Below are 60,948 nucleotides of genomic sequence, written 5' to 3' on the forward strand. Positions count from 1 at the left end.
AGTAGATTGGGCCTATACTCTCGGGAGTTTAGAAGAACGAGAGGTGATCTCAGTGAATCAGACAATCATACAGCTACTTATGCAACTGCCTTTTGAAAACCATGATTGAATCTGCCTCCAGCACCCTTTCAGGCAGTGCATTCCAGGTCCTACGATCGATAACCATAAACCAAGTCTGACAGTGGCACAGTAATTAGTGAGGATCGGAGCAGAAAATTGCAAAGGGACATTGATTGAGTGGGAAAACTGGAGGCAGCTGATACAGAAGATTCGGGGGCGACCTGGAAATTCGACAGTTTAATGACTTTGAAAGGAACATTTTTGACTTGTGCAGTTTCGGTCAGAGAAATGTTAGTGAATGGAAATAAATCCAGAATCTGGAATTCAGCATTTCACCTTCTCACTGAACAGTTCTTTCTGGATGTTTAGCTAAGCAGAGGTTTCCGTAGTGTAGCGGTTTATCATGTTCACCTCACAGGCGAAAAGTCTCCGGCTCGATCCTGGGGGGAAACATTATGTTCTAGAAATGGTGCCCGGTTCAAACTGAAAATAAACCTTTCCTATTGCAATTTAATAAATATGAACAATGAAAGAAAACATATTGTAATTAAATATGAATAAAATAAAATATTTCATAGAGGCTGTACATTATCTGATCCCGGACCATTCTTCATGGACTCAACCTCAGCACAGATACTGACAGTGTCCCTCCCTCACTCCCGTTTCCTGCCCCGACGGTGCAGAAAGCCCCTCTTAAAGCTGCACGTTCGACTGGTTTCAGTGGATCCGCGGGAGATCATTAAAGGATCCTGCAGCGTCGCCTCGGATAATAACCATAATAACCATAGATCGTCACCATATTTCACACACCGCATCAACCCCGCCCATTTCAGTCGAAGTCGTCTTAATTTCCACCACGTAACCTCCCTAGCACTGAAAATTAACTTTTATAAGTGTGGAATCTCATTCCTTCAGATATAAATTGTTGTTGAAGATTTTTTATATTATAAAAATGTTTTTACTTTTGTCTCTTTATTTTCTCTCTCTTAATCCAACATTTATTTTCCTCTCTTTATTTCTCTTTCTGTGCCTGATTGGACATTGAATTCCCTGTTCTCACTGACTCTTCCTGGTTCAGATTCTGCGCTGCTCATTAACGATTCTTCAACCAATTAATTATGGGTTATGGCGGCACAGTGATTATGTTACTCGATCAGTAATCCAGAGGAAAGGTGGAATGGTGGGGAGAAAATTGTCCAGTGCTCGCTGGTGGGAGAGGTTTGCCTTGAGGGGGCAGCGATGAATCGCCATTGCAGTGCTGGCCCCCGTCACAAACTGTTCCTCAGCCGCAGACTTCATGATGATCTGGAGACCTGAGCTCACAATCCCACCACGGCAGATGGTGGAAGGATTAAAATCGGGGATGTGTAAGAGCCCAGAATTGGAGGAGCGCAGAGATCACAGAGGGTGTAGGGCTGGAGAAAGTTACAGAGATAGAGAGGGGCGAGCCCATGGAGGGATTTGAAAACAAGGAAGAGAATTTGAAAATTGAGTTGTCGCCTGGTTGGGAGCCAATGTAGGTGAGTGAGACCCGGGGTGATGGGTGAACGGGACATGGTGCGAGTTAGGATACGGGCAGCAGAGGATTGGATGAGCTGAAGTTTATGGAGGGAGGATGATGGGAGGCCTTCCAGGAGTACATTAGAATCGTCAAGTCTGGAGGTGACAAAGGCAAGGATGAGGGTTTCAGCAGCAGATCAGCTGAGGCAGAGGCGGAGTCGGGCGATGTTACGGAGGTGGAAGTAGACCGTCTTGGGCAGAAGCTCATCTCGGGGTCAAATAGGGAATCAAGGTTGCAAGCTCTCTGGTTCAGTCTCAGTGGCCAGGGATTGGGATGAAGTCGGTGGCTCGGGAACGGAGTTTGTGTCGGGGACCAGCACTGCAATGGCGATACATCACTGCCCTCTCAAGGCTACTTGCAAACCTCGCCCAGCAGCAATATTGGAAGAACTGGACAATTTTAACTCCACCATTCCATTTTGGCCCGGACTTTTCTCATCCATACCTTCAACTTCTACACTTTCCCGCCGCTGAGCAGGCAATCACACAGCTGCCATCAAAATTCATTTTACAAGAGGGAACCAGGTTCCACTGAGATTTAAACTCTGATCGCTTGACTCAAAGTCCAGAGTGCTCACCATTACACCATGGACCCTTACACACTATTGAGAAGCCAATTCGCTTTCTTCCAACTCACCTGCCATTCACAGCTGCTGAGTATTTTCAGCAAATTCTGTTTTTATTTCAAATTTCCAGCATCCGCAGCATTTTGTCTTGTGTTAGAAAAACAAACGGGATCCTGGGCTTTATAAACTGCCGGCTCAAAGTGGAGAGGATCTCCAAGAACATCGCGCATATCGACACAGAATGAGTTCACCTGACGAAGGAACAGCGCTCCGAAAGCTTGTGATTTCAAATAAAACTGGTGTTGTGTGACTTCTTACATTTGTCCACCCCAATCCAACACCGGCATCTCCACACCATTTATAAACAGAGTCATAGAGGGCAAAAGGAAGGAAGTTATACCAAACCTTTGGAGTATTGTGTGTAATTCGGGCACTGCGCTTTAGGACGGATGCGGGACTTCAGTTCCGTGGAGTAGTAGAGAAGAAGAGGTTGTTCTCCTCAGAACAGAGAAGATAAGGGGAGATTTTGTCGACGTGTTCAATATCATGAAGAGTTTTAATAAAGTAAATAAGGAGAACATTTTCCAGCGGCAGAAGTGTTGCTAACCAGAAAACACATATTAAAGTGATTGGATAAAGTATCAGCAATAAGGTTCTCTCGGGCTTTTGTTGGCCGATTTACTGGTAAAGCTGGGAATTGAGGGGAAACTGGTTCATGGTTTGTAACACAAGCAGTGCGCGGGGTCAGACCGGCCCGGCTAGCTCAGTCGGTAGAGCCTGAGACTCTTAATCTCAGGGGTGGTTTGTGTTTCAAATTATGGGGCTGGTTTCACCGGCGATCCCCAGCTCTAAACCCCCGGCACCTCTCGGTCAATGACTCTTTCAAAAAATGTGATTCAACAACATTATCAGGAAATCTGAAGTGTTTATAAACACCGGAAGCTGACACACCAGGGAAGACCTCACAGTGTTGGACACAGAGTGAAATACACTGAAGTGTTTATAAAAAGTCACAGAACACAACACGTGTGTAAAATCCCCCGTTGTTTTCTCGGCCCTGATGGGATGTGAAGGGAGAGACGGGCCGAAGTCCCACTGAGCCGCACTGACCCCGAGCCAAGGTGAAATTAAAGTCAGTTCAATCTTTAGCAGCGGGCGGCTGGAGAGAGACAAGATTGCGGAATCAAGGAGAGATTTTCTTATTTTGTTGAACCGCATTTATATGAAACACTGATTGACCGAGCTGGGAATCGGCTTTAAAATCAGCCCAAAATTTAAAACGCAAACTCTCCACCGTCGGGATGAAGTATCCGACACTCCACCGACTGGGCTAGCCGGACTGGTCTGTCGCAAGGACCCTGCCTGGGCTCCAGTTTCCTCTCAATTCCCCGGTTTATCAGTAAATCCACCAGCAAAAGCCCGAGGGAACCTTATTACTGATTCATTGTCCAATTACTTGAATAGAAAGCGAGCGGAGGAGAAGGATTGAGAGTTTTTAGTGTGGGACAGAAGTGATGTTGTTCGACGGTCAAGCGACACAATCTCAATCAGTGCAGAGAGGTGAGTCAGCGGGTCACCTTCTCCCTCAACACATCCTTCTGACTCGCGGCTGACAAACTGAGCAGAGATTTCGGGACTGCAGCAATTATCACGCTCGCCTTACACGCGAAATGCCCCCGGTTCCGCTCCAGGGCGGGATGAATGATTTTGGAACTTGCTCCAGGTGAACCTCCAGGGGCGAGTTTCTTCCCCTGTGCAAAAGCGGCGACAATTGTCGGTTACTGTTAAACTGAACAACGGCTGCAGCAGATTCCCGCTGTGATAAACACTGAACATTTTTAACCAAATCCTGTTGAAAATTCTTCACAAGCAAAAGACAAAACACGTGTGAAAGTTTTGCCTTTCACTCGGTGACCATGTTTGGCTTTCCTTCAGTCTGAAAGAGAAAGTTGATTCTTCAATTAGAACAATTGTCCATCTTTTTACAGAGTTTAATGAGTTTTGTGAAAATCAAATAATAACGTGTATTAATACAAAAGTTAATCCCGGACCTGCATTTGCAGATCGCAGTTCTCTTCTGTGAAGTTCTTGCTGCAACTAATTGCAGCAGAGATTCCCGTAGTGTAGTGGTTATCACGTTTTGAAAACCTTCCCCATTAAAATTGAATTAATATAAGAAAATGGAAGAAATAATGTGGTTACATTTCAATAAAGCTAAAAATCTCAAAGAACCCGTCCATTTTCTCTGTACAATTCTGCACAGACTGACACTCAGCACAGATACCGACAGTGTCCCTGCCTCACTCCCGTTTCCTGCCCTGATGGTGCAGAAAGCCCCTCTCAAAGCTGCACATTCAACTGGTTTCAGTGGATCCGCGGGAGATCTTTAAAGGATCCTGCAGCGTCGCCTCAGCTAATAACCATAGATCGTCACCATATTTCACCCACCGCAACAACCCCTTCCATTTCAGTCTAAGTCCCCTTTTTAACTATATCGCGCCAGGCAAACTGTTTGTACAAAATGACATTTTTTAGACGAGAAAACAAAAGACGTGTTCGCGAAAGTACGGCACCAAGTGCGGGTAGGCATCCACTTGAAATCAATTTCCTTCAGTGGTTTTCTCTGGATGTTGTCTCTCTCTGTGCCGGGCCAACAATTCATTGATGCATTTGTCCTGAACTGAAGACTTTTGTCCATCTCGCGGGGTCAGAGCCGCTCTGTCTGTCTCTCACCTGCTTGTGACCATTATCGGGAACAGGCCACCTGTTCAACTTTCATCAGCAAACTCAGAAAGACAAATAAACAGAAAGATGTGTCTCTCAGCCCCGGTGGCAAAGGTGCAATGGATGTTTATCCAAATAAATCCCCCGTGAGATTATGTGTGCATCGGCTTCCTTATAATGTTTGTATTTGAAATGTGCGGGAAAGCGTAAAATTATGAAAATAAGCCGATGGTCCGTACGGGGATCGACCCCGCGACCTGGGCGTTATTAGCACCACGCACTCTCCAGCTGAGCTAACCGGCCACAGTGCTCTCGTTGGCCAGGCTCGAACCCAGGCTGGGAGATTTTCTTTCAGGCTCACACTGGGTGACCGAGTTACTGCACAAACATTGAACACACCACATCGCATATTCATTGTTCCTATATACAACTGGGCAGTGTGTAAATCGAAAGTAACAGAAAAAGAGCTCTTTAATCTAACAAACCTCATTCTAAAAATTATTATCGCACCACCGGTGAACAGCCCCTCCCTCAGTCCCGGTATAAAAACAGTCGGCCAGACCCCGACTGGATTCGAACCTGCAGCGAGCGGTTGGAGCAGGATCTAGCGGGTTTCCGTAGTGTACTGGTTTTCACGTTCGTCTAACACGCGAAAACTCCCCGTGTTCGAAACCGGGTGGAAACATTTTGTTCATTTAAATAGTAGAAAAAATGGACCAATTCGCATTTCTAATGCAATGTAGCAAAGTCCTGTTACATTTGTGTTTCGCTTTACAGTTCTGCACTCACTCAAAACACTACAGTGTCGCTCGCTCACTCCCGTTTCCAGATCTGACCGTGCAGACAGCACCTCTCAAAGCTGCACATTCCGGCTGCTTTAAGTTGAATTGTGAAAGATTATTCAAGCATCCTGCAGCTTTACCTCGGTTCACAACAGCAGATATAAGCCGCGTTTCTGCAAACTACGAACATGTTTTCCAGAATTCCAAGGTGTATAAGGAACTCAACCATTAAAATCTCTTTCATTAACCACAGGGGTTCAGGCAATTTTCTGTGATTCTATAAAATGTTATTAAAGTTTGACTGTCATCCGGTAAACATGTTAGCAATTCCTGCAGTGCGCAACAAAATGTTGTGGGTTGATTAATGAAAATAGAAACAATTATGAAGTGTGTCACAGACTTCAATGATCCCTTAATACCGTTGCTTAACTAAAATCTATCAATCGCAGGTTAAAATGAGCAATTCATGTTGCATCTTTGAAAGAGCCATCCAATCAGTCCCACACCTCTGCTCTTCCCCCATAGCCCTGCTGACACTCCTGCTGGTGCGGGAGTCCAGAAACAGCGGTCACAGTCTAAGGATAAGGGGTAAGCCATTTAGGGCTGAGATGAGGAGGAATTTCTTCACCCAGAGAGTGGTGAACCTGTGGAATTCTGTACCACAGAAGGCAGTTGAGGTCAATTCATTAAATGTATTCAAGAAGGAGTTAGATATATTTCTTAAGGCTGAAGAGATAAAGGGATATGGGGAGAAAGCAGGGACAGGGTACTGAATGTGGATGATCAGCCATGATCTCATTAAATGGCGGAGCAGGCTCGAGGGGCCGAATGGCCTACTCCTGCTCCTATCTTCTATGTTTCTATGTTAAGGGAGCAGGTGAACCGCTGAATCCCACTATTAAGGGATGTCCCAAAGTGTATTTTGTATCGCTGTATAAAGAGTGATGTTGAGCAGTGGTGTGGAAAGTTGAATCAGGGGCGAGCATTGCTCCGTGCGGGTGCGTCGTATGGTGGCAATTCAAACAACCCCAAAACGCACTGTTCCCTGACCGGCGGTGAGAGCGCCGAATCCTAACCACTGCACCACCAGGGAAGCTGCACCAAGCCTCCTGGCTGCAAGCACAGCAACGCAGTTTTTCCTGCCGATCCTCAGCCAACTTTCTCCCCGCACTGTTCCACTTCTTTTAAACTGCCCACCTGAACAGAGTGGCCATTACCCCGGGGATCCCCAGTTACCTGAACACCGTTGTTTGCCATGTCCCTGATTTCACTTTACGTCCTTCACAGTCTCATCGAATTTTCTCGGTGCCTCCCGGCCATGTGATCATCCAAAGCGGTTTCCAGTGGGAATGAAGTTTTCTCCGGAACATTTCTTCAACCCCGGTGCCGCCCTCCCTCTAATTTCAGCGCCCGCCCGCTCGCTCTATCTGGCCGGAGACTGGAGCCGCCCCCTCACCCCTGACCCTCGGCCCCGGGGCAAACCGCCAATCAGTAGTCGTTTTCCTCTTTTACGGGATTTGAGAAAGTGGTTGGCTTCTTTTCTGTGGAAAGGTTGAAGACTGTGGATAAGGATTATGACATTATATGGTTGGACAACATCAAGTGAAGACGAAGAGTGCCAATAGGACTGGCGTTGAACTGGTATTACTTGTTTGTTGAAGAAGTTTTCGGGTTCTGGTTAAAAGTAGTTTACTTGAAGTCTTAAGTGATTTTTTGATATGGTTGTGGGAATTTGTATATTGTGGTGTTATTTAGTGTTAAAGCCTTCCTTAATCGAATGAATGAACGCTCTAGTGAATGCACGCATGCGGATAGAAATATATGCACACACGCATGCATACACAATGGAACTTGCATTCGACCGAATGAAGGGCACGCTCCCCGGGACAGGGGCCACTTGGTGAGCGTGAGGCCTGCCGGATGGATGAACGAACGCACGCATGCACACAGGTAGACAAAAGATACACACGCATACACAATGGAACTTCTGTTCGACCGAATGAAGGGCCCTCGCTCCCCAGGTGAAGAATGCCCGCTTCGTGAGCGTGAAGCCTGCTGGATGGATAAACAAACACATGCATGCACGCAGACAGAAATGGCACACATGCACGCAGTCATGCAAAATGGAACTTGCACTTGAGCGAACGAACGGGTGAATGGAGGAATGAATGACTGAATGATTGAACGATGCCAGTTGGACTGGCATGTATGGATTCCTGGTTTATTAAATAGTTTCAGTTTGTACTGTAAACATTATTGATTTACCTTTAAAATTTATTGTTGTATTTATATTGTTGACCATAATTGGTCAATGAATGTAATGGATTTAATATGTAACTGATGAGTTGTATAAGTACTGTTGTACTTGAATGTTAAAATTTTTAAAAAGGACAACAGGTTATACCAAGCAAAAATGAAGAGTTACTAGATTGCCAGTAGGGCTGGTATGTATTGTTTTTTTTTACTATGGGTACCTGTATTGTTGACATTGTTTTTGTCTGAAAAAAATTATTATTATTGTATTTGTACTGTTAATCTTAATGCTGTTTTTTTAAGGCTTAGCCTTATTGTGCTTAATGAATGTAATGGATTTATCATGAAGTTGGTGTGTTGTAACAAGTACTACCAGATTTAAATAAAACATGTAGACTGAAGATCTAAAGATCCCTTTTTCAATCCAAGGATTCACCAATTTTGTTTAATTTGATTCTCGTTCACCATAAGGGGAGAGAATAGGGGAGATTTTCCGACATGAACCCGCGCCTCCCAGACCAATAGGAGTTAATTTCGTCCCCTCATCTATGATTTGGATGAGTAGTCCAAATGCAATATATCCAAGTTTGCTGATGATACAAAGCTGGGTGGGAATGTAAGTTGTGAGGAGGATGCAAGTGGGCTTCAAGGGGATAGAGAGGCTAACTGAGTGGGCAAGAGCATGGCAAATGAAGTATAATGTAGAGAAATGAGAAGTTAGCCACTTTGGTAGGAAAAACTGAAAATCAGAGTATTTTTGAAATGGTGAGAGATTGGGAAATGTTGGTGTTCAGAGGGACCTGGGTGTCCTTGTACACGAATGATTGAAAGTTAACATGCAGGTACAGCAAGCAATTGGGAAAGCAAATGGTATGTTGCACTCTAGTCTTGTACTCAAATCCTCTTGAAATAAAGAATTTTTACTACAATTCTACAAGGTCCTGGTGAGACCACACCTGGAATATTGTGCACAGCTTTGGTCTCCTTACCTCAGGAAGGGTACACTTGCCATAGAGGGAGTGCAACGAAAGCTCACCAGACTGCTTCCTGGGCTGGGTTGCTTGTCTTATGAGGATAGATTGAGTAGACTAGGCCTATATTCTCTAGAATTTATAAGAATGAGAAGTGATCTGAATGAAACATTCAAAATTCTTACAGGGTTTGACAGGTTGGATGCAGGGAGAATGTCTCCCCTTGCTGGGGGAGTCCAGAACCAAGGGTAACAGTCTCAGAATAAGGGGTTGGCCATTTAGGACTGAGAAGAGGAAACATTTCTTCACTCAGAGGGTGGTGAATCTTTGGAATTCTCTACCCCAGGGGGCTGTGGAAGCTCAGTCGTTGACTACATTCAAGACAGAGATCGATAGATTTTTGAATATTAAAGGAATCAATTATGTTCTTATGATATGCGGATAGTGCAGGAAAGTGGAGATGAGGTAAAAGATCAGCCATGATCTTATTGAATGGCGGAGCATGTTTGAAAGGTCAAATGGACTACTCCTGCTCCTATTTCTCATGTTCTTATATGTAAATCACAGCTGACCTTCTGGATCCGGCTCCAGCCGCCCGCTGGAGGTTCGAGTCCGGTTGTGGTGACAGCGGCTCAGGGTCGCGCTGGCTGGTTTTATATCAGGACAGTGTTTGAGGGAGGGACTGTTCAGCGGTGGTGTGATAATTTTCAGAATGAAGTTTGTTAGATTAACGAGCTCTTTTTCTGTTACTTTCGATTGATGCTGTGCCCAGTTGTATATATGAACCGTTAACAGTGTTTAAGAGATGTGTGTTGTTCAATGATTGTGCAGTAACTCTGTCACCAAGTGTGAGCCTGAAAGACAATTCCCCAGTCTGGGCTTAAACCTATCCAAGAGGCACTTTGTGGCCGGTTACCTCAGTTACTGAGAGGGTGGGTTCGATGACCGTATGGGCCATCAGAATATTTTCATCATTTTACGGTTTTTCATAACATTTGAAATATAAAATTTATAAGGGAACAAATCCAAACCGTATCTCACGGGGGAATTATTTGGATGAACATCCATTGCACCTTTGACACCAGGGTGGAGAGAGACATAGACCATAGAATCATAGATTGATACGGCACAGAAGGAGGCCATTCGGCCCATCAAGTCTGCACTGTTACATTGAAAGATATCTCCAATTAGTCCCACTCACTTGCTCTTTCCCCACAGCCCTCCAAATTTCTCCTTATCAATATTCCCCTTTTGAAAGTTACTATTGAATCTGCTTCCACCGCCCATTCAGGCAGCACATTCCCAATCAGAATAACTCACAGCGTAAAAAAGTTTTCCTCATCTCCCCTCTGGTTCTTTTGCCGGTTATCCTCAATTGGTGTCCTCTGGTTACCGACCGTCCTGCCACTGGAAACAGTGTCTCCATATTTACTCTATCAAAACCCCTTGTAATTTTGAAAACCTCTATTAAACTTCCTCTTAACCTTCTGAGGAAAACAATCCCAGCTTCTCCAGTCTCTCCACATAATTGAAGTCTCTCATCCCTGGGACCACTCTGAGACTTCAAACCGAGGCTCTCGCTCTGTGTGTCTGTTGCTCTCTCTCTGTCTCTATCCAAAGATGTGCGGGTTAGGTTGATTGGCTATGATAAGCTATGATAAATTGACCCTTAGTGTTAGGGGGATTAAATACATGGGGTTACGGGGATAGGGTGGGATATGTGTCGGTGCAGGCTTGATGGGCCAAAACGGCCTCTATCTGCACTGTGGGGTTTCTGTGATTTCTGTGATCTGTCTCACTTTCTGTCTATTGCTCTTTCTATGTCCGTCTCTTTCTCACTCTGTTCACAGCTGTACTGTTGCTCCGACAGATTCTGTATAAGTTAATATAGTTGTGTGGTATGACACGCGGGAGACTGGTGACTCAATTCCCCGACAGGGCAGATGATTTTTAACATCCCCAATTATAAACCTTTGGACATCACCTTAAAATGCTCCTTTTTGAACAGAAAAAAATAACAATGAATTTTAAAAGATGTACTGGAATATGAAGAAATGTATAACAATTTCCTGGAACATTTCCTCGTTAGTATAGTTTCCCTCTCCCTTTTGTGTGGGGCACGGAGGAGGGAGAGAGGGACAGAGCAAAGGAGATTAACAGGGTTACGCACAAATCGCTGGGGTTTGGGACTAAGCACGACTTATCTGTCAAAGAGACAGCACAGGCACGACGGGCCGAATGGCCTCCCAATGTAATGCAAGCCTCGATCAATCAATGAAACTCAGATGGATATCTGAGACATACACACACAAAGAGACACATGTCTGTGTCTGTGTGTGTTTGAGCATTTGTCTCAAACGCTGCATAACTACTTCCTTTACCACGTCCTTGATAGTATAGCGGTGAGTATTCAATTCCCCAACAGCTTCTGTCTGTATGTTTCATAGAAACATAGAAGATAGGAGTAGGCCATTCGGCCCCTCGAGCCCGCTCCCCCATTTAATGGGATCATGGCTGATCATCCAAATTCAGTACCCTGTCCCTGCTTTCTCCCCATATCCCTTGATCCATTTAGCCTCAAGAAATATATCCAACTCCTTCTTGAATATTTTTAATGAATGTGCCTCAACTGCCCCGTGTGGCAGAGAATTCCACAGGTTCACCACTCTCTGGGTGAAGAAATTCCTCCTCATCTCAGTCCTAATAGCCTTACCCCCTATGCTTAGTCAATGACCCCTTAGTCTGGAGACCCCTTCGTCTGGAATCCCCTGCCATCGGGAACATGCTTCCTGCATCTAGTTTGTCTAGTCCTGTTAGAATTTTCTAAGTTTCAATGAGATCCCCTCTCATTCTTCTTAACTCTACCGAATATAAGCCTAATCAACCCAATCTCTCCTCATACGTCTTTCCTGCCATCCCAGGTATCTGTCTGGTGAATCGTTGCTGCACTCTCCATGGCAAGAACATCTTTCCTCAGATAAGGCGACCAAAACGGCACACAATACTCAAGCTTTTTCTCTCTGTCTCTGAGAAAAGCAAAGACAGAAATAGATTTCAAGTGGATGCCTACCTGCACTTGGTGCTGTGGTTTCGCGAACACGTCTTTTGTATTCTCACCTGAAAAATGTCATTTTGTGCCAAAAGTTTGCATAGCGTGGAAGTGATCTGAATTTCACAAAATACACTTCCTTGCCTTCTGCACACTGCCTGCTGTTTCAAAGTCATCAGGAAATGATTAGACCTTTCTGTCAACATTTGGAACAAATGTAAGAAGTCACACAACACCAGGTTATATTCAACAGCTTTATTTGAAATCACAAGCTATAACCTGGTGTTGTGTGACTTCTTACATTTGTCCACCCCAGTCCAACTCCGGCATCTCCACATCAACATTTGGAATAAGACACTTTACATGTTGCCTACATTTAACTGCAGCTCACAGTGTCAGAATAGTCACAGTTATCAATAGTCTTCCATGTATCTTCGTTCCCACTACATCACCCCAACAAAGATTATTGCTTAAGATAAAAAATCACGGGATTGAGGGTAATATTCTGGCATGGATAGAGGATTGGCTATCTAACAGAAGGCAGAGAGTTGGGATAAATGGTTCATTCTCAGACTGGCAATCAGTAACTAGTGGTGTTCCACAGGGGTCAGCGCTGCGTCCCCAACTCTTTAAAATCTATATTAACAATTTGGAGGAGGGGACCGAGTGTAACATATCAAAGTTTGCAGATGATACTAAGATGGTAGGGAAAGTAGTGAGTGAGGATGATATAAAAAACCTGCAAGGTGACATAGACAGGCTAAGTAAGCGGGCAGAGATTTGGCAGATGGAATGCAATACTGGAAAGTGTGAGGCTATGCACTTTGGCAGGAAAAATCGTAGAGCAAGTTATTATCTTAATGGCAATAAACTGGAAAGTACTGAAGTACAAAGGGATCTGGGGGTCCTGGTGCACGAAACTCAAAAGGTTAGTATGCAGGTGCAGCAAGTGATTAAGAAGGCCAATGGAATGTTGGCTTTCATTGCTATGGGGATAGAATATAAAATAGGGAGGTATTGCTTCAGTTGTACAAGGTATTGGTGAGACCGCACCTGGAATACTGCATACAGTTTTGGTGTCCATACTTAAGAAAAGACATACTTGCTCTCGAGTCAGTACAAAGAAGGTTCATTTGATTAATCCCGGGGATGAGGAGATGGACATATGAAGAGAGGTTGAGTAAATTGGGATTCTACTCATTGGAGTTCAGAAGAATGAGAGGCGATCTTATTGAAACATATAAGATTGTGAAGGGGTTGGATCGGGTGGATGCGGGGAGGATGTTCCCGATGATGGGTGAAACTAGAACTAGGGTGCATAGTCTTAGAATAAGGGGCTGCTCTTTCAAAACTGAGATGAGGAGGAACTACTTCACTCAGAGGGTGGTAGGTCCATGGAATATGCTGCCCCAAAAAGCTGTAGAAGCTACATCATTACATAAATTTAAAACAGAAAGAGACAGTTGCCTAGAAGTAAAGGGAATTAAGGGTTACGGGGAGCGGGCAGGAATTTGGACATGAGTCTAGGTTCGGATCGGACATGGCCCTGTGGGTAGCGGAGCGGGTCCAGGGGCCGTGTAGCCTGATCCTGCTCCTATTTCGTGTATCTAATACTGTTAGATTCAGGAGATGGTTCTGTGATGGTAGATTGGCGGTTAGGATCAGATCAGCCATGATCTTATTGAGTGGCGGAGCAGGCTCGAGGGGCCGATTGGCCTACTCCTGCTCCTATTTCTTATGTTCTTATGTTCCTAGCTGATCACAGCACGGCTATCAATCAATTTATTGCCAGTGAGAAAAATGCAACATTTGAAACTTAGCAACGAGTGCAAGACTGGAATCAGAGTGTGCCTGGACTGTGATAACTTAACCTGAGCATTAAGATATTCATTAGGCCTGAGCCCGTCCTGTATTGCTCAGTAGCCCACTGAGTGAGGAGCTGAGAGACCACAGGCCGGGCATGGAGCCTGGGCATTTTCAGTTCTGTATGGGGCTCAGCACCATACCTGCTGCTGAAGATTGAACTTGACATCATTTCAGCTTGGCTCAAGATCAGTGAGTCAAAACAGGACAGAAGGACGCCATTCAGCCCATCGAGTCCATGCCGGCTCTCTGTCGAGAAACCCAGTCAGTCCCATTCCCTGCTCTTTCCCCGTAGCCCTGCAAGTTTATTTCCCTCTAGTGCCTATCCAGTCACCCCTTGAAAACATTGAGTGTCTCCGGTTCCACCACGTTGGGGCGGAAACATTTTGTAAAATATTCCCCATTAAAAATGAATTAACATGAAAAAGTTAATTAATTTTGTGGTTAAATATGAATAAAATAAAATCTCTTAAAACACGTATATTTTCTCTGTGCAATTCTGGGCCATCAGCAGCAGCAGAATTGTATTCAACCACAATCTCGTCGGGCGTATCCTTCACTCTACCATTACCCTCAAGCCAGGGGACCAAACCTGGTTCAGTGAGATGTGTAGAAGAGCAGGCCAGGAGCGGCACCAGGCGCACCTAAAAATGAGACCATTCCAAACTGGTGAAACTGGATATGGAACCAAGGCGGGCCAATGCAGCTGAGATACAGATTATCCAGGATCTAATTGAATGAAGGAACAGGGCTGAGGGGCTGAATGGCCTCCTCATATTCCTATTAGTCTGTCACCATTAAGAAAATGTTATGGAATGGCTTTCTCGGATCCCAGTGGATGATCTGACGCTCACCGACATTGTACCTTGTGCTACAGTTTATCCCATGATCTTGCAGCCAAAATACACATTTTGAAAACCTGGAAAAGGTTAACGCACCGTCCCTGGGTGGGTTCATAGCCACTAACCTATACAGTTAATAGGCGAACGCGCTAACCGATTGCGCCACAGAGACTGGCTGAAAGATTGATTACAACATATACTAAAGCCGGAGATTTCCGAGATAAAACCTCAGGTCACAGAGAGCAAGATAGCAACTGTCCAGACTCTGTTTACTTGTGCAAATTAAAGAAATGTAACCTTCATTGTCGGAGGGACTGAGGTTGTCATTTCAATGTTTTCAGCTGATTTCACAGGCGATCCCCAGCTCTGAATCCCCCAGCAGAAAATTCAAGGAGAGTTTCATATAAATGAGATCCAACATTAGTATCCGAACATTACTCCTTGATTCAGGACTCTGATCTCTCTCCAGCATGTCGCTGCTGAAGATTGAATTTGATATAATTTCACCTTGTCTCGTGATCAGGCGTCTCCCAAAGGAATGGGCGTGAAACAACATTTTACCCGCTAGATCCTGCTCCAACCGCTCGCTGCAGGTTCGAATCTAGTCGGGGTGTCGCCGACTGTTTTTATACCGGGACTGAGGGAGGGGCTGTTCAGCGGTGGTGCGATAATAATTTTTAGAATGTGGTTTGTTAGATTAAAGAGCTATTTTACTGTTACTTTCGATTTGCACACTGCCCAGTTGTATATAGGAACAATGTTTATGCGATGTGGTGTGTTCAAAGTTTGTGCAGTAACTCGGTCAGCCAGTGTGAGCCTGAAAGACAATCTTCTCAGCCTGGGTTCGAGCCTGGCCAACTGAGAGCTCAGTTGGTGAACTGTGGTGCTAATAACGCCAAGGTTCGCGGGTTCGATCTCCGTAAGGGCCATCAGAATATTTTCATAATTTTAAGCTTTTCCCGCACATTTCAAATACAAACATTATAAGGAAGCCGATGCACACAGAATCTCACGGGGGATTTATTTGAATTAACATCCTTTGCACCATTGCCATCGGGGCTGAGAGACACATCTTTCTGTTTATTTGTCTTTCTGGGTTTGCTGTTGAAAGTTGAACAGGCGGCCTTTTCCCGATAATGGTCACAGACAGAGCGGCTCTGACCCCGCGAGATGGGCAAAAGGCTTCAGTTCAGGACAAATGCATCAATGAAATGTTCGCCAGCACCGAGAGAGACAACATCCAGAGAAAACCACTGAAGGAAATCGACTTTAAGTGGATGCCTACCCGCACTTGGTGCCGTGCTTTCGCGAACACGTCTTTTGTGTTCTCATCTAAAAAATGTCATGTTGTACAAACAGTTTGCCTGGCGCGAAAGAGTTAAAAAGGGGACTTAGACTGAAATGGACGGGGTTGCTGCAGTGGGTGAAATATGGTGATGATCTATGGTTATTATCCGAGGCGATGCTGCAGGATCCTTTAAAGATTTCCAGCGAATCCACTGAAACCTGTCAAATGTGCAGCTTTGAGAGGGGCTTTCTGCACCTTCAGGGCAGGAAACGGGAGTGAGGGAGGGACACTGTTGGTATCTGGGCTGAGTGTGAGTGTGCAGAATTGTACAGAGAAAATGGACGGGTTCTTTGAGATTTTTAACTTTATTGAATTGTAACCACATAATTTCTTCCAATTTCTTAGATTAATTCAATTTTAATGGGGAAGGTTTTCAAAACGTGATAACCACTACACTACGGGAATCTCTGCCGTAATTAGTTGCAGCAAGAACATCACAGAAGAGAACTGCGATCTGCAAATGCAGGTCCGGGATTAACTTTTGTATTAATACACGTTATTATTTGATTTTCACAAAACTCATTAAACTCAGTAGAAAGATGGACAATTGTTCTAATTGAAGAATCAACTTTCTGTTTCAGACTGAAGGAAATCCAAACATGGTCACCGAGTGACAGACAAAACTTTCACAAGTGTTTTGTCTTTTGCTTGTGAAGAATTTTCAACAGGAGTTGGTTAAAAATGTTCAGTGTTTGTCACACCGGGAATCTGGTGCAGCCGTTGTTCAGTTTAACTGGAACAGACTATTTTCGCCGCTTTTACACAGGGGAAGAAATTCGCCCCTGGAGGTTCACCTGGAGCAAGTTCAAAATTCATTCATCCCGCCCTGGAGCGGAACCGGGGGCATTTCGGGTGTAAGGCGAGCGTGATAATAGCTACAGTCCCGAAACCTCTGCTCAGTTTGTCAGCAACAAGACAGAAGGATGTGTTAAGGGAGAAGGTGACCCGCTGACTCACCTCTCTCTGCACTGATTGAGATTGTGTCGCTTCTCCGTCAAACAACATCACTTCTGTCCCACACTGAAGGCTCTCAATCCTTCTCCTCCGCTCGCTTTCTATTCAAGTAATTGGACAATGAATCAGTAATAAGGTTCCCTCGGGCTTTTGCTGGTGGATTTACTGATAAACCGGGGAATTGAGAGGAAACTGGAGCACAGGCAGGGTCCTTGCGACAGACCAGTCCGGCTAGCCCAGTCGGTGGAGTGTCGGATACTTCATCCCCACGGTGGGGAGTTTGCGTTTTAAATTTTTGGGCTGATTTTAAAGCCGATTCCCAGCTCGGTCAATGAGTGTTTCATGTAAATGCGGTTCAACAAAATGAGAAAATCTCTCCTTGATTCCGGAATCTTGTCTCTCTCCAGCCGCTCGCTGCTAAAGATTGAACTGACTTTAATTTCACCTTGGCTCGGGGTCAGTGCGGCTCAGTGGGACTTCGGCCCGTCTCTCCCTTCACAACCCATCAGGGCCGAGAAAACAACGGGGAATTTTACACACGTGTTGTGTTCTGTAACTTTTTATAAACACTTCAGTGTATTTCAATCTGTGTCCAAGACTGTGAGGTCTTCCCTGGTGTGTCAGCTTCCGGTGTTTATAAACACTTCAGGTTTCCTGATAATGTTGTTGAATCACATTTTTTGAAAGAGTCATTGACCGAGAGGTGCCGGGGATTTAGAGCTGGGGATCTCCTGTGAAACCAGCCCAATAATTTGAAACACAAACCGCCCCTGAGATTAAGAGCGTCAGGCTCTACCGACTGAGCTAGCCGGGCCGGTCTGACCCCGCGCACTGCTTGTGTTACAAACCATGAACCAGTTTCCCCTCAATTCCCAGCTTTACCAGTAAATCGGCCAACAAGAGCCCGAGAGAACCTTATTACTGATACTTTATCCAATCACTTTAATATGTGTTTTCTGGTGAGCAACACTTCTGCCGCTGGAAAATGTTCTCCTTACTTACTTTATTAAAACTCTTCATGATGTTGAACACGTCGACAAAATCTCCCCTTATCTTCTCTGCTCTGAGGAGAACAGCCTCTTCTTCTCCACTACTCCACGGAACTGAAGCCCCGCATCCGTCCTAAAGCGCAGTGTCCGAATTACACACAATACTCCAAAGGTTTGGTATAACTTCCTTCCTTTTGCCCTCTATGCCCCTGTCTGTAAAGCCCAGGATCCCGTTTGTTTTTCTAACACAAGAGAAAATGCTGCGGATGTTGGAAGTTTGAAATAAAAACAGAATTTGCTGGAAATACTCAGCAGCTGTGAATGGTAGGTGAGTTTGAAAAAAGCGAATTGGCTTTTAAATACTCTATCAGGGTTCCATGGTGTAATGGTGAGCATTCTGAACTGTGTATCCAGCCGATCCGAGTTCAAATCTCGATTGGAACCTGGTTCCCTCTTGTCCCAGCTGTTGTAAAAGGAATTTTGATTGGCTGCTCAGCAGCGGGAAAGTGTAGAAGCTGAAGGTTTGGATGAGAAAAGGCCGGGGCAAAATGGAATGGTGGAGTTAAAATTGCCCAGTTCTTCCAATATTGCTGCTGGACGGAGTTTACATAGTAGCCTTGAGAGGGCAGTGATGTATCGCCATTGCAGTGCTGGTCCCCGACACAAACTCTGCTCCCGAGCCATCGACTTCATCCCAATCCCTGGCCACTGAGACTGAACCAGACAGCTTGCAACCTTGGTATTTGACCCCGAGATGAGCTTCTGCCCAAGACGGTCTACTTCCACCTCCGTAACATCGCCCGACTCCGCCTCTGCCTCAGCTGATCTGCTGCTGAAACCCTCATCCTTGCCTTTGTCACCTCCAGACTTGACGATTCTAATGTACTCCTGGAAGGCCTCCCATCATCCTCCCTCCATAAACTTCAGCTCATCCAATCCTCTGCTGCCCGTATGCTAACTCGCACCATGTCCCGTTCACCCATCACCCCGGGTCTCACTCACCTACATTGGCTCCCAACCAGGCGACAACTCAATTTTCAAATTCTCTTCCTTGTTTTCAAATCCCTCCATGGGCTCGCCCCTCTCTATCTCTGTAACATTCTCCAGCCCTACACCCTCTGTGATATCTGCGCTCCTCCAATTCTGGGTTCTTGCACATCCCCGATTTTAATCCTTCCACCATCTGCCGTGGTGGGATTGTGAGCTCAGGTCTCCAGATCATCATGAAGTCTGCGGCTGAGGAACAGTTTGTGGCGGGACCAGCACTGCAATGGCGATTCATCGCTGCCCCCTCAAGGCAAACCTCTCCACCAGCAGCACTGGACAATTTTCTCCCCACCATTCCACCTTTCCTCTGGGTTACTGGTCGAGTAACATAATCACTGTGCTGCCATACCCCATAATTAATTGATTGAAGAATCGTTAATGAGCAGCGCAGAATCTGAACCAGGAAGAGTCAGTGAGAACAGTGAATTCAATGTCCAATCAGGCACAGAAAGAGAAATAAAGAGAGGAAAATAAATGTTGGATTAAGAGAGAGAAAAGAAAGAGACAAAAGTAAAAACATTTTTATCATATAAAAAATCTTCAACAACAATTTATATCTGAAGGAATGAGGTTCCACACTTATAAAAATTAATTTACAGTGCTAGTGAGGTTACTTGGTGGAAATTACGACGCCTTCGACTGAAATGGACTGGGTTGATGCGGTGTCTGAAATATGGTGACGATCTATGATTATTATCTGAGGCGACGCTGCAGGATCCTTTAAACATCTCCCGCGGATCCACTGAAACCAGTCGATTGTGCAGCTTTGAGAGGGGCTTTCTGCACAATCAGGGCAGGAAACGGGATTGAGGGAGGGACACTGTCGGTATCTGTGCTGAGGTTGAGTCTGTGAAGAATGGTCCGGGATCAGATAATGTACAGGCTCTATGAGATATTTTAATTTATTCATATTAAATTGCAATATGTTTTCTTCCATTGTCCATATTTATTAAATTGCAATAGGAAAGGTTTATTTTCAGTTTGTACCGGGCACCATTTCTAGAACATAATGTTTCCCCCCAGGATCGAGCCGGAGAATTTTCGCCTGTGAGGTGAACATGATAAACCGCTACACTATGGAAACCTCTGCTTAGCTAAACATCCAGAAAGAACTGTTCAGCGAGAAGGTGAAATGCTGAATTCCAGATTCTGGATTTATTTCCTTTCACTAACATTTCTCTGACCGAAACTGCACAAGTCAAAAATGTTCCTTTCAAAGTCATTAAACTCTCGAATTTCCACGTTGCCCCCGAATCTTCTGAATCAGATGCCTCCAGTTTTCCCACTCAATCAATGTCCCTTTGCAATTTTCTGCTCCTATCCTCACTAATTATTGTGCCACTGTCAGACTTGGTTTACGGTTATCGATCGTAGGATCTGGAATGCACTGCCTGAAAGGGTGCTGGAGACAGATTCAATTGTGGTTTTCAAAAGGCAGTTGCATAAGTAGCTGTATGATTGTATGATTCAATGAGATCACCTCTCGTTCTTCAAAACCCCAGAGAGTATAGGCCCAATCTACTCAATCGCTCCTCATAGGACAGCCCTCTCATTGCAGGAATCAGTCTAGTGAACCTTCTCACACCCCATCTAAGGCAAGTATATCCTTCAACAGGTAAGGTGACCAAAACTAAAATACGGTTTTGATCTGCTGGTAGTAAGCGAGCAAGGATCTGCGAGATATTGCAGTTTGTACAAGTGTTCCCTGGTGGTCTAGTGGTTAGGATTCGGCGCTCTCATCGCCGCGACCCATTGGTTCTTACAAAACTGTTTAATAAAATAATTCAAGTCTGTTAAACACTTAATAATTCTCTTAATCGACCCACTGCTTTTTGTTGCACACTGAAGGGAATGCTAGCATGTTTTCCAGGTGATAGTCAAACTTTAGTAACATTTTTGTAGAATCAGACAGCACAGAAGGAGCCCATTAAGCCCCATCGTGCCTGTGCCGGCTCTTTGAAAGAACTATTCAATGAGTCCCACTGCCCTGCTCTTTCCCCATAGCCCTGCAAGTGTTTCTTTTTCAACTACATTTCCCTTTTGAAAGTTAATGTCGAATCTATGATTCTATGACACTGTTTTTATTTTTACACGGCCTGGTTCACAGTTCTGAATATTGTCCATACGCCGCAAGTTTAATTGTTGTTCAGAAGCTGCTCGACCTGTTGTGTATTTTGAGCAGTTTCCCAGTTTATTTCCCTGTGATGTGATGATTGTGGGGGCTCGGTGTGTGTAATTGGATTTGCTGCAGTCCGCCGGCAGCAGGTGGTGAAAGCGGGCCAGAGACAGTGACTGACAGGTGAGCTAGATTTCCTTACACACCTTGGAATTCAGGAGAACCTGGTTCATGGTTTGCAGAGCAAACTGCTAAAATAAAGTGTGTAAAATGAGAAGGGAAAAAATTCATGACATGCAAAGCCTGTGTGAAATGGGCCTCGGATAATATTAATGTCAATATTTTCTGCCTGACATGGTGGTGGAAGCAGATTAAATTTTAACTTTCAAAGGGGGAGGAAATTGAAAAAGAAAGGGCTTTGGGAAAAGAGCAGGGCAGTGGGAATTATTGGATCGCTCTTTCAAAGAGGCACAGGCACTATGGGCCGAATGGCCTCCTTCTGTTCTGTCTGATTCTATGATTCTATAATAAGTTATCGCTGTTTGTCTGTCACCCAGTAAACTTGTTATTAATTCCTGCAGTGAGCAACACAATGTTGTGGGTTGATTAATGATGATTGAAACAATTATAAAGGGTCTGACTGACTTGAATTATCTCTAAATACCTTTGGTTAACAAAAATCTCTCAATCGCAGATTAAAATGAACAATTGATGTTGTACCTTGAAAGAGCTATCGAAATAGTCCCACTCCGCTGCTCTTCCCCCATAGCCTTGCTGACACTCCTGCCAGTGGAAACTGTTTCCCCCATAATTTTGAACAACTCTCTTAAATCTCCCCTGAAATGTGATTAATGGAGGTCAATGTGGGCAAATGTCAAGTCATCCACTAAGAAAGATCGGTCAGTCTATGATCTGAAAACATTGGCAGAGAATATTTTTTTTCTGTGAAATAGCCAGCCCTGTTTAATTTAACAGAAGTTGCCCCAGATCCTTGCTCTCAAAAGCAATGAACATTCGAAAGCATTCTCCTAAAATACGATGTGTAAAATGAGATATGGGTTAAAAGTTCAGCACATGCAAGAGCAAAATAATTCACTGTATGTCAACTGTCCCTCAGTAACCATATTTTAATATATTTCATTCTGCAAAAGAAAGTTATTGGTTCAATAATGGTTATTAAATCTTTTGTTATTTTATCACATTAGATGCATGTTATTCATTTAATAAAATTACTTCGCATTAATTAATTAAAAACGGTGATATCAAAATTAATTCCCTAACTGGGAATCGAACCCGGGTCGCAGTGTTGAAAGGAATCGGTTATGAATCGTTTAAAGTTGTCCGAGAAAAATTTCACACTGCCAAATTAAAATCACGGTTACAATGTGTTTCGATGTAAAAGGGGATTAACACTGACAATACAAACATTAGACAGCGCCCGCGGTAAGACAATGCTTAAATTTAAACAGTTGCTAGCGATGCAACCGCTGAGCTAAAGCTGACAACAAGCAAAAAGTGGGAAACAACTCAATATAAAGGATGAGCTCACAGATATCAGGGCCCGTGAAGTCTGGTCAACGTCAAGCCCCTCCTTTCTTATTCAGAGACGTGAAAGGGAGTCAGACACCACAAACTTTAATTAAAAGCGCAAATACGAGTAACACTTACTTCCAAATCTTTTCACTGTGAAATTACTTCACTTTATTTCAAAGCTGATCGCGTTGAATCTGAAATTCAGCACAATGGTATTTATGTTCACTACTGATTCTATTTTCTGTGCATGGTAGAAATAACCGGTCCTGTTAAATTTGACCAAAGCTCCCCAGATTCCTGGTGCCATCAGCAATGCACATTTTTAAACCAGACTCCTAAAGCACAGTGTATATAATGAGATATGGGCAACGGTACAAATTATTGAACTATCGACTCTACCTCAGATAGCATTTCTTTCATTGTGCAAAAGAAGGTTATTGGTTAATTAATGATGCTTTCCCGTGAAAGCAACATAAACGTTTAACGAAATGCTTTCGCCCAACGTGGGGCTCGAACTAACGAACACTGAAATTAAGAGTCTTACACTCTGGCGACTGAGCTCGCCGAGTCTGATCACTTTAAACATCTTTGTCGCTGATTGCAGTGAGGCGCCTGGTGGCTCAGCTCCAGGGGTTTAACTTGTTCTGCAAACCATGAACCAGTTCTCCTGAATTCCAAGGTGTGTAAGAAAATCAAGCATCAAAAGCCCTTTCATGAACCACAGTGCTTCAGGCAATGTTCTGATCGCAAAGCGCTTTTAGACACAAAACTACGGCATCTTTCCAGCAATCTGAGAAGTAGAGTTCTCATCTTCAGTTTCTTCAGGTAATCCACTCCCCGGGTCATTACCTTCTTTATTCAGGGCTATGGGTAGAAGCAAGTGCCGAGAGAGGACAGGTGAGCTGGCAATCTTTATAAACCCAGTATATCCAGCTCGGTGCTGATAGTTTTTGGGACAGGCTCCAGTTCTTCATCAATGATGACAGGTTCTGGTCTCGGAAACATCTGCTTGTCAATATCTCTTGCCTATTTCCCGGTGTTTCCCGATTCTGTCTGTCTCTCTGGCTCTGTTTATTCTATGTGTGGCCACCTGCAGGTTGATTTTGAACGAATAACTGTATTTGTGAATAGTAAAATTAAATACATGAAGGCATCAGGCGCTTCTCTCCCTGACATTGGGGAAACAGTGAGACAGACTTTAGAGCAAGGATCTGGTTATTGTGAAACAGCAAAGAAAATATTAACTCCGGGATTATCCAAAAGGACAGTGATCTCGACGTGATTTGAACACGCAGCGTTCTGAGCTGGAGTCAGACACGGTACCGTTGCGCCACGAGCTCCACACTGCAAACAGGGATGTTTGTATATATACACGTTTCACAAACACTGTTTCATTTCTCCTGCCTTGGAGTAATGAACGGGCTTTAAAATCCCCGCCCACTCGAGTCCCCCGGGTGTCAGACAGCATTGGAAGCAGCGCTCACCTGTCACTCACCGTCTCACGCCCACTTTCACCGCCTGCTGCCCGCGGACTGCAGCAAATCCAATTACACACTCCGAGCCCCCACAATCATCACATCACAGGGAAATAAACTGGGAAACTGCTCTGAACAACAATTAAATTTGAGGTGGGAAACAATATTCGGAACTGCAAACAAGGCTGTGTAACAATATAAACTGTGGGTGTGAGCCGAGGCCCTAAGCTCTGGAATTCCCTCCCTAAACATCTCCGCCTCTCTTTCCTCCTTTAAGACGCTCCTTAAAATCTACCACTTTGACCAATCTTTCGGTCACCTGTCCTAATATCTCCTTATGTGTCTCAGTGTCAAATTCTGTCTGATAATCGCTCCTGTGAAGCGCCTTGGAACGTTTCACTACTTTAAAGGCGCTATATAAATGCAAGTTGTTGTTGTGTATATGGGTCTGGTGTTTATATATAAAATGGGTGTTTATAGAACGAGTACGATTTGTAAATAGCGGTGAGCGGTTATTTTTCAGACTGGAGGGAAGTATAAAGTGCTGTTCCCCAGGGGTCGATATTTGGACCGCTGCACTTTTTGATATATATTAATGACCTGGACTTGGATATACTGGGCAGAATTTCAAAGTTTGCAAATGGCAGGAAACTCAGAAATGTAGTAAATAATGAAACGGAAAGTAACAGAGTTCATGAGGGTATCTACAGAGTGGTGAAATGGGCAGAGACACAGCAGGTGTAATTTAACACAGAGAAGTGTGAAGTGATCCATTTTGGTAGGAAGATTCAACTGAGGAAATATGAACTAAATGGTGCAATTTTAAATCCTGTGCAGGAACAGAGAGGCCTGGGGGTGTATTTATCTATCTTTGAACGTGGCGGGACAAGCTGAGAAGACTGTTAAAAAGCGTACGGTATTCTTGGCTTTATTAATAGAGCCATAGAGTACAAAAGCAAGGAAGTAATACTAACCTTTATACATCATTGGTTAGGCCACAGCTGGAGGATTCTGGGCACAAGATTTTAGGAAGGATGTGAAGGCAGAAAAGATTTACAAGCATGTTTCGAGGGATGAGGTACTTCAGTTCCGTGGAGAAGCTGGGGTTGTTCTCCTTAGAGCAGAGAAGATTGCAAGGAGTTCAAAATCACCAGAGGCCTAGACAGGGCAGTGTCCTAGGCCCAACCATCTTCAGCTGCTTCATCAATTACCTTCCCTCCAAAATAAGGCCAGCAATGGGGATGTTCGCTGAAGTCTGCACAGAAGGAAATGCATTGGATGGTGCCGACATGGATTTTAGGAAGGCGTTTGATTAAAATACCACATAGAAGGCTGGTTAATAAAATTGAGTCTGTTGGAATAGGTGGGTCAGTGGCAGCTTGGATAAGGAATTGGCTTAAGGCTAGAAAACAGCGAGTTGTGGTAAATGGCTGTTTTTCACACTGGAGGATGGTAGACAATGGTGTTTCCTAAGGGTCAGTGCTGGGGCCATTGCTTTTGTGATATTTATAAATTACCTGGATATTGGAATACAGAGTATAATTTCTAAATTTGCCGACGACACCAAACTTGGGGGTGTAACAAACAGTGAAGGTGATACCAATAGACTGCAGCAGGGCATAGAAAGGGTAGCAGAATGGGCAGAAAAATGGCAGATGGAATTTAATACAGAGAGGTGTGAGGTGATGCAGTTTGGCAGAAGGAACAGCGAGAGGCAATACACACGTAATGGCAGTTTTAAAGAGTGTGCAGTGAAAGAGGAACCTGGGAGTTAATGTGCATAGGTCCTTGAAGGTGGCAGGACATATGGATAGAGTGATTAACAAACATATAGGATAAGACTTCATAAATAGAGGTATTGAGTACAAAAGTAGAGAAGTTATGCTGAACCTTTATAAAGCGCTGGTTAGGCCACAACTGGAGTATTGCATCCAGTTCTGGTCACCACACTTTAGGAAGGATGTGAAGGCCATTGAGAGGGTGCAGAGGAGATTTACCAGAATGGTTCTGGGGATGGGGGACCTTAGCTATAAGGACAGGTTGGAGAAGCTGCATTTGTTTTCATTCCAACAACGACAACTTCTATTTATATAGCGCCCTTAACATAGTAAAACGTCCCAAGGCGCGGCACAGGTGTATTTTAAGACAAAGGAGGTTGAGGGGTGAGTTGATAGAGGTGGACAACATTATCATGAGTTTGAATAGGCTAGACGGGGAAAGGCTGTTCCGACTAGTTGATGTTAAAAGGGCTAGGGGCCACAGATTTAAGGTTTGGGTAAGAGATACAGGGGGAACGTTGGGAAAACATTTTTTACGCAGCGAGTGTTGAGGACCTGGAATTCGCTGCCGACAGAAGTGGTGGAAATGGAGACACACACTGTTTTCAAGTGGATAATGGATAGGCACTTGAGGGAAATAAACATACCGGGCTACGGGGATAGAGCGGGGGAATGGGACTGACTGGATTGCTCGAAAGAACACCAGCACGAACTCGATGGGCCGAATGGCCTCCTTCTGTGCCGTTATGACTCTATGACTATGAACTATAGAGCAGTGATAATGGGGCCTTCAACTATCCTAATATATCTGAGAATCTGGTTCAATATAGAAAGTCCAGAGGAGAAGTGAAAAGGAAAATAAGAGGGGCAAAGAGAGGGTCTGAGAATAGAATGGCAGCTAACATAAAAGGTAATCCCAAAGTCTTCTATAGGCATATATTACCAAGTTTAACGACACTAAGTTAGTGGCAGAATAAGTAGTGTGGATGGGAGCAGAAAATTGCAAAGGGACATTGAATGAGTTGGCAAAATTAGAGGCATCAGATTCAGAAGATTCGAAGGATGACATTTCGGGATTTTAATGAGTTAGAAAGTGTTCGATCCGTGGTTCAGTGGATAAATAATCACACAGATGCTGTACATTAACAAATAACAGGTCTTTACTGAAGGAGGGTAATCTCTAGACTGGGGTACAGAGGCATGCGCAAAGCTTATATACCGGTGTGGTCACTGCCGGTACTACAGTATACAGGAGCTGTAAAAAGTAGTTCTGACTTAAAGGCACATACACTACAATTCCCCCCCTTTTAGATTAATAATACCCCCTTAATATTCAAATAACAATTACATTTTTACATGTACATCAAATAACAAAAGTCCATTTATAGATTCAGTCTTTGGGGCGGCTTCCTGACCCTTTCGGGATAGCGCCTTTCCAGAGGTTCTTGTTCTTGGTGCAGAGGCGATTCTGACCCCTTTTCATTGGGTAGTTCATCGGGTTCCACTGCTACTGGGTCTGAAGTAAATGCTACCGGTATGTTGGGTTCATCCCCAGGTACTCGAGACATTGGGTTGATGCATTCCTGTGACGCTAAGATCTGATCGACGTGGCATCTCACAATGTTCTCCCCGACATCCACTGTGTACATTAATGGCCCCTGCCTTGTACATATCGTTCCGGGTTGCCACTTCTCTGTTCGATAGTCATGGGCCAAGACTGGTTGCCCTACATTGAAGCTCCTTGTCGGCTTCTCATTGATGTGCTGGAATTGTTTGTCCTCAACATTTCTTCGCACATTTGGTCTGAGCAAGTCCAGACGAGATCTCAACCTTCGGTTAAAGAACATCATGGCCGGGGTCTGGTTGGTAACTGCATGTGTCGCGTTTCGGTAGGCTAATAAGAAATTGTCCATCTTATGCTGTAGTGGAATTTCCTCATCGCACATGGCCTTTATCGCCTTCTTAAAGGTTTGTATGAACCTCTCAGCCAATCCATTGGTGGCTGGATGATACGGGGCAGATGTGTAATGCCTTACCCCATTTCTTTTCATGAATTTTTGGAACTCGTCGGCCACAAACTGTGGTCCATTATCAGAGCAGATCTGCTCTGGCAAACCGTTTCTGGCAAATATGGTCCGTAGGACTGCAATCATTTTCTTTGTAGTGGTTGAAGACATCTTTATCACCTCAGGCCACTTTGAATGAGCATCCACTGCTATTAAGATCATTGAGTCCATGAATGGACCAGCGAAATCAATGTGCACCCGTTGCCATGGAGAGTAGGGCCACACCCATTGGTGTAGAGGGGCACGTGGTGGTGCATTTTGGACCTTCTGGCATCCTAAGCAGCTCTTAGTTAGGTCTTCGATTTGTTGATCGATTCCCGGCCACCACACATAAGCCGTAGCAAGGCTTTTCATTTTCACTCCCCCCAGATGACCTTCATGTAGCTCATTTAGCACTCTCTCCCTTAACTTGGTGGAATCACCACTCTAGATCCACACATTACTGTCCCCTGGCATACTGACAGCTGTTCTCTTCTGGATGAGAATGCTGGAAACAGTGAGTTGCCATGTGTTGGCCATCCCCTCACCGTCAATTCATATACCCGTGACAGCATCGGATCATTGCGGGTCTCCTTCTCTATATCTGCGTTTGTTACTGGCAATTGTTCAATTATCGACGAATAAAATATCTTGATAGGGTCCACTGCTGGTGCTTCCTCCACAGTAGGCAGTGGCAGGCGCGATAGCCCATCAGCATTCCCATGCTGTTTCATGCCTTTATATTCTATTTCATATTGATTCGCCCCTAGAAACAGGGACCATCTTTGTAACTGCTGTGCAGTCATTACTGGCACGTCCTTCTTAGGATTAAAGTTGGAAACAAGTGGTTGGTGGTCAGTCAGCAAGGTGAACTTCTGCCCATGCAGATAGCGGTTGAATTTTTTTACTTCCAATACTAGGCTGAGGGCCTCCCTGTCAATCTGGGCGTAGTTGCGCTCGGCTGAGATTAGTGACCGAGTTGCAAAGGCTACTGGCCTCTCCAACCCATCTGGGAATTTGTGCGACAGCACCACTCCAATGCTGTAGGGTGATGCATCACATGCCAAACGAATTGGTAGTGCTGGGTTGAAATGGGCCAACACCTGTTTTGATATGATCAATTCTTTACACTTCTGGAAAGCTCGTCTACATTCGTCATCCCACCTCCATGGTACCCCTGTTTGCAGTAGGGTGTTCAGCGGGTGTAGACAAATTTGGTAAGAACTTGTGGTAATAGTTTACCAGCCCGAGGAACGACCTCAGTTGTGACACATTTTCCGGTGCTGGAGCCTTGACTACTGCCTCAATCTTGTCAGGGGACTTATGTAACACCTCTTCATTGATGACGTGGCCGCAATACGAGATCTATTTCTGGAACAACTCGCACTTGTGGCGATTAGCTCGTAGCCCATACTCCTTTAATCTGGTGAGCACCTTCTCCAAGTTAGCGAGGTGATCACCGTAATTTTCGCCCGTGACCAAGATGTCGTCCAAATAACACTGGGTCCCTGGAAACCCTTGCAGGACCTGATCCATCGCCTTTTGCCAGATAGCCGGCGCTGAGGCTACTCCAAACACCAGCCGGTTGTATTGATAGAGACCTTTATGAGTGTTGATCGTAAGGTAATGTTTCGAAGCTTCTTCTACCTCCATTTGCAAGTACGCCTGGGCTAGATCAATTTTGGTGAAACGTTTACCTCAGATAGCGAGGCGAAAATATCCTCAATTCGTGGAAGCGGATATTGCACCATGTGAAGGACTGGGTTCACTGTCACCTTAAAATCCCCACAGATGCAGACCTTCTTTGGTTCCCCAGGCGTATTACTCAATGACCTCTTCATTACAGGAACGATGGGTGTAGCCCACTCGCTCCAGTCCACTTTGGACAGTACTCCTGAACGTTCCAACCCTTCCAGCTCTGCTTCAACAGCTGGTCTGATCGCATAAGGCACTGGTGTGGCCTTCAGAAACTTTGGGCTTGCATTTTCCTCTATTTTAATCGTTGCTGTTATTCCTTTTAGTGTTCCTAGTCCCTCCTGGAACACTTCTTTTGCGTCAGTTAGCATTTTTGACAGTCGTCCAGGTGTGACGTCGTCATCCTTTTTGGCCTCAACTTTCAGTGCCTGTATGGAATGCCAATCTAATTGTATCTTCCGGATCCATTCACGTCGTAGCAGTGGTGGTCCTCCATTTGGCAATACATATATATCCATTTTAGGTATTTCCTGGCCTTTATATGTCACTTTCACCCTTATTTTTCCTTTGGGGTAGACTTTTTGCCCCGTATACATCTTCAAGACAATCTCTGTAGCTTTCAAGGGTATGTGTGAAAATAGCCGCTTGTAGTCTCTTTGATTTATGACTGTTAGAGCTGACCCTGTGTCCAATTCCATTTCCACTTGAACTCCGTCTATCTTGAGTGTAACCCAGATAGTCTGGTGATCCTCCATTTCGGTTACATTATGTAGTTTCAGACAACCCAGCTCCTTGCTTCCGGAGTGTGTGTCACTTTTCTGTTCGTCTGAACCACTGTCCATCACCTGGTATACCTTTTTGTACTTCTCCTGTGGAGATTTCTTACTGTTGGTTTTCTTCCCAGACCTGCAGACTCTTGCTATGTGTCCTGCTTTCCCACACTGTCTGCACACTTGGTCCTTGAACCAACAATCTTTCTGGTCATGTGCTGTTCTGCCGCAGCGATAGCACTTCCCTGTTCCAAAGGTCATTTCATTGTTGCCATATTCTTGCGGTCTCCATTGTATCTCTGCAGCGCCCCTTGTGGCTGCTTCATGTGATACTGCCATACTGAAAGCTTTGTCCAGCGTAAGGTCCTTTTCTGATAGAAGCCATTTCTGGGTCCCGTTACTTTTTAGCCCACACACAAACTTGTCCCTTAACGTGTCTGCTAGTCCCGCTCCAAACTGGCAGTATTTCGATAGCTTGCGCACTTCCGTTAGGTACTCAGCATTGCTTTCGTCTTTGTGTTGGTTCCTTTTATGGAACTTAAATCGTTCTGCTATCAGCAGCGGTGTGGGGTTTAAGTGGTCCTGTAGGATGTCTACTATGCTTTCAAAATTCTTGTTTACCGGCTTGTCTGGGGTAATTAGATTTCGCAGTAACCCATAAGTTTTTGCACCCATGGAATTTAACAGAACCAGCGCTTTATTAGCATCTGGCACTTCATTCGCCCTGCAGTACACCTCAATACGTTCCACATATGTCGCCCAATCTTCGACTTCATTGTCGAACATAGAGATACTGCCACTCTTCGGCATCCTTGGTTGTGCATTAACTATCACCAATGGCGCCTCCCGTGCTTCCCCTCCTTCTCCGCTGGCACAAAACGGCATCTCCCGCGCTTTCCTTCCTTCCCGCGCTCGCCCTTCTTCTCCGCTGCGGCTTCTCAAAATGGCGTCTCTCGCACTCTTCCTTCTTCTCCATGGCTCAATGGCGTCCCTTGTGCTGTCCCTGCTTCTCTGCGGCTGAATGGCGTCTCCTGCGCTCTTCGTGCTTCTCCGCGGCTCAATGGCATCTCCCCTTGCTTCGCCCCATGGACCCTGATCAGCCCGTGATCCCTGGCTGTGCTCTGCGTGTTCTTCTTTTGATATTTTTCGACGCCGCTCAGTCTAGAACCCGGCTGTTTCTTACCCTCTCTCTTTCTGGTTTGCAGTATTTTTCCTCGACGCCGCTCGGTGTTCAACCCGCGGCTGCGCCCTGCGCTCTTCACCCTCTGTCTTACCCCGTCGACGCTGCTCGGCTCTCTGCCGTCGGTCGGCTCCAGCTGCCACTGCTCAGGAAGGGTCTGCTCTGGATGCTGTGGACCTGTCGCCGGTCTCTTACTGCTCGTTGTGGCTGGGGAACCAATCCCGGCTCTCCACAGCCTCCCCAGTGAAGTTGGATCTCTGCCTGACTGCTGGGCGGTTGCTCGTGGTCGACGCCCGTGTTCCTGACCTCGACTACTTTTTTTTTCCTTTTATGTTGCAGGTAGATTCGAATCGACACTCATCGCCGCTGTTAGATCCGTGGTTCAGTGGATACATAATCACATGGATGCTGTACATTAACAAATAACAGGTCTTTACTGGAGGAGGGTAAACTCTAGACTGGGGTATAGAGGCATGCGCAAAGCTTATATACCGGTGTGGTCACTGCCGGTACTACAGTATACAGGAGCTGTAAAAAGTAGTTCTGACGTAAAGGCACATACACTACAGAAAGGAACATTGTTCAAGTGTACAGTTTTGTTCAGAGAATGTTAGTGATGGGAAATTAAGTCAGAATCTGGGCGTCAGCATTTCACCTTCTCCCTGAACAGATTTTTCTGGAGGCGGTGTGCATCAATGGTTTCCGTAGTGTAGCGGTTATCACGTTCGCTTTACACGCGAAAGATCACCGGTTCGATCCCGGGCGGAAACATTATGGTCAAGAATATTATTTACGTACAGTAAATTAATATACAGTGTGTAAAATCAGATAGGTGATAAAATTTCATCAATGAATAAAGTTTCGCAAATTATTAAAGTTAAGTTATTGAAGTTTTGACTGTCCCTCAGTGTGAGCATTTCTTTCATCCTGCAAAATCAACGCTGTCGGTTAATGAATGGTGAGTAAAACAATTAAACCACTAAACTACCAGAAAACACTTTAAAGAGTTTATCACAATTGCTAATATTTCTTATCTTTTTTCTTTTGTTTTTTCAGCTCTTGGTCCTTTTCAGCTCCTGACTGCGGATATTCCTCTGATTAAACTTGAACAAAATGCAATATCTCGGAGCCCCGGCCTTGGTTAACACCAACAGATCTAAATCGCATTTCAGGCACGGAGACAAACCCATTAATTACTCGCTCTTCCCCAGCTCCAGTGCTCAGGTTGTTATTGTCCATCCCAGGGACCCGGGCCAAACCTCCCCATACACCGAGCACAGGCTCAGGAAAACCCGGGGGAGATTATATCCCAGTCACTGAGCCTCCGAGCAACATTGAACAAGCACCCGGACTGAAACTTTCTAAATCCGGAAGTGAGAACTTGCAAGTGAGCTTTCCAACAGTCAGGCTGGTCGGGAGATCTATGGCGCTGCGTTCAAATCGCAGACTCTTCTGAAAGCGTGCGTTCAAATCCCACTTCTCACTTTGCTTATCTTTAATTACTAAGTGCAACTCATTTCTTTTGACGCCACTGTGAAACGTTTTGGGGCATCCCTCAAAAGTGGGATTCAGTGGTTCACCTGCTCGCTTAACATTTCCATCTGACCTGGTACTGAAAGTGGAGACGTTTCCGCAGTGTAGGAGCTATCAGGAACGCGGAATCATTTTGTTGGATCTTGCTCCTCTTGCAGGTCCAGGGGCGGGTTTGCTCTCCTGTGAAAGGACATAAAAATGAAATAATTAGGAGCAGGAGTAGGCCATATGGCCCCGAGCCTGCTCCGCCATTCAATCAGATAATGGCTGATCATCGACCTTAACTCCACTTTCCTGCCTATCCACATGTCCCTTGATTCCACTACAGTCCCAGAATCTATCGATCTCTGCCCTGAATATACTCAACTATTGAGCATCAACAGCACTTTGGGGCAGAGATTTCCAAGGAAAGTGGCTGCAATCCTTTTAAATCTAACAATGGCTGATGTCACAAGCACCGAACATTTTTAAGCAAACTCCTAAATTAGAGTGTGTAAAATCAGAAGGGATAAAATTTCATGACAAGCAAAGCAGGGAAATTACTATGTGAAATGGGACGTGGATAACATTAATATCAATATTTTTCTGCCAGACAGGGTGGTGGAAGCAGATTCAATATTAACTTTCAAAAGGGAAATAAATTGAAAAAGAAACACTTGCAGGGCTTTGGGAAAAGAGCAGGGGAGTGGGAATAATTGGATCGCTCTTTCAAAGAGCCAGCACAGGCACTATGGGCCGAATGGCCTCCTTCTGTGCTGGCTGATTCTATGGTTCTATAATAAGTTATTACAGTTTGTCTGTCGCCCAGTAAACTGGTTAGCAATTCCTGCAGTGAGCAACACAATGTTATGGGTTGATTAATGATGATTTAAACAATTATAAAGAGTCTCACTGACTTGAATCAACCCTTATTACCTTTGGTTAACAAAAATCTATCATTCGCAGATTAAAATGAGCAATTGATGTAGAGTCTTTGAAAGAGCTATCCAATTAGTCCCACTCCACTGCTCTTACCCCATAGCCTCGCTGACCCTCCTGCCAGTGGAAACTGTTTCCCCATAATTTCGATCACCTCTATTAATTCTCCCCTGAACTGCGATTAATGGAGTTCAATGTGGGCAAGTGTCAGATCATCCACTTTGGGTCTAAGAACGATCGGTCAGTGTTCGGTCTGAAAACATTGTGTCAGGGAATATTTTTTTCTGTGAAAAAACCGGTCCTGTTAAATTTAACAAATTTGTCTCAGATCCCTGCTCTTACAAGCAATGAACATTTTAAACCACTCTCGTAAATTCCAATGTATAAAATGAGATGAGTTAAAAGTTCAGCACATGAAAAGAGCAAAATAAATGACTGAACTTTCGACTGTCCCTCAGTCACCATATTAGAATAGTTTTCATTCTGCAAAAAAGTTAATTAATGGTGATTAAAACATTTCTTATTTTTTCACATTAGTTGCATGTTAATTATTTACTTAAATATCTTCACTTTAATTAATTAAAAACGGTGATGTCAAAGTTATTTCCCTAACCGGGAATCGAACCCGGGTCACACTCACTGATAAGACCAGGTTATTGAATCATTTAAGGGTGTCCTCGAAAAATATCACTCTGCTAAATTAAAATCACGGCTACCATGTGCTTCGGTGTTGAAGAAGGGGATTGAACATGACAATAAAAAAACGCCAGATAGCACCCGCGGTGACAGGAAAGCGTCTATTGCGAAGTAACCGCTGAGCTAAAGCTGACATCGAGCAACGAGCGAGAAACCGCTCAGTATAAAGGATGAGCTCACAAATATCAGGCACAGTGCAGTCTGGTCAACGTCAAGCCCCTCCTTTCTTATTCAACAGAGGAAGAAGAGACATGAGTGTGAATCAGACGCCACAAACTTTAATTAAAGGCACAAATACTTACAAATCTTTTCACTGTAAAATGTTTTCACTTTATTTCAAAGCTGACTGCATTTAATCTGAATGTCAGCACCATGGGATTTTAGTTCGCAACTGTTTCTATTTTCTGATCACGGTGGAAATAACCGGTCCTGTTCAATTTGACAAATATTGCCCCAGATTCCTGGTGTCATCAGCAATGAACAATTTAAAACAGACTCCTAAAGCACAGTGTGTAAAATGAGATATGGGCAACAGTATAAGTTATTGAACTGTCGACTCTCCCTCAGTTAGCATTTCTTTCATTGAGCCAAAGAAAACTATCGGTTAATTCATGATGCTTTACCGTGAAAGCAACAAACAAAGAGTTTAACAAAAACCTTCGGCCAACGTGGGCCCCGGTCCCACGATCGTGCTACCAACTGAGCTCGCATAGCCTGATCACTTTGAGTATCTATTGTCACTGATCAACGCTGGTACAGTAATTAGTGTGGATGGGAGCAGGGAAATGCAAAGGGACATTGATTGAGTGGCAAACTGGAGGTTATGATTCAGAAGATTCAGGGGCGACGCGGAAATTCGAAAGTTTAATGACTGTCAAAGGAACATTTTTGACTTGTGCAGTTTCAGTCAGAGAAATGTTAGTGAAAGGAAATTAATCCAGAATCTGGGATTCAGCATTTCACCTTCTCGCTAAACAGTTCTGAACAGAGGTTTCGATAGTGTAGTGGTTATCACGTTGGCCTCACACGCGAAAAGTCCCTGATTCAATCCCGGGCGGGAAAGATTATGTTCGAAAATGGTTCCTGGTTCGAAACTGGATAGGAATCGTCATCATTAAAATAGAACAAATATGAAAATGGAAAAATTCATCTTGTAATTAAATATAAATAAAATATCGCATAGAGCTCGTATATTACTTGGGCCCGGACCATTCTTCACACACTCAAACTCAACAGATACCGACAGTCTCACTCCGGATTCCCTGTTCTAACTGACTCTACCTGGTTCACAATGCGCTGCTCATTAACGATTCTTCAATCAGTGAATTACAGGGTTTGGCGGCACAGTGATTATGTTACTCGACTTGTAATCCAGAGGAAAGGTGGAATGGTGGGGAGAAAATTGTCCAGTGCTTGCTGGTGGGAGAGGTTTGCCTTGAGGGGGCAGCGATGTATCGCCATTGCAGTGCTGGTCCCGCCACAAACTCTGTTCCTCAACCACCGACTTCATGATGATCTGGAGACCTGAGTTCTAATACAGCATCAAGGTTGCAAGCTGCCTGGTTCAGCCTCACTGGCTAGGGATTGGGATGAAGTCGGTGGCTGGGGAACGGAGTTTGTGTCGGGGACCAGCACCGCAATGGCGATATATCGCTGCCCCCTCAAGGCTACTTGTAAACCTCGCCCAGCAGCAATATTGGAAAAACTGGACAATTTTATCTCCACCATTCCATTTTGGCCCGGCCTTTTCTCATCCATACCTTCAGCTTCGACACTTCCCGCTGCTGAGCAGCCAATCACACAGCTGCCATCAAAATTACTTTAATTTGTCCAAATTTTACAACCGAGATTTAAACTCGGATCACTGCATTCAAAGTCCAGAGTGCGCACCATTACCCCACAGGAGCCTCACGCAGAGTTCTGAAGCCAATTTGCTTTTTAACAAATTAATTCTCTTTTCTCCAACTCACCTGCCATTCACAGCTGCTGAGCATTTCCATCAATTTCTGTTTTTATTTCAAACTTCCAGCATCCGCAGCATTTTGTCTTGTGTTAGAAAAGCAAACGGGATCCTGGGCTTTACAGACAGAGGCATAGAGGGCAAAAGGAAGGAAGTTATACCAACCCTTTGGAGTATTGTGTGTAATTCGGGCACTGCGCTTTAGGACGGATGCGGGACTTCAGTTCCGTGGAGTAGTGGAGAAGAAGAGGCTGTTCTCCTCAGAGCAGAGAAGATAAGGGCAGATTTTGTAAACGTGTTCAATATCATGAAGAGTTTTAATAAAGTAAATAAGGAGAACATTTTCCAGCGGCAGAAGTGTTGCTAACCAGAAAACACATATTAAAGTGATTGGATAAAGTATCAGTAATAAGGTTCTCTCGGGCTTTTGTTGGCCGATTTACTGGTAAAGCTGGGAATTGAGGGGAAACTGGTTCATGGTTTGTAACACAAGCAGTGCGCGGGGTCAGACCGGCCCGGCTAGCTCAGTCGGTAGAGCCTGAGACTCTTAATCTCAGGGGCGGTTTGTGTTTCAAATTATTGGGCTGGTTTCACAGCCGATCCCCAGCTCTAAATCCCCCGGCACCTCTCGGTCAATGACTCTTTCAAAAAATGCGATTCAACAACATTATCAGGAAATCTGAAGTGTTTATAAACACCGGAAGCTGACACACCAGGGAAGACCTCACAGTCTTGGACACAGAGTGAAATACACTGAAGTGTTTATAAAAAGTTACAGAACACAACACGTGTGTAAAATTCCCCGTTGTTTTCTCGGCCCTGATGGGTTGTGAAGGGAGAGACGGGCCGAAGTCCCACTGAGCCGCACTGACCCCGAGCCAAGGTGAAATTAAAGTCTGTTCAATCTTTAGCAGCGAGCGGCTGGAGAGAGACAAGATTCCGGAATCAAGGAGAGATTTTCTTAATTTGTTGAACAACATTTATATGAAACACTCATTGACCGAGCTGGGAATCGGCTTTAAAATCAGCCCAAAATTTAAAACGCAAACTCCCCACCGTGGGGATGAAGTATCCGACACTCCACCGACTGGGCTAGCCGGACTGGTCTGTCGCAAGGACCCTGCCTGTGCTCCAGTTTCCTCTCAATTCCCCGGTTTATCAGTAAATCCACCAGCAAAATCCCGAGGGAAACTTATTACTGATTCATTGTCCAATTACTTGAATAGAAAGCGAGCGGAGGAGAAGGATTGAGAGCTTTTAGTGTGGGACAGAAGTGATGTTGTTTGACGGAGAAGCGACACAATCTCAATCAGTGCAGAGAGAGGTGAGTCAGCGGGTCACCTTCTCCCTTAACACATCCTTCTGACTCGCGGCTGACAAACTGAGCAGAGGTTTCGGGGCTGCAGCAATTATCACGCTCGCCTTACACGCGAAATGCCCCCGGTTGTGCTCCAGGGCGGGATGAATGATTTTGGAACTTGCTCCAGGTGAACCTCCAGGGGCGAGTTTCTTCCCCTGTGTAAAAGCGGCGACAATTGTCGGTCCCTGTTTAACTGAACAACGGCTGCAGCAGATTCCCGGTGTGACAAACACTGAACATTTTTAACCAACTCCTCAAATATCGTCTGTAAAATGAGAACTGATGACAATTCATCACAAGCAAAAGACAAAACACTTAAAAAAGTTTTGTCTGTCACTCGGTGACCATGTTAGGATTTCCTTCAGTTTGAAACAGAAAGTCGATTCATCAATTAGAACAATTGTTCATCTTTTTACAGAGTTTAACGAAATTCAGATAATAAAGTGTATGAAAACAAAAGTTAATCCCGGACCTGCATTTGTAAACCACATTTCTCTTCTGTGATGCTCTTGCAAAAATCAACGGCGGTAGAGTTTCTGCAGTGTAGTGGCTGTCATATCCCCCTCGCGCACGAAATAGTCCCCGGTTCGATACCGGGCGGAAACATTATGAAAACCTTCCCCATTAAAATTGAATTAATATAAAAATGTGGAAGAACTGATTTTGTGGTTAATTATCAATACAAGTAAAAATCTCAACGAACCCGTATATTTTCTCTGTATATTTCTGCACAGACTCAAACACAGCACAGATGACAGTGTCCCTCCCTCACTCCCGCTTCCTGCCCTGACTGTGCCGAAAGCCCCTCTCAAAGCTGCACATTCGGCTAGTTTCAGTGGATCCGCGGGTGATCTTTAAAGGATCCTGCAGCGTCGCCTCGGATAATAACCATAGATCGTCACCATATTTCACACACCGCATCAACCCCGTCCATTTCAGTCTAAGTCCCCTTTTTAACTCTTTCGCGCCAGGCAAACTGTTTGTACAAAATTACATTTTAGGTGAAAACACAAATCAAAATCAAAAATCAAATCAAATCACCTTTTATTGTCATTGTAAGTGCACAAGTGCAGTACAACGAAATGTAGGCTTGCGGCTCCCGAGAGTGTACATTTAGATTAAGACATACACGCTCGAGCCGCAAGCCTACATTTCGTTGTACTGCACTTGTGCACTAACAATAACAAAAGACATGTTCGCGCAACCACAGCACCAAGTGCGGGTAGGCATCCACTTGAAATGTACAGTGAGGTGAAATATTACCACAAGCTCCTGATGGGCATGTTTCCATGTCTAAAATGCACGTACCGAACAATGCAGCTCCTGGGAAAACTGCAAATCCACGCAGGGCTGTCCTGCATCATTTGAAACAACAGACAGACACAAGATTCTGCCAGTTTCCAATGTCTTCTCCTTCTGCTCCTGTCACTTCTTTCCAATGTCTTCTCCTTCTGCTCCTGTCACTTCTTTTCCTCCAGCTTCCTCTGCTCCTCCAGCCTGCAGGTGAATTAGATGCTTGATGTAAACGCAGCGGGTTCATGACACAAACCCTTCCCTTTCCCTCCGAGAGGATGACGCACTGTAGGTTGCTCCGTAACCGCAATAGCTCAGTGGAGAGGAGCGACTTGAAGATTTATAAAAGTACAAAAGCAAAATACTGCGGATGCTGGAAATTGGAAATAAAAACAGAAACTGCTGGAAATACTCAGCAGGTCAGGCAGCATCTGTAGAGAGAGAAACAGAGTTAACGTCAGACGAACGGTCATCGACCTGAAACGTTAACTCTGTTTTTCTCTCCACAGATTTAATAATGGTCCCGGATTCAATCCCGGGATTCGGCAGTTTTCAGTTCATTTGAGTTTCTTTCCGCTGCCATTCTCGAACTGAACGATTTAGACTGGAATTATTTCTCCGGCACTGAAAGTTTGGCGATTGAATAGACAGACATCAAGCACGGGAAATATTTATAACGTTTTAGATTGATCGATTTCCTTCTGTGCTTTTCTCTGGATGTTGTCTCTCTCAGTGCTGGGCGAACATTTCATTGATGCATTTGTCCTGAACTGAAGCCTTTTGCCCATCTCGCGGGGTCAGAGCCGCTCTGTCTGTCTCTCACCTGCTTGTGATCATTATCGGGAACAGGCCGCCTGTTCAACGTTCATCAGCAAACCCAGAAACACAAATAAACAGAAAGATGTGTCTCTCAGCTCCGGTGGTAAAGGTGCAATGGATGTTAATCCAAATAAAGCCCCCGTGAGATTCTGTGTGGATTGGTTTACTTATAAAGTTTGTATTTTAAATATTTAGAAATTGCGTAAAATAATGAAAACATCCTGATGGTTTATACGGGGATCGAACCCGCGAGTTTGGCGTTATTAGCACCACGCTCTCACCAACTGAGCTAACCGGCCACAAAGCTCCCATTGGCCAGTCTTGAACCCAGGCTGGGGAATTATCGTTCAGGCTCACACTGGGTGACCGAGTTACTGCACAAACATTGAACAGACCACATCGCTTAAACATTGTTAACTGTTCGTATATACAACTGGGCAGAGTGTAAATCAAAAGTAACAGAGAAAGAGCTCTTTAGTTTAACAAACCTCATTCTAAAAATTATTATTGCACCACCGCTGAACAGCCCCTCCCTCAGTCCCGGTATAAAAACAGCCGGTGGGACCCCGACTGGATTCCAACCCCCAGCCGGCGGCTGGAGCCGAATCCCCGGCTCAGATGTGGTTTCACGCTCATTCCTTTAGGAAACGCGGGTTCGGGTACGAAAAATCTCTCCTGATTCGCTCCCCTTATAGTGAAGGAGACAAAAAGTAACTAAAACCTGCCGAAACCTGGAATGGTCAATCTAACGCTTGCCCAACTAAGCTGTTTCGGCTTTACGGGCTGTGGTAGGTTCGTTGTTCTCATTCAGTTTCTACTGACCCCCATATAGAGCAGACAGGGCAGAGTCCCATCATTGGCCTGTGCTCTGGTGTATCTGGTTCCCAGGGCTCACAGTGAAGCGACCACGTGTATATCTGATCTCCACATTGATGAACAAATACAACAGCAAAAGAACTCGTGGGAAGATTCCAACAGTTGTGAGAAACCCAGACACCATGTTAATATCTCACCGTCACCATTGGTCGATGAACCGATCTAATGGCTCAAAGCGGGTTTTCACATCAGTTTGTTTAACGGATTTTCTTTCAGCGACTATTTCCCTGTTCCGACAATAAATGTTACATTTCTTTAATTTGCACAAGTAAACAGAGTTTGGACAGTTACTATCTTGCTCTCCGTGACCTGAGGTTTTATCTCGGTAATCTCCGGCTTTAGTATATGTTGTAAATAATTTTGGAACAGGTCTCTGTGGCGCAATCGGTTAGCGCGTTCGGCTGTTAACCGAAAGGTTGGTGGTTCGAGCCCACCCAGGGACGGTGTTTTAACTTTTCCAGGTTTTCAAAATGTGCATTTTGGCTGCAAGATCATGGGATAAACTGTAGCACTGGCTACAATGTCGGTGAGTATGAGATCATCTACTGGGATCCGAAAAAACCGTTTCGTAACTTTTTCTTAATGGTGACAGACTAATAGCAACATGAGGAGGCCCTTCAGCACCTCAGCCCTGTTCCTTCATTCAATTAGATCCTGGATAATCTGTATCTCAGCTGCATTGGCCCGCCTTGGTTCCATATCCAGCTTCACTAGTTTGGAATGGTCTCATTTTTAGGTGCGCCTGGTGCCGCTCCTGGCCTGCTCTTCTACACATCTCACTGAACCAGGTTTGGTCCCCTGGTTTGACGGTAATGGTAGAGTGAGGGATCTGCCGGGCCAGGAGGCTACAGATTGTGGTTGAATACAATTCTACTGCTGCTGATGGCCCAGAATTGTACAGAGAAAATACACGTGTTTTATGAGATATTTTATTTTATTAATATTTAATCACAAAATTATTTCAACTTTTTCATATTGATTCAATTTTAATGGGGAATATTTTACAAAATGTTTCCGCCCGGTTTCTAATGGGACCTTTCGTGTGTTAGGTGAATGTGATAACCACTACACTGCGGAAAGTCTGCTCCGTGAGTTGTCGTTAGAACATCACAGAAGAGAACCGCAGTCTACAAATGCAGGTAATAGAATCATAGAGTCACAGAGTCACACGGCACAGAAGGAGGGCATTCGGCCCATCGAGTCTGTGCTGGCTCTCTGTAGAGCAATCCAATCAGCCCCATTCCCCCGCTCTATCCCAGTATCCCTGCAAGTTTATTTCCCTCAAGTGCCTATCCAGCCTTCCCTTGAAAACTGAGTGTCTCCGCTTCCACTACTTCCGTCGGCAGTGAATTCCAGGTCCTCACCACTCGCTGCGTAAAAAAGTTTTCCCTCACATCCCCCCTATATCTCTTGCCAAAAATCTTAAATCTGTGTCCCCTATTCATTTTCTCTGTTAACTATTCTAAGGAACATCCCAAAGGTTTAAAATTGTGGATGTTAAAATGCATCCTTTCCATCGGGGAATATGAAGCCCGGTCTCTCTCGTGACAGGCAAAGATACTCACAACTCTACTAAGGAGAACTAACAAATACAAAATCTGTCAGAGCAACAGTCGAGCTGTGAACAGAGTGAGAAGGACACAGAAGAGACGGACATAGAGAGAGAAAGAGGCAAAGAGAGAGACAGAGACAAAGAGAGAGAGAGACGGACACGCAGAGCGAGATCCTCAGTTTGACGTCTCACAGTGTGGGCCCAGGGATGAGGGACTTCAGGTATATGCAGAGACTGGAGAAGCTGGGATTCTTTTCCTCAGAAGGTTAAGAGGAAATTTAATGGAGGTTTTCAAAATAAGGAGAATCCAGTGGCAGGAGGGTCGGTAACCAGAGGAAACTAATTGAAGATAACCGGCAAAAGAACCAGAGGGGAGATGTGGAGAATTTTTTTACGCTGCGAGTTATTGTGATTGGGAATGTGCTGCCTGAAAGGTCAGTGGAAGCAGATTCAATAGTAACTTTCAAAAGAGAATTGGTTTACTATTGAAAAGGAGAAATTTCCAGCGCTGTGGGGAAAGAGCAGGGGAGCGGGACTGATTGGAGAGCTCTTTCAATGTGCCAGCGCTGACTTGATTGGCCGAATGACCTCCTTCTGTGTCATATCAATCTATAATTCCATGGTCTATGAGTCTCTCCGCCCTGGGGTCGAAGGTGCAATGGATGTTCATCCAAATAATTCCCCATTGAGATTCGGTGTGGATTTGTTTCCTTATAAAGTTTGTATTATAAATTTCATGAAAAACCGTAAATTGCTGAAAATATTCTGATGACCCGAACGGGGATTGAACCCGCGACCTTGGCGTTATTAGCATCACACTCTCAGCAATTGAGGTAACCGGCAACAAAGTACCCCTTGGAAAGGTTCGAGCCCAGGCTGGGTGGTTGTATTTCAGGCTCACACTCGGTGACAGAGTTACTGCACAAACAATCAACACACCACATCGCTTAAACATTGTTAACTGTTCGTATATAAAACTGGGCAGAGTGTAAATCGAAAGTAACAGAAAAAGAGCTCTTTAATCTATTAAACTTAATTCTGAAAGTTATTATCACACCACCGCTGAACAGCCCCTCCCTCAAACACTGCCCTGATATAAAACCAGCCGGCGCAACCCTGAGCCGCTGTCACCACAACTGGACTCGAACACGCAGCGGGCGTCTGGAGCCGGATCCAGAGGGTCAGATGTGGTTTACATATAAGAACATAAGAAATAGGAGCAGGAGTAGTCCATTTGGCCCTTCAAACCTGTTCCACCATTCAATAAGATCATGGCTGATCGTCTATCTCATCTCCACTTTCCTGCACTATCCCCATATCATAAGAACATAATTGATTCCTTTAATATTCAAAAATCTATCGATCTCTGTCTTGAATATAGTCAATGACTGAGCTTCCATAGCCCCCTGGGGTAGAGAATTCCAAAGATGCACCACCCTCTGAGTGAAGAAATGTCTCCTCATCTCAGCCCTAAATGGCCAACACCTTACTCTGAGACTGTTACCCCTGGATCTAGACTCCCCCAGCCAGGGGAAACATCCTCCCTGCATCCAACCAGTCAAGCCCTGTAAGAATTGTGTATATTTCAATGAGGTCACCTCTCATTCTTATAAATTCTAGAGCATATAGGCCTAGTCTACTCAATCTCTCCTCATAGGCCAATCAACCCAGCCCAGGAACCAGTGTGGTGAACCTTCGTTGCACTCCCTCTATGGTAAGTATATCCTTCTTGAGGTAAGGAGATCAAAACTGTACACAATACTTCAGGAATGGTCTCACCAGGGTCCTATATAATTGCAGTAAGAAGTCTTTACTGTTATACTCAAATCCTCTTGTAATAAAGGCCAACATACCATTTGCTTTCCTAATTGCTTGCTTAACTTTCCATGATTCGTTTACAAGGACACCCAGGTCCCTCTGAACAACAACATTTCCCAATCTCTCACCATTTCAAAAATAATCTGCTTTTCTGTTTTTCCTACCAAAGTGGATAACTTCACATTTCTCTAGATTATATTCATTTGCCATGTTCTTGCCCACTCACGTAGCCTGTTTATATCCCCCTGAAGCCTACTTGCATCCTCCTAACAACTTTGTATCATCAGCTTACATACAACTTAATATTCCCATCCAGCTTTGTATACAACATTTGGTCCCCTCATCCTATTGATCTGGGAGGCGCGAGTTCAAGATCGGAAAATCTCTCCTGATCCTCTCCCCTTATGGTGAAGGAGAAACAAATTAAACAAAATTGGCGAGACCCTGGATTGAACCAGGGACCTTTAGATCTTCATTCTGACGCTTTCGAAATGAATTGCAGCCGGGCCGCAATGGCGGACTGCAGCTCCCACAATGCCGAGCGACAGCGAAAGGTCCCTATCTCTGTGACACAGGCCGCACTGCACTCTGGGGGCAGAGCTCGCACATGCGCACCTGAGGCACCCGATGAGCCGCCGCTTTCTCTCTGCGGCGCGGGACAAACTTTCAGTCTCTCCGTTAACAGTGAGCGGTGATTTTGCTGGAAACTGACGACACTTTCCCTTTTAATCCCGCGATTTTATGGCCGTGAACAGCGCGCATGCGCAGTGAGCTGGGTCACAGCAAGATGGCCACCGGGCGGCGAGTGACGCCACAATGCTGGCTGACGTCAGAAGGCCGCTGATTGGCGGTTTGCTCCGGGGCCGAGGGTCAGGGGTGAGGGGGCGGTTCTTGTGTCCGGCCAGAGAGCGGGCGGGATGAGAGGGAGCCCGGGGTAACTTGCATTTCACCATCGCCTTTCACAGCCTCAGCCCGGCCCAGAGCCTCACACACAATGGGGGGCTTGGCTTGTGAAGGGAGCTCACTCCAGGAAAAGCGGCAGGCACAGCAAGATCCCACACACAGCACTGTGAGCACAGCAGGATCCCATACACTGCACTGTGGGCACAGCAAGATCCCACACACAGCACTGTGGGCACAGCAAGATCCCACACACAGCACTGTGGGCACAGCAAGATCCCACACACAGCACTGTTGCCAATGGCCAAATAATCCACTTTAGTGATGTTGATCAAGGGAGAAATATTTGCCCCAGACCCCGGGAGGACTCGGCCACTCTTCTTCGATATGCTGCCGTGAGATTTTTTACATCCACCCGAGAGGGCAGACAGGGCCTCGGGTTAATGTCCCATCCAAAAGATGGCAACTGCGACAGTGCGGCACTCCCTCAGCACCATACTGCAGTGTCAGCCTGGATTTTGTGCTGAACTCTCTGGAGGGGGTCTTGAACACAACCTTTATGATTCTAGAAGCGAGAGAGTGTTACCAATGAGCCAAGGCCGACACCGAGTACTTCAGAACGGTCCTTAATTGTTCCGTCCCCTAACCCAATGTCTCTTTTTTTCCACAGGAGAAGTCATGCTGAAACTTCCAGGAATTTTGAGAAGGAATTTTCACCGGTGTTGAATAAATGTTCTGGAAAATACTTCATTCCGACTGGAAACTGCTTTGGATGATCACATGGCCGGGAGGCACCGAGACAATTCGATGAGACTGTGAAGGACGTAAAGTGAAATCAGGTACATGGCGAGCAACGGTGTTCAGGTAACTGGGGACCCCCGGGGTAATGGCCACTCTGTTCAGGTAACTGGGGATCCCCGGGGTAATGGCCACTCTGTTCAGGTAACTGGGGATCTCCGGGGTAATGGCCACTCTGTTCAGGTAACTGGGGATCCCCGGGGTAATGGTCACTGTTCAGGTAACTGGGGATCTCCGGGGTAATGGCCACTCTGTTCAGGTAACTGGGGATCCCCGGGGTAATGGCCACTCTGTTCAGGTAACTGGGGATCCCCGGGGTAATGGCCACTCTGTTCAGGTAACTGGGGACCCCCGGGGTAATGGCCACTCTGTTCAGGTAACTGGGGATCCCCGGGGTAATGGCCACTCTGTTCAGGTAACTGGGGATCTCCGGGGTAATGGCCACTCTGTTCAGGTAACTGGGGATCCCCGGGGTAATGGTCACTGTTCAGGTAACTGGGGATCCCCGGGGTAATGGTCACTCTGTTCAGGTAACTGGGGATCCCCGGGGTAATGGCCACTCTGTTCAGGTAACTGGGGATCTCCGGGGTAATGGCCACTCTGTTCAGGTAACTGGGGATCCCCGGGGTAATGGCCACTCTGTTCAGGTAACTGGGGATCCCCGGGGTAATGGCCACTCTGTTCAGGTAACTGGGGATCCCCGGGGTAATGGCCACTCTGTTCAGGTAACTGGGGATCCCCGGGGTAATGGCCACTCTGTTCAGGTAACTGGGGATCCCTGGGGTAATGGCCACTCTGTTCAGGTAACTGGGGATCCCCGGGGTAATGGACACTCTGGTCAGGTAACTGGGGATCCCCGGGGTAATGGCCACTCTGTTCAGGTAACTGGGGATCCCCGGGGTAATGGCCACTCTGTTCAGGTAACTGGGGATCTCCGGGGTAATGACCACTCTGTTCAGGTAGGAAGTTTAAAAGGAAGTGGAACAGTGCGGGGAGAAAGTTGGCTGAGGATCGGAAACAGAGGCTCAGTGTTAATGGGAGTTGCTCAGATTAGTGAAGGGTTGGAAGTGGTTACCCCAGGGCTCAGTGCTGGGCCCACTTTTCTTCTCCCTATACAGAGACTGTTCGGATTTTCACAATCTGAACATTTGCTGATGGCACAAAAGTAGGAGGTTTGACAAACAGTAATGAGACTGTAAATGTGTTCAGGAAGACATTGTGTAGAAAAGGAAAAATCAACCTGGCACTTAATTATTTTGGTCTTAAATTGATATCCTCTGGTTACCGACTCATTAACCAGCGGTGACAATTTTCTATCAGTTACTTGATCAAAACACCCCTCAAAATTTTGAACCCCTTTATCTGACCCCCTTTTCAACTTCTCTTCTCGTAAGAAAAGTTCTGTGAAGTCTCCCGTCCTTGGGATCATCTCAGTGAATCTCTTCTGCACCTCTCCATGGCCCCGACATTCTTACTAAAGTAATGCACCAAAATCGGGGGACAATATTCTGACTGTGGACCAACCCATGATGTGTCCAGGTGTAGCATTAACTCTCCATTTATACTCTGTGCCCTTATTTATAAATCCTCGGATACCATGTGGAATTTTGTAAAACAACTTTATCAACTTGCCTCCCACTTTTAAAGATTTGTGTATCTGAATCCCTGAATCTCTCTGCTCCTCCACTCCTTCTACAGTTTTACCGTATAGTGTCTATTTCCTCTCATTCTTCTCACCTCACATCTCTGCATTAATTTCCATCTGACATCGACCTGTCCAATCTGCTCACCTGTCTCTCTCCTCCTGAAGTTGTCCACAGTCCTCTTCATGGTTAACCTCACTCCTTATCTTTGTGGAAGCTGCAATGTTTGATATTGTGCTCCAAACACCCAAATTCAGGTCAATCATATCCACATATATTGAGAAAAGCAATGGTGCCCACACTGACCCCTGGGGATCACCACTGTTTAAATCCTTCCAGTGCAAAAAACAGCTGTTAACCACAACTCTGTTTTTTGTTATTTACCCATTCTGTCTCTCTCTCTCTCCCTCCTATCCAACCTCTCACGTTCTTTATCACTTAGTTCTCGGACACAAACAGACACATTTCCCCTTTTCTCTGTCCTTCTCAATTAAAACTGTTTCTCCCCTTTGTCGCCCCTAGTCTCGCTCCTTCTCACTCTTGTATCCACACCATCTCTTGCACTCCCTCCCTTTCCGATCCTCCCTTATTCAGACGCTTACTCTCACACACTGTCTCTCTCAGACTCACTCTCTCAGACTCACTCTCTCACACACTGTCTCTCAGACTCACTCACACAATGCCTCTCTCAGTCTCACTCTCTCACACACTGTCTCTCTCAGACTCAGTCTCACACACTGTCTCACTCACACTCACTCTCTCACACACGGTCTCTCTCAGACTCTCTCTCAGACTCACTCTCTCACACACTGTCTCTCAGACTCACTCTCTCACACACTGTCTCTCAGACTCACTCTCTCACACACTATCGCTCAGACTCTCTCTCACACATTGCCTCTCTCAGACTCACTCTCTCACACTCTGTCTCTCCCAGGCTCTGTCTCTCACACTCTGTCTCTCTCCGACTCACCCTCTCACACAGTGTCTCTCTCAGACTCACTCTGAAACACTGTCTCTCGCCGACTCATTCTCTCATACAATGTCACTCTCAGACTCACTCTCTCACACACTGTGTCTCTCAGACTCTCTCTCACACACTGTCTCTCAGACTCACTCTCTCACACTCTCTCAGACTCACTCTCTCACACTCTGTCTCTCTCCGACTCACTCTCTCACACACTGTCTCTCTCAGACTCACTCTGAAACACTGTCTCTCGCCGACTCATTCTCTCATACAATGTCACTCTCAGACTCACTCTCTCACACACTGTGTCTCTCAGACTCTCTCTCACACACTGTCTCTCAGACTCACTCTCTCACACACTCTCTATCAGACGCACTCTCTCACACACTGTCTCTCTCAGACTCACTCTCTCACACACTGTCCCTCTCAGACGCACTCTCTCACACACTGTCTCTCAGACTCACTCTCTCACACACTCTCTCTCAGACTCACTCTCACACACACTGTCTCTCTCAGACTCACTCTCTCACACACTGTCTCTCTCAGACTCACACACTCTCTCACACACTGTCTCTCAGACTCACTCTCTCACACACTGTCTCTCTCAGACTCTCTCACACACATTCTCTCTCAGACTCATGCTCAGACTCTCTCTCCGACTCAATCTCTCAGACTCTCTCAGACACACTCTTTCACACACGGTTTCTCTCAGACTCGTTCTCTCACACACTGTCTCTCTCAGACTCACTCTCTCACACACATTCTCTCTCAGACTCATGCTCAGACTCTCTCTCTCTGACTCAATCTCTCAGACTCTCTCAGACACACTCTTTCACACACGGTTTCTCTCAGACTCGTTCTCTCACACACTGTCTCTCTCACACTTTTCCTCTCTCAGACTCACTCTCTCACACACTTTCTCTCTCAGACTCACTCTCACACACACTGTCTCTCTCAGACTCACTCTCTCACACACTGTCTCTCAGACTCACTCTCTTGCACACTGTCTCTCTCAGACTCTCACTCTCACACACTGTCTCTCTCTGACTCACCCTCTCGCAGACAGTCTCTCTCAGACTCACTCTCTCACACTATGTCTCTCTCAGAGTCTCTCTCACACACACTGTCTCTCTCAGACTCACTCTCACACACTGTCTCTCTCAGATTCACTCTCACACACTGTCTCTCTCAGACTCACACACTCTCTCACACACTGTCTCTCAGACTCACTCTCTCCGACTCACTCTCTCAGACTCTCTCAGACACACTCTCTCACACACGGTTTCTCTCACACATTTCCTCTCTCGGACTCACTCTCTCACACACCATCTCTCTCAGACTCACTCTCTCACACACTGTCTCTCTCACACTCACTCTCTCACACACTGTCTCTCTCAGACTCACTCTCTCTCTCACACGCGGTCACTCTCAGACTCACTCTCTCACACACTGTCTCTCTCAGACTCACTCTGAAACACTGTCTCTCGCCGACTCATTCTCTCATACAATGTCACTCTCAGACTCACTCTCTCACACACTGTGTCTCTCAGACTCTCTCACACACAATGTCTCTCTCAGACTCACTCTCTCACACACTGTCTCTCTCAGACTCACTCTCTCACACACTGTCTCTCAGACTCACTCTCACACACACTGTCTCTCTCAGACTCTCTCTCTCACACAATGTCTCTCTCAGACTCACTCTCTCACACACTGTCTCTCTCAGACTCACACACTCTCTCACACACTGTCTCTCAGACTCACTCTCTCACACACTGTCTCTCTCAGACTCTCTCTCACACATTGCCTCTCTCAGACGCGCTCTCTCACACAATGTCTCTCTCAGACTCACTCTCTCACACACATTCTCTCTCAGACTCATGCTCAGACTCTCTCTCTCCGACTCAATCTCTCAGACTCTCTCAGACACACTCTTTCACACACGGTTTCTCTCAGACTCGTTCTCTCACACACTGTCTCTCTCACACTTTTCCTCTCTCAGACTCACTCTCTCACACACCATCTCTCTCAGACTCACTCTGTCACACACTCTCTCTCAGTCTCACTCTCTCACACACTTTCTCTCTCAGACTCACTCTCACACACACTGTCTCTCTCAGACTCACTCTCTCACACACTGTCTCTCTCAGACTCACTCTCTCACACACTGTCTCTCAGACTCACTCTCTTGCACACTGTCTCTCTCAGACTCACACACTGTCTCTCTCAGACTCACTCTCTCACACACTGTCTCTCTCCGACTCACTCTCTCACACACTGTCTCTCTCAGACTCTCACTCTCACACACTGTCTCTCTCTGACTCACCCTCTCGCAGACAGTCTCTCTCAGACTCACTCTCTCACACTATGTCTCTCTCAGAGTCTCTCTCACACACACTGTCTCTCTCAGATTCACTCTCGCACACTGTCTCTCTCAGACTCACACACTCTCTCGCACACTCTCTCACACACTGTCTCTCAGACTCACTCTCTCAGACTCACTCTCTCAGACTCTCTCAGACACACTCTCTCACACACGGTTTCTCTCACACATTTCCTCTCTCGGACTCACTCTCTCACACACCATCTCTCTCAGACTCCCTCTCTCACACACTGTCTCTCTCACACTCACTCTCTCACACACTGTCTCTCTCAGACTCACTCTCTCACACACTGTCTCTTTCAGACTCACTCTCACAAACTCTCTCAGACTCACTCTCACAGATTCACTCTCTCACACACTGTCTCTCTCAGACTCTCACACAATGTCTCTCTCAGACTCCCTCTCTCTCACACTATCTCTTTCAGGCTCTCACTCTCTCACACGCTGTCTCTCAGACTCACTCTCTCACACACTGTCTCTCTCAGACTCACTCTCACACATTGTCTCTCTGACTCACTCTCTCTCACACACTTTCTCTGACTCACTCTCTCACACACACTCTCTCTCAGACTCACACTCTCAGACTCTCTCTCTCCGAATCTCTCAGACACAATCTCTCACACACGGTCTCTCTCAGACTCATTCTCTCACACACTGTCTCTCTCAGACTCAGTCTCACACACTCTCTCACACACTCTCTCACACACTGTCTCACTCAGACTCATAGATACATAGAAGATAGGAGCAGGAGTAGGCCATTCGGCCCTTCGAGCCTGCTCTGCCATTCAATGAGATCATGGCTGATCATCCAAATTCAGCACCCGGTCCCTGCCTTCTCCCCATATCCCTTGATTCCTTTAGCCTTAAGAAATATATCCAACTCTTTCTTGAATATACTTAATGAACTGGCCTCCACTGCCCTCTGTGGCAGAGAATTCCACAGGTTCACCACTCCCCAGGCCCGGACGAGATGTATCCCAGGCTGCTGTGGGAGGCAAGGGAGGAGATTGCAAGGGCTCTGACACTAATTTTCAGAACCTCTCTGGCCACAGGGGATGTACCAGAGGACTGGAGAACAGCTAACGTAGTACCATTATTCAAGAAGGGTAGCAGGGATAAACCAGGGAATTACAGGCCAGTGAGTCTAACATCTGTGGTGGGGAAATTATTGGAAAAAATTCTGAGGGACAAAATTAATCTCCACTTGGAGAGGCAAGGATTAATCGGGGATAGTCAGCATGGCTTTGTCAAGGGTAAATCATGTCTAACAAATCTGATCGAATTTTTCTAGGGGGTGACTAGTGGGGTGGATGAGGGAAATGCTGTGGATGTGGTTTACATGGACTTCAGTAAAGCTTTTGACAAAGTCCCGCATAGGAGACTGGTCAAGAAGGTAAGAGCCCATGGGATCCAGGGTGCCTTGGCGCGTTGGATCCTAAACTGGCTGAGTGGCAGGAGGCAGAGGGTGATGGTCGAAGGTTGCTTTTGTGACTGGAAGCCTGTGCCCAGTGGGGTACCTCAGGGATCGGTGCTGGGTCCCTTATTGTTTGTGATCGACATAAATGATTTGGATGAGAATGTAAAAGGTATGATCAGTAAGTTCGCAGATGACACGAAAATTGGTGGGGTGGTAAATTGCGAGGAGGAAAGCCTCCGGCTACAGGACGATATAAACGGGTTGGTCAGATGGGCGGAAAAGTGGCAAATGGAATTTAACCCTGAAAAGTGCGAGGTGATGCATTTTGGACGGACAAATAAGGCAAGGGAATACACAATGAGTGGTAGGACCCTAGGAAGTACAGAGGGTCAGAGGGACCTTGGTGTACATGTACATAGATCCCTGAAGGCAGCGGAGCAGGTAGATAAGGTGGTTAAAAAGGCATATGGGATACTTGCCTTCATTAGCCGAGGCATAGAATATAAGAGCAGGGAGGTTATGATGGAGCTGTACAAAACGCTGGTGAGGCCACAGCTGGAGAACTGTGTGCAGTTCTGGTCGCCTCACTATAGGAAGGATGTGATTGCTTTGGAGAGGGTGCAGAGAAGATTCACCAGGATGTTACCTGGGATCACAGAATCACAGAAACCCCACAGTGCAGATAGAGGCCATTTCGGCCCATCGAGCCTGCACCGACACATATCCCACCCGATCCCCGTAACCCCTACACCAACACATATCCAACCCTATCCCCGTAACCCCACGTATTTAATCCCCCTAACACTAAGGGTCAATTTATCATAGCCAATCAACCTAACCTGCACATCTTTGGACTGTGGGAGGAAACCGGAGCACCCGGAGGAAACCCCACGCAAACACGGGGAGAATGTGCAAACTCCACACAGACAGTCACCCGAGGCCGGATTCGAACCCGGGTCCCTGGCGCTGTGAGGCAACAGTGCTAACCACTATGCCACCGTGCCGCCCTCATGGAGCGCCTCAGCTATGAAGAGAGGCTGGACAGGCTGGAGTTGTTTTCCTTGGAGCAGAGAAGGCTGAGGGGGGACCTGATTGAGGTGTACAAAATAATGAGGGGCATAGATAGGGTAGATAAAGAGGAACTTTTCCCCTTAGTGGGGGGGTCAATAACAAGGGGGCATAGATTCAGGGTAAGGGGCAGGAGATTTAGAGGGGATTTGAGGAGGAACTTTTTCACCCAGAGGGTGGTTGGAATGTGGAACTCAATGCCTGAAAGGGTGGTGGAGGCAGGAACCCTCACAACATTCAAGAAGCATTTGGATGAGCACTAGAAATGCCATTGCATACAAGGCTATGGACCAAATGCTGGAAAATGGGATTAGACTGGACAGGGATGGATGGGCGGCGCAGACACGATGGGCCGAAGGGCCTCTTTCTGTGCTGTAAAACTCTATGACTATGACTCTATGACTCTCTGGGTGAAGAAATTCCTCCTCATTTCAGTCCTAAATGGCTTACCCCTTATCCTGGACTATGACCCCTGGTTCTGGACTCCCCGGCCATCAGAAACATCCTTCCTGCACCTAGTCTGTCCTGGCCTGACAGAATTTTATAGGTTTCGATGAGATCCCCTCTCAATCTTCTAAACTCCAGTGTGTATAAGCCCAATCGACACAATCTCTCCTCATACGTCATTCCTGCCATCCCAGGTATCAGCCTGGTGAATCTTCGCTGCACTCCTTCCATGGCAAGTACATCCTTCCTCAGGTAAGGCGACCAAAACTGCACACAATACTCAAGGTGTGGTCTCACCAAGGCCCTGTACAACTGCAGCAAGACATCCTTGTTCTTTTTCTCGAACCCTCTTGCTACGAAGGCCAACATACCATTTGCCTTCTTTACCGCCTGCTGCACCTGCATGCTTACCTTCAGCGACTGGTATACAAGAATACCCAGGTCACTCTGCCTTCCCCTTCTCCCAATCTATTACCATTCAAATAATAATCTGCCTTCCTGTTTCTGCCACCAAAGTGGATAACATCACATTTATCCACATTATAGTGCATTTGCCATGTTTCTGCCCAATCACCCAACCTGTCCAAATCGTGCTGGAGTTTCACGACATCCTCCTCGCAGCTTACCCTCCCGCCCAGCTTTGTGTCGTCTGCAAATTTGGAGATATTACATCCAATTCCCTTGTCCAGATCATTAATATATATTGTGAACAACTGGGGTCCTAGGACCGATCCTTGCGGTACCCCACTAGTCATTGCCTGCCACTCGGAAAATGACCCGTTTATTCCAACTCTTTGCTTTCTGTCCGCCAACCAGTTCTCTATCCAAGTCAATACCTTGCCCCCAATCCCATTTGCCTTTATTTTGCACGCTAATCTCTTATGCGGGACCTTATCAAAAGCTTTCTGAAAGTCCAAATACACCACATCCACTGGTTCCCCCTTATCTATTTTGCCAGTTACATCCTCAAAAAATTCCAGTAAATTAGTCAAGCATGATTTACCTTTTGTAAATCCATGTTGACTTTGTCCGATCCAGTCACTGCTTTCCAAGTGCTCTGCAATTACATCTTTTATAATGGACTCTAGCATTTTCCCCAGTACCGATGTCAAGCTTACCAGTCGATAATTCCCCGCCTTTTCTCTACCACCTTTTTTGAATAGTGGGGTAACATCAGCTACCCGCCAATCCATGGGTACCGTTCCAGAGTCTATCGAGTTTTGGAAGATGACCAGCAATGCATCTACTATTTCTAGGGCCACTTCCTTAAGTACCCGGGGATGTAGATTATCAGGCCCTGGGGATTTATCGGCCTTCAGTCCCATCAATTTTCCTAACACCATTTCCCTACAAATACTGATTTCTTTCAGTTCCACCCTTTCATCAGACCCTATGTTTCCCGGCATCTCTGGGAGGTTATTTGTGTCCTCCTTTGTGAAGACAGAACCAAAATATGTATTTAGTTGGTCTGCCATTTCTTTGTTCCCCATTATAAATTCCCCCGATTCTGACTGCAAGGGACCTATGCTTGACTTCACCAATCTTTTTCTCTTCACTTATCTATAAAAGCTTTTACAGTCAGTTTTTATGTTCTCTGCAAGCTTACTCTCATATTCTATTTTCCCTTTCTTAATTAATCCCTTTGTCCTCCTTTGTTGAATCCTAAACTGCTCCCAATCCTCAGGATTATTGCTTTTTATGGCCAATTTATATGCCCTCTCCTTGGACCTTATGTTATCCCTAATTTCCCTTGTTAGCCACGGTTGGGTCACCTTTTTTATTTTATTTTTATGCCAAAGTGGGATGAACAAATTCTGTAGTTCATCCATTCGGTCTTTGAATGTTTGCCATTGCCTATCCACCGTCAACCCTTTGAGTGCCATTCCCCAATCAATCCTACCCAACTCGCTCCTCAGACCATCATAGTTTCCTTTATTTAAATTGAGGACCCTAGTCTCCGAGTCAACTACTTCATTCTCCATCTTAATGAAGAATTCGATCATATTATAATCGCTCCGACCCAAGAGGCCTCTTACAACAAGATTGCTGATTAATCCTTTCTCGTTACATAATACCCTGATCTCTGGTTGGTTCCTCGACATATTGGTCCAGGAAACCATCCCGTAAACACTCCAGGAATTCCTCCTCCACAGTATTGTTACTCATTTGGTTGGCCCAATCTATATGTAGATGAAAGTCACCCATGATGACTGCTGTTCCCTTATTGCACGCTTCTTTAATTTCTCTTTTAATGCCATCCCCAACCTCTGCCTTACTGTTTGGAGGTCTATAAACCACTCCCACTAACGTTTTTTTCCCCTTAGTATATCTCAATTCTACCCATACAGATTCCACCTCTTCAGAGCTAATATCCTTCATTAAAATAGTGTTAATCCCTTCTTTAACCAGTAATGCTACCCCACCTGCCTTTCCTTTTTGCCTATCTTTCCTGAATATCGAATACCCCTGGTTGTTGAGTTCCCAGTCCTGGCCTTCCTTGAGCCACGTTTCCGTAATCCCAACCAAATCGTATTTGTTTACTTCTATTTGCGCAGCCAATTCATCCACCTTATTACAAATGCTCCTCGCATTAAGACACAAAGCCTTCAGGCTTGTTTTTGTAACGCTCTTAGACCTATTAGAATTATTATTTACTGTGGCCATGTTTGATTTAAACCGTTGATTTCTCTGACTGCCACTTTTGTTTTTCTCCTTCCTATCTTTTGCTTTTATCCTTGTTTCCCTTTCCTCTGTCTCCCTGCTCAGGTTCCCAACCCCCTGCCATTTTAGTTTAAACCCTCCCCCACAGCACTAGCAAACACTCCCCCAAGGACATTGGTTCCAGCCCTGCCCAGGTGCAGACCGTCCGGTTTGAACTGGTCCCACCTCCCCCAGAACCGGTTCCAATGTCCCAGGAACTTGAATCCCTCCCCCTGGCACCATTCCTCCAGCCACGTATTCATCTGAAGTATCCTTCTATTTCTACTCTGACTAGCACGTGGCACTGGTAGCAATCCTGAGATTACTACCTTTGAGGTCCTGTTTTTTAATTTATCTCCTAACTCCCTATATTCCGCTTTTAGGACCTCATCCCGCTTTTTACCTATATCGTTGGTGCCTATATGCACCACGACAACTGGCTGTTCACCCTCCCCTTCCAAGATGTTCTGGAGTCGCTCGGAGACCTCCTTGACCCTTGCACCAGGGAGGCAACACACCATCCTGGAGTCTCGTTTGCGGCTGCAGAAACGCCTATCTATTCCCCTTACAATAGAATCCCCGATTACTGTAGCTCTACCCCTCTTTTTCCTCCCATTCTGTGCAGCAGAGCCACCCCTGGTGCCAGGAAGTTGGCTGCTGCTGCCTTCCTCTGATAAGCCATCCCCCCCCCAACAGTACTCAAAGTGGTGTATCTGTTGGAGAGGGGGATGGCCACAGGGGACCCCTGGACTACCTGCCTGCGCCTAGTACTCTGCCTGTTAGTCACCCGTTCCCTTTCTTCCTGTCCAACCTCTACCTGCGGTGTGTCCAACTCCGTAAATGTGCTATTCACATTGTCCTGAGCATCGTGAACGCTCCAGTATGTGTCCAATCGCAGCTCCAGCGCCGCAATGCGGTCTGTCAGTAGCTGCAGCTGGATGCACTTCCTGCACATGTAGTTGTCAGGGACACAGGAAGTGTCCCTGAGTTCCCACATATCGCAGGAGGAGCAGATCACGGGGCCCGGCTGTCCTGCCATGACTTACCCTTTAATTAATTGAATTTAAATTAAATCAATCAATCCCACTAATTACACTACAGTTAACTGGTTTACATAGAAACATAGAAGATAGGAGCAGGGGTAGGTCATTCGGCCCTTCGAGCCTGCTCCGCCATTCAATGTGATCATGGCTGATCATCCAATTCAGTACCCTGTCCCTGCCTTTTCCCCATATCCCTTGATCCCTTTAGCCTCAAGAAATATATCCAACTCTTTCTTGAATATATTTAATGAACTGGCCTCCACCGCCCTCTGTGGCAGCGAATTCCACAGGATCACCACTCTCTGGGTGAAGAAATTCCTCCCCATTTCAGTCCTAAATGGCTTACCCCTTATCCTTAGACTATGACCCCTGGTTCTGGACTCCCCGGCCATCAGAAACATCCCTCCTGCATCTAGTCTGTCCAGACCTGACAGAAATTTATAGGTTTCGATGAGATCCCCTCTCAATCTTCTAAACTCCAGTGAGTATAAGCCCAATCGACACAATCTCTCCTCATACGTCATTCCTGCCATCCCAGGTATCAGCCTGGTGAATCTTCGCTGCACTCCCTCCATGGCAAGAACGTCCTTCCTCAGGTAAGGTGACCAAAACTGCACACAATACTCAAGGTGTGGTCTCACCAAGGCCCTGTACAACTGTAGCAAGACATCCTTGTTCCTGTACTCGAACCCTCTTGCTACGAAGGCCAACATAACATTTGCCTTCTTAACCGCCTGCTGCACCTGCATGCTTACCTTCAGTGACTGGTGCACAAGGACCCCCAGGTCTCTTTGCACTTCCCCTTCTCCCAACCTATTGCCATTCAAATAATAATCTGCCTTCCTGTTTTTGCCAGCAAAGTGGCTAACCTCACATTTATCCACATTATAGTGCATTTGCCATGTTTCTGCCCAATCACCCAACCTGTCCAAATCGTACTGGAGTTTCCCGACATACTCCTCGCAGCTTACCCTCCCGCCCAGCTTTGTGTCGTCTGCAAATTTGGAGATATTACATCCAATTCCCTTGTCCAGATCATTAATATATATTGTGAACAGCTGGGGTCCTAGGACCGATCCTTGCGGTACCCCACTAGTCACTGCCTGCCACTCGGAAAACGACCCGTTTATTCCAACTCTTTGCTTTCTGTCCGCCAACCAGTTCTCTATCCAAGTCAATACCTTGCCCCCAATCCCATGTGCCTTAATTTTGCACGCTAATCTCTTGTGTGGGACCTTATCGAAAGCCTTCTGAAAGTCCAAATACACCACATCCACTGGTTCTCCCTTATCTATTTTACCAACAGTCGCTACTACACCAGAGAGATCTTAGAAACTACAAACCAGAGTTAAAGTTTAAAAAAAAAAGAGATACACTCACCAACCAAATACTCACCAACCAATCACTTACCTGCTTCCTGGTGACGTCACACTTTGATTACTTTTTACCTCTCTCCCCTGCTCCTGACTCACTGCCACCAGTTTGAACTGCCGCTGAAGCTGCGTTCCCACACAGGCCCGCTCTAGTCGGGCTGCTCCTGACTCACTGCCACCGGTTTGAACTGCCGCCGATGCTGTGTTCCCACACAGGCCCACTCTAGTCGGGCTGCTCCTGACTCACTGCCACCGGTTTGAACTCACTCTCTCACACACGGTCCCTCTCAGACTCACTCTCTCACACACTGTCTCTCAGACTCACTCTCTCACACACTGTATCTCTCAGACTCTCTCTCACACATTGCCTTTCTCAGACTCACTCTCTCACACACTGTCTCTCTCAGACTCTCACTCACACACTGTCTCTCTCAGACTCACTCTCTCACAAGCTCCCTCTCAGACTCACTCTCTCACACACTGCCTCTCTCAGACTCACTCTCTCACACACTGTCTCTCTCCGACTCACTCTCTCACACACTGTCTCTCAGACTTACTCTCTCACACTGTCTCTCTCAGACTCACTCTCTCACACTCTGTCTCTCTCAGACTCTCTCTCACACACTGTCTCTCAGACTCACTCTCACACACTGTCTCTCTCAGACTCTCTTACACACTGTCTCTCTCAGACTCACTCTCTCACACACTGTCTCTCTCAGACTCTCACACTCACACACCGTCTCTCTCAGACTCACTCTCTCACACACTGTCTCTCAGACTCACTCTCACACACACTCTCTCTCAGACTCACTCTCACACACTGTCTCTCTCAGCCTCACTCTCTCACAAGCTCCCTCTCAGACTCACTCTCTCACACACTGCCTCTCTCAGACTCACTCTCTCACACACTGTCTCTCTCCGACTCACTCTCTCACACTTTCTCTCTCAGACTCACACTCTCACACACTGTCTCTCAGACTCACTCTCACACACACTCTCTCTCAGACTCACTCTCACACACTGTCTCTCTCAGACTCTCTCTCTCACACACTCTCTCTCCGACTCTCTCTCTCTCACACTGTCTCTCTCACACACTGTCTCTCAGACTCACTCTCACACACACTGTCTCTCTCAGACTCACTCTCTCACACACGGTCTCTCTCAGACTCACTCTCTCACACACGGTCTCTCTCAGACTCTCTCTCAGACTCACTCTCTCACACACTGTCTCTCTCAGACTCTCTCTCACACACTGGCTCTCTCAGACTCACTCTCTCACACAATGTCTCTCTCAGACTCACTCTCTCACACATGGCCTCTTTCAGAATCACTCTCACAGTTTCTCAGAGTCACTCTCTCACACACTGTCTCTCAGACTCACTCTCTCACACACTGTCTCTCAGATTCACTCTCTCACACACTGTCTCTCTCAGACTCATTCTCTCACACACTGTCTCTCTCCGACTCACTCTCTCACATGCTCCCTCTCAGACTCACTCTCTCACACACTGACTCTCTCAGACTCACACTCTCACACACTGTCTCTCAGACTCACTCTCTCACACACTGTCTCTCAGACTCACTCTCTCACACACTGTCTCTCTCAGACTCACTCTCTCGCACACTGTCTCTCAGACTCACTCTCTCACACACTGTCTCCCACAGACTCACTCTTTAACACATGGTCTCTTTCAGACTCACTCTCTCACACAGTCTCTCAGAGTCACTCTCTCACACACTGTCTCTCAGACTCACTCTCTCACACACTGTCTCTCTCAGACTCACAC

At 45.8% G+C, this 60,948-nt stretch overlaps 2 non-coding genes across 2 annotated transcripts; both read left to right on the forward strand.

Moving 5' to 3' along the window:
- Positions 1 to 32,298: 32,298 nt before the first annotated feature.
- Positions 32,299 to 32,371, forward strand: trnav-uac (transfer RNA valine (anticodon UAC)). The gene has a single exon. It is a non-coding gene; the product is annotated as a tRNA-Val (tRNA).
- A 9,053-nt stretch (positions 32,372 to 41,424) lies between these two features.
- Positions 41,425 to 41,498, forward strand: trnan-guu (transfer RNA asparagine (anticodon GUU)). Its single transcript has one exon. It is a non-coding gene; the product is annotated as a tRNA-Asn (tRNA).
- Positions 41,499 to 60,948: the final 19,450 nt, after the last annotated feature.

This window comes from Somniosus microcephalus, unplaced genomic scaffold, assembly GCF_052327205.1.
Source record: "Somniosus microcephalus isolate GS21.2 unplaced genomic scaffold, FLI_Smic_1.0 scaffold39, whole genome shotgun sequence".
NCBI classification, from domain to species: Eukaryota; Metazoa; Chordata; class Chondrichthyes; order Squaliformes; family Somniosidae; genus Somniosus; species Somniosus microcephalus.